This window comes from Calonectris borealis, chromosome 15, assembly GCF_964195595.1.
Source record: "Calonectris borealis chromosome 15, bCalBor7.hap1.2, whole genome shotgun sequence".
Lineage (NCBI taxonomy): Eukaryota > Metazoa > Chordata > Aves > Procellariiformes > Procellariidae > Calonectris > Calonectris borealis.
The window spans coordinates 16,898,899-16,962,931 of NC_134326.1; the positions used below are offsets into that span (position 1 = coordinate 16,898,899).

At 51.6% G+C, this 64,033-nt stretch overlaps 1 protein-coding gene across 2 annotated transcripts; it reads left to right on the forward strand.

The window, feature by feature from the left end:
* Nucleotides 1-18,146: 18,146 nt before the first annotated feature.
* Nucleotides 18,147-60,204, forward strand: DPYSL3 (dihydropyrimidinase like 3). 2 transcript variants are annotated; one of them, XM_075164432.1, is made up of 14 exons: nt 18,147-18,470; nt 42,623-42,711; nt 45,030-45,214; nt 46,266-46,430; nt 46,704-46,765; nt 47,205-47,285; nt 49,618-49,686; nt 52,233-52,353; nt 53,861-54,017; nt 56,832-56,973; nt 57,323-57,493; nt 58,101-58,280; nt 58,871-59,033; nt 59,503-60,204. In XM_075164432.1, exons 1-14 carry the CDS (start codon nt 18,147-18,149, stop codon nt 59,589-59,591), a joined length of 1,998 nt encoding a protein of 665 aa, XP_075020533.1. In that variant the 3' UTR covers nt 59,592-60,204. The 2 variants fall into 2 exon arrangements, with proteins under 2 accessions (XP_075020533.1, XP_075020534.1); XM_075164433.1 differs by lacking the exon at nt 18,147-18,470 and adding an exon at nt 33,782-35,050.
* Nucleotides 60,205-64,033: the final 3,829 nt, after the last annotated feature.

Here is a 64,033-nt window from a genome sequence, read left to right on the forward strand (position 1 = left end):
CATACTCTCCCCTCATGACAGGTGACAGAATGATTTAAAATGTCAGTTCAACTGACAAATGCCACTGTGTTTCCTATGGATGGGTTTTCCACAGGTGGCTGCCTGTCTTTCTTATTCAATAGCTCCATGAGCGTCTTCACCAAATAATCCTGACTTGGAGCTTACTCATGAAATATTTACGGAAAATTGAAATTGGACCTGCGTAGTAATTATAAATGCTATTACTTAAATCATAGATTTTTTTTATCTAGATGGGAACATGTATAGCAAGCCAAAAGAAAGTTCAAGTTTCAAACTGTGTATATGACTGTTATGTTATATTTTACAGTTCACAGATTAAAATTCACATAGCTATCAACTCTAAAAATACTTTAGGTGAAAGTCTTAGGCCATTCAGGCTTATAATTCACTGTATATTAATACACATTCTCCTCAATATTTGAGAAACGCAAACAAAAAAGAACATGGTATATTAAAAGCAAGTCATCATGACTAGGATAAGTATTTAAATATTAAAATAAATATATTACAGCATTTGGCTGGCTGTATGAAATGGGTTTTTGAGGTCCGGTAACTAATCTGCTGAAGTGAAAGCCAGCAATCATGAGATCGGTATGTCTAAGAGTATGTGTTCAAGGCCACTGAATAAACGGGTGAAAATTATTGCATGCTGTAGCTACCGGGAAGAATCTTGGCAAGCTGGGTTAAAAGCTGAGTCTTAATAAGTGAATCTCACTCGGCTCATAAGATGGTGTTTGTTCTGCGAATATAGAGCATCCAGAGCTCTCATGCCAAGCCTAAACTAAAAATCACGCAAATATGCACATTTATTAGATTCTGATCCTCAGAGGACTCAGGGAGAATGAATACTTATAAAACAAGGTGATTTGCAGAAAGAATCTGGATATTGTAAAAAAATTGCATAGCTTCATGTGGTTTCCTTTAGACTCCTAAAGCAGAGTTGCTGAGTTATTGCATTCTTGTTTGATGTCCTACATGAAATCATACTATTAAGTGCAGAGAGGCAGCTGACTGTTCCCTGCTCAGCATCGCACCATTGCTACAGCAATGGCCACAAACAGCCTTGCAAACCCCCGAGAACGGGCTTGTTCCTATCAGGTACTGCTCCCTCCCCAGGCCTCCCCGCAAAGCACGGGGGCTTCTTCCAGTTATGGCTGGGACAAGTTAAGCCGCCCTCGGGCGCTGACTCTTCAGGTGCCGGAAAGTATGAGATTGAGGAGGGGAGGAGAAGACAAGAACGGTGAGAGAGCAAGACAGACAGTGAGCAGAGTAAGAAAAATCTTCAGCGTAAACTCGAGTAGGGCATAACTGGACCAGCACAAACCCTTACCAACAGCTTATGCTGGAATATTTCCCAGAACAAGAATATTAGCTGGTGATTAACCTCTCCCTAGGCTTGTTTGAAGCTGAACATCTAATGCCAGCTGAGTACTTCGCTGTTGTGGGGTTTCAGCAAGCATGCAGAACAGGTCACTAACAAGACTGTGTTTCGATCGTGCTTAAACCAGCAGGAACAGCTTAGCTGAGTGTTGTTGCTCCCGATTTACAGAGGCGTAACAGAGATAACAGCCTAGCCTAAGAGTCCAGAGAAGGTGAGTAGGAAGCTGACAGTGAAGTATTCCTGCTTGACCCCTGTGGTGGCCTGTTGCAGACCCCTGAAGCCAGGGGTGAAGGCCTGGATGGGCAGTGTCCGTGTCTATCATTTTAGTATTTGAGTGTGAAAAATGTGACAGGAAAACTGTGATTTTACAAATTTAGACCGATAATGGAACAGGAAAAATATACTCGCCTCCTATACCCATTTTAAAATATGACCACGAGACTCAAAGAAATCTTGAGCTACTCTGATAAAAATCAGACCAAAAACTTCTTGATTAAAATTATAGCAGAAATACAAAGCCTGACTGCCAAAACTGTGGAAGGCAAAACTCACCCATGTTTGGCTTTAGCAATTGTAAAATGTCTGAAATGCTAGAAATCTGACGTTGGTTTGGAAACTGAAAGTAAGTCACTAGAAATTGTTCTGGAATTGGTTTCCTAACAATTGTCAAAATACATAGCTTGATTCATATCATAAAGAAATGCGACATCGTGAGTAGTAAAAGCAGTTAAAGAAAAGCCTTCTCCATTCAGAAGAAATGAAAACATCAGTTAAATTTAGCAGTCTCGCCAACAAATGGGACAGACCATGTCTTATGCCAGGGATACATGGAGCTCTGCCTGCTCTCTGCTTTTTGCACTGTAAGTGCATGAGCTGTGGTCTGCTGTATGGATGACATTTGGATCAGCCCGCAACAGAGGGAGTGAGTTCATGACCACGGTAGACACCAGTTTCCTTCCTGCAGTCAGCCACACAGTGATGATCTAACTGCTCTAGAATGCCTTTAAACTGCAAATGCGCCTGGTACCCACCCACAAAAGACATCTGTTGCAGAGAAAGTTGCCTTGCTCAGAGGACGTGCAATCCTTTGCATGAACTAACGTTGTTCTGAAATGCTTCAACTCAGTGTCCAGCAACTACGCCCAAAACTGGCTAAGGCCACCTATCAGTACTTCTTGGAGGGGAAGATGCTTCTCTCCATTGTTAAAGACACAGCAGAAACTCTTGCTGTGCTTTCTTGCTGTGGTCTCTTTTCAGGCTCTACTGAAACTACACTCACAGGTCAGTCTCTCCTTGGCTGAGCTACACATCTGCTTATTAGCGGCTGCTGACTCCCAGATGCTGTAAAGGCTCAGGTCTTGAGCAGGCTATTTCCTTTATGAACAAACTGCAATATAAATGCAGTGAGGATCATATAATAGTGGCTCATTAATTTTTATTTCTTTCTAATAGTCCTAATTAGGTTATGTGCATTCAGAGATTCGAATGGAGAAGCTTCTGGAACTGGAAGTCTTTTGTTTGTACATTCTTTGTATGTTTTCAACCATCCCAGAAGTTCAGTAATGTTAACCTGACACAAAACATACTTTACAAAACAAGATTATTATTCTGCTTTGCATGGTCCAGGGGAAACATAATGAGCTTCACTTCCTGGAGACAGATAAAGGAGGTCTGAAAGCACTGCCTTTCCCTCTCAGTGGGGAATTCACTGCACTTCCAGAAACTTCGCTGGCAAAAGACAACATTTTTCAACAGCAGTTTCCAAGTTAGGGACTGAACTCCTGTCCAGGCATGAAGAAAATACAACTGGATGTTTTTTAGGATTAATGGAGAGCATACACTGAAAAAGGAGGAGGGCAAATGGCAGATTTGGAAGTACTCAGCACACAGGAAAATCAGTCCGTTTCCATTGGGTACCTAAAAAAGATTTTTATGAATGAAACTCGAGCAAATTCTACATGATCATTCTGACAAGTAGCACTGGCTGCAATTCTGTCTTAGGTCCTGAGTTTGCAAGCTGTGATACTATCTTTAACTTAAAAACATGGAAACATTCTAAACTACATAAACAGCATTAATCATCAATGTAGAATGTGTGAAACATTTTTTCAGTATGAGAACAATAGTATCTTGTAATTCTCTCAGCCAGCATGTTTTAGGGCTTTCCTTGCCATGTTCCCATGTTTCCTCAGTTGCAGGATACCTTGCTGATGCCTACACTGTTCCCAGCACTCCACATCTCCTGGTTCTGCCATAGCTGCCCTTGTTGTTAAAGCTCTGCAGAGAAAATCTAGACCTCTCTGGTCCTTTCCTCATTGTTGTGGAAAGTGCTTTGCAATCCTTAAAGGAAAAATGCTAATGAGTGAGCAACTATTACTGTGCAAGTCTAAGTTAATAAATTGCAGTTTCAAACAAAGGAAAGTACAGAAAAAGTACACACTTCTTAACAGGGTTAAGGCACACATATTAGGTGTTTATAGGACAAGCCAGAGAAAAGCAGTGGGCAGCTATGCGAGCTGGAGTTCAAGTACCCCTGAGCTATTATGAGTTCCAGAAGCGATGCTCAGAAAGCACTCTGTGTAAATCTCTTCAGCCAGAACCAACACACGCTCTCAAACAAGACTGTTGTTTTTAGACATAGCTAGAAAGCATTGGTGTTACGCTTTCCCTGTAACTTCAGAGAATGAAGGAGATAAGAATGGCAATATCCACCAAGTATTATAATAAAAAGACAACAACCTACAGCAGTTGGGATTCCTTTGTATATGAAACAGGGAACTTTTAAAGTGACCCGTTCCCCAAAGTGCCTTCTTTAAGCCCCAGGTAAACCAGCCAGTACAGTTGCAGTTGCTTAACTGATAGGGGCTGTGAAAAGACTTTGAGCATTCCAGCTTGGCAGGAAAGACAAGCCTCTGTTTTTACATTCTCAGCACAGAAACTTCCGGAGGTCACCGTGGTATCCGTTACTTGGATTTTTATCAGCTAGCCTAGGCACTGAATGAAGGATTTGAATACTCTAATGATGGACGGTCACTTAGTCTAAACCTGTAAGAACATACCATGGATATTGTACCTAAAACTGTTTGACCACCTGCGCATATTGGTGTGTGGCACCCACAGGTCCTCACTTCCATATCACAATGTATACGAAATAGTGGAAAGGTAAAAGGCAAACAGAGGGAAGCAGAAGGGCCACACTGCAAAAGTAACCTGCCATGTTCTTATCCATTTTTGACCAAAAGAAATCTGTAGTAACGGGGCAAATGTAGGGAAAAGGAAAAGGATTTTAGCTTCACAGATTGAGAGTGGTTCATTTGGCAGTTGTGGGTCTGAAATCCTTAAAATACTGTATGTTTTATGGCATGCATGAAAGCTATATTGCAGTTAAGGCATTAGCACATCTGGGGTGCAGATTGATTTCAAACTCAGACATTCGAAGTTTATCATGAACAGATAAAACATTCATATGCTTTCCTAGGGAAATGACTAATATGCTGCCTTTCACGATTTTCCAGTCCAAACCACCTCACTGTGTTTTGAAAGTTCACAGCCATTGACATTCTTAACTCGCCTGTGCTCTATAAAGGGCCCTCATCAAAATGCTGCAATTTGGACCCTGGGTTTCAGCCTCTCCAGCAAGAAAGCATCTGGCTCTTTATCTGTTCACTGGTGTCTCTCTCTTTGGTCTGTATTTTTTCATACTTAGTAAAATTCACAGAGTGGTGACACTCAGCACAATGGTATTTTGTGGTGCACAATTCCCTATTAAACAGGAACGAGCCTGCGGTGTGATGAGTCAGTTTAATTCCTTTCACTGCAGTCTGCCCATGGTATCGCACTCACAAGCCATTGGTTTAGAAGTAAAAGCAGCTGAGATGAAAGAACCAAGCCAGAAGTTAGGAAAAGCCCCTTCAGCCTGAGCAAAGGTGGGTATGAACATGTATTATAAAGACAATGATGTTAATTTAGTGTCTGTGCAACACGGTAATCCCATAAGGCTGGAAAATCCCTACCCCCTCTAAACTAGTCTTCCAAAACTGTTAGAGATTAGGTGGTGAGATTTTTATTGTCTCACCCAGAGCGTCCTTCTCCTCTGCTAACACTTTACACTCTCTTTTGCAGAGGAAAACAATGCAGAACCAGGCCCACAGACATAACAACATCCTGAAATGAGTAGGAAATACCTGTGGCTTCCACTTCCAGCCTCACAAATTTAACCTTGGATGTGCAATCACTCAGAGGCAGTTTGATATCAAAGTGCCTATTGCCATCACAGAGAAAGAAAAGAATAATACATCAAATAGAAAATAGCAAAAATTAAAGCATTTCGGGGAACGGTATATTGCCTCCTTTTTTGGCCCCCTAAAGCAAAAGTTACTAAGAACTTTAACGTTTGACCCTAGGAGCACAACCCTGCATGCACATCCCACTGGTTTTGAGGTTCCCTGTAGAGATCTTCATTTATAGCCCAGTGGACCGGACCTTTAGCAGCTACACACACCACAGTGCAGCCAGAAAGCTTACCTGTTCGGTAAGATGAGGATTTCCCTGGGGAACAGCAATCCTCCGGGTGGTCTGAAACTGGCACAACCTGCTCTTCTCCCCCACCCTCTGGGTATGCCATGGGCCTGACACTGACCTTGATGTGGCAGGATTTACTCTGGACTAAGTCCCCCTTTTTAAGGTGACTTCTTCCAGGTGTAGTCAATGCAGCTGAGCTTGGGTTCTGGCCTTCTGACAGAGTCTTGGGTTTCACGTGAGCGGCTGAAAATAAGTTCAGGGAACAACCCATTCCAAGACCGCTTGCGAAGGAGTGAAGGGCAGGATGTGTTTGGGTGGTGGATTTCGGTGCCACAGAAGCCTTTTTTCTACTATTCCCTGAAAAGGGGAGCCCATAAGCTGTGCTTGCTTTTCTCTAGGACATACTTAGCAAGCAACACAGATGGATATTATCTATTTTTATCTATTTTAACATCTGTGTTGAAGGGATAGCCCACCAGTCCTTAATGGTGGGATAATTTGACAGTGATTTCAAAGGGAAGTTTGGGGGACAGTGAATATAGACCGAACACAATTACTAATATAACTAGATAAGCTGGAGGTGTGGCTTGCTGGCGCTGGATCTGCTGAAAGACTCTTGTCTTTACTGCCCTGCTTTCTTTGCTCTTTATACCCAATGAAACTTGCCCTTTTTCTGCCCAGCAATGCATGGTATAAACATCAAGGAGTTTCCTGAAGTGCCTTGAGCTCATTCATTTCTCGCCTGTCTGTTCCCACTGCATCTCAGAGCCTTAGTTGCTATGCTTGGCTGATGAAGTCAGATATCTTTCGTTTGCCAACACCATGTAGCTTTGCTATAAAACAGCAAGCGTGATTCTGCTTCCTCCTGTGCCAGTTTTGCACCAATGTATCTCCACTGAGCTACATTCCAGTTAATCCAGATTTACACCAGGAGTGTTAAAATAAGAATGTGATAAAACCAACTCTCCTAGGCAGGTGGAACACAGCAAGGTGAAACCATTATTATTTTGGATACTTTTGACAGCAAGCAGTAGTAAGTAGAAATGGAAGTAAAATTTGGATGGGTAAATTTTAGTCCAAATGACCTTTGCAAGTCAGTCCCTATGAGAAATGTCAGTATTCCCTTTCATCTTGGCTCCGCCACAAGGAAAACAGACAACTGGCTGATGTGGGTCTCATCAGCAACCCATTTTGCAATGGTGGTGGGAGAGGAATGGCGCCACAGTCTGATCAGATTAGACCTGGCATTTCTCCTTCGCTGCATGTGTCAGACCGCAGGCACAGCTACGCCTGCAAGGCAGACAGCACGTCTATTAGACGATCCGGATCACTGGCCAAGTGCCTGTGAAGGCAGACAGCTCTCCCGGACACATCGTCATGCTGCTCTGACATCAGTGTGCCTACCAGCTACAGAATGAAGGCTGCAGTGCCCGGCTGCAAGCCACCACCCCTCCGCAGCGGGAGGCCCCAGTACCACAATCCCGTCGCATCTTTGCCTTTGTGCTGTCTGCGCAGCACAAGCATGTAATATAGGCTGGTGTGGGAAACCAAACCAAAGCAAACCACAAAACAGTAAGTGATTCTCTAATCCAAGAATCGACTACGGCATTGACGGTTCACGTGTTCCACCGCAGCGTCCCCGGGAGCCCTATCCCGAGGCTGGAGAGCAGCAGGTGAGCAGGAGCTGAGCACACAGGGGAAGAAGACTCCAGCAAGGTTTTTCTGCGTTGCTGTCAATGACTCCTGTCTGTACCAGTGGCATTTATTGGTCTCCTGAAACTTTGCAACTGTCAGATGAACTACGCTAATTAAATGAATGCAAATTATTTTCATAATGATTTTTGGCCATTACTGACCTGTTTAGAATTACATGAGTATATTCAAGCTGAAAGCAAATGTAGCTTATTATTAATCCTGAGAGCTGTCTGCTTACCTGAAAAAACATGCTTTGGAAAACTTCTAAAGGATCTTCAGCTGATCAGAAGGTGACATGTCTGATGTTTGAGGATCTAACAAGGATCTTTGCATTTGGGCCTTTTTTCTGTTCTCTTTGATGCATAAAACTTCGAAAGACACTGTTTTAGTTTAAATAAAATCTACAAAACTTATCTTTTCATTGAGATACGTCTCTTCTGCAGTGTCTTCCTTCAACACATAGAGATTTCAGCCAGGACTTAGGTTCATCCTCTGGCCAACAAGGATAAATCTCTCTCTCTCGTGATTCCTCCCCCCGCCCCTGCTTTCAAACAGATGGAAGACAAAACCGTAGCAGTTAGCGCAGGCTCCCTGGTGTGGCTTGGAAAGAAACAGAAATACTTGCAGACTTTCTTCTGGACTAGCAGCATTCTGACCTTTGTAGCTCTGTCCTCGCTCAGTATCCATCACCTCAGTACATTAAGTTCTCTTCAGCTAATCTACTGTGACAGGACAGAGCTTTCAGCTCTCAATCTGCCTTGCCACGTCCCATGCACAGCAAGTGACGCTCCCCAGTCTGCTGCCTGGGGCACTCCCCCGCACACAGCCACGCTGCCCCAGAGATCCCCGTCCTCGCCCTTACAGGGACTTCCCTGATGACACGAGTTCTTTCTGCAGCACGGGAGGGAGAAGTCGTGTCAGCACCCAGGAGCCTGTCACTCCGCTCGTCGGTGGCTGGTTCTCAGCTGCTGACCACGCCGGAATGAGCTGCCTGGTAAGGCTGCCTCCTGCACGTGCTCTGTGCATCGCTGGCCAGACATTTATGTCTCCAAATACAGTTTATCCTAGTAAATTCATGACTCACCAGGGAAAAGCAGAGTCCTAAAGCAGTGCTAGAGCCAACTCTTTTCTCTTAGATAGTAAGAGCTTTGCTCAGCTATTGCTAGTGACTCACCCATGGCTAACGCTGAGCCGGGACAGCTGCTAGACAGCAAGCAGTGGACTCATCTCTCTCAGCACAGTAAGGACCGTGATACCAAGTTAGCACAGTCTAGCTTTACACATTGTTAGATAACAACCTTTCCCAGCCTATTTATTTTTCATCTGAATTAATAAAAATTAAGAAGTAGTCCTGGCCACGGCAAGCACAGGTTCTAGTTCCTGCAAGACATTAGTCACTCTGGTTTAGAGAATATGGTTTTCCTCCAAAGTGATAGCAAATGGACTGTCGGGCAAGCAGACTGGGATCTTTCAGTCACAGCCTGGTTCCTGTGGTATTTACACAGCTAAGATGCTTATGTCATGGGTTATACCAGAGGTTAGGGGGCCACGACAGAAAATGTGCACAAATGGCAGCCCTGCCTACTTCACTAGCCTGTCCAAAATACATTTCACCGCTTGCCTCCTCACAGTCACAAGAAACCATATAAACAAACAAACAAACAAACAAACATAGTACCTTTAAATCCACTATAATTCTACTCTGTTGACATCTAATTACTGATTATAGGCATGTAATCACTGGCATGTAATCACTAATTATCTCTAGATACACCACCTGTTTTTGCTATAGAGCATCAGTGCGCTTTCCTGAAGCTATGGGCAGGGAGGTTGAAGGCAATGGTTGATTAGGTGAAGTGCAACACCATGGAAACAAGGAAATCTCAGCTTAGTTCTCAAAGTCCTGTCTGGGAATAAAAGCAGGCACAGAGAGGAGTAGCTGGTGATCCCTGGGACAGGCTGGAAAGAGAGGGAGTCACAACAGCAGACTGACATTTGAAAGCAAGTCAGCATTTGCCGTCACAGTAAAGGCCAAAGGCAGAGTTCTTGAGTGAGAACGGCCAAGCTGGACTTCACAGCTTGGGAGAAGATGCTGGATGATGTTATCCAGGAAGCAGGGATCAAACAGAACAGGTAGAAAGAGACTGATGTTGAGAGGAAGAGAGGTGGGCAGGGAGGCAGAACATGAACTCAGAGGAACTGGGCTGACTGCTCTTGAAGTAAATCTGGCAAAAGTCTGGCAGAATATTTTGGGCTTCGAACTGATCCAGAATGGGTGTTTTCTTATATAAATCCATCTCATCCAGGCCCTAACGGTCCACTCCACACTAAGCCAGACAGCTCTTCCAGTGGCTACAGCCTCACCCTTCCTCAAATTGTGATGCTGAAAATGCCCACTGATCTGCAACCTACAGGAGATGTCTACAGGTTTACTTTGTAGTTCCTGGAAGTCTGTGGTTGCATCTCTGTGCGGGTCTTGAACAATCTCCATCTTCAGGCAAGGTAGCCGGAGCTTACCTGATGCGCAGAACCTCCTGGGTCACCAGGTATTCCTCCTCGTTAGTTCAAGTGGGTCCAGCTAGCTATGTAGACTCTACCCGAGTTGGAATATTTGGGGTTTTGTACTGATGCCAAATCCGTACTTCTGAACCTCTTAAAAACATGACTTCTGTTGCCTTTGAGAGCGTTATCTCTGGCACCTTTTGTCTCCAACAACTTCATGACTGAGTGACTCAGCTTGCATCTGATTGTGATGCCTGCAGCACCACCAGAGTCTTTGGGCATCGAGGAAGAGGTAGTAGTCCTTCCTTAGAGGACAAGGAGAGGAAGAAGGAAGGAGAGGCCAGATTCCCCACAGGGAAATTTTCAGAACTCCTATTCCACGATTATTATTTGTTAACATTTTGACTATCAGCTCATTTCAGGAGGAAAAAAACACATGTTGAAATTTCCCATAGATTTTGCTCAGCACTAAAGAAATCTGGAAACAAAGAGCATTACTCCATTTCAGAAATATTCTTGGAATAACCCAGCACAGAAGATTATAACCTCCAACTGCTCATCAGAGTAGTGATCTCTGTTAGCATGACAGACTCTGACAGCACACTGAAGTCAGTCTGTATGTGTTGTCAGAAGTTATATCCTCCAACAATACGACAGCATTTTGCAATAGAAATTAACACGCTATGAACCCACTTTCCTTATGGCTTTGACATGAAATACTGAACAGGCTTTTGACAGAGTCAAATATTTTTTCTTTCTAACTCTGCAGTGGTTTGACTTTGGTAAAGGATTTCCGTCAGATGACGTCTGTGCCTGTGGTGAAACCTTTCCCCAGTACCTGATACAAAGGGTTGATTCCCCCCAACATTGTCTCCATGTTAGACAACCGTCCCGTTCCCATCTTTTCTAGTTTATGACAACACAAGGTATGTCCTTCCAGTCTCATCCATTAACTTCTCTCATCCAGTATAGCACATCCAGGTGGGTAGGGCAGCACGTCAGCCATACCATGGAAACGTGGGCCCAGTCACACAAAATGGCACATTCGTCTGGGAACAAAGACATACCTATCAGCACTGGAAACTCTGTTCTGGAAAACAGTGATTTTAAATTAGCTGAACATCAGCTCCCAGCATGACTTTGTGGCAAAGACAACTAATGCTAGTCCTTGGGTGTGTAAGCAGACATATCAAATGGGAGTATATACGGATGTATTTAACATCATTGCTGTACTATTGCCATGCTGCCTTCAGTCCTAGCTGCCTATGTTTCCAGTGGATGACAAAACTGCCACCCCTCCAGCCACAATCATAGCAAAAAGACTCGAAAACATGCCTTGTAGTTTATTCTCAAGGACAACAATACAATCGTCATGTCAAAGAAAAGGTTAAATGGAACTCGATCACAGTCTGTAAGTGCCAATATGGGGGTGCAGATACTTGATACAGGAGGCCCCTGAAGCTCAAGGATGGATGTGTATGAGAGGTCTCTTGGTCTGTTGCTGGAACCTGAAGTTGAGCACATTTAGAGGAGATATGGGATGCCCATTTTTGACGGCAAGGGCAGGATTCTGTTTTAGGACCTTACTGTGCCTGTCACATACTCCCCAGCACTGAAAGTGCAAATCAAGATCAGATGGTTTTCTGAAAGACATGCAGAGTTGAGATGGAGAACCCCTTGACGTGCAGAGCAGCCTGGAGGATCATGAAGGTCTATTCTGACCTTCTAACCTACTATGTCCGAAAGTTTAGAAACTGGAGCATGGTGATGGAAGCATCAGCCACTGGCCTTCGCTTGTTGATGGAGATAGCAGGCTCATCAGTCGCCTGCCCTTCATGAACGTGCCATTTCTTGGGGAATGAAAGAACCACCCATTAGACCTGTGCCTCTAAATGTAAGTAGGACAAGCAGATTTTCTTGTCAAGTTTGGCTCTTTCACTGTTTCTTCTGTGTTTGTCCTTAGCCTGACTTTCCCTAAGGCACATGAAATGCAGTGCTGGAGGCTGTCCTGACATTGCTGCAAGAATGAATCAGCAAAACAATCCTGTTTATCTGGCAGTCTCCTACAACAGGACACCCTAGTAAATCAAGCCTGCAGAATAAGAGAAGGCAGCTCTAACTTTGCATGAAACAAGATAAGTCTGACTAATTTCATCATTGCTACTTATCGTGCATGTAATAAAGGGATATAGTTTTATCAAACCCTGTAGGAAGCAGATGGGGATGAAGAAATCAGTGTTAACCTGCCACTACCACTGCCTTGCTGCTTCTCAGTGCTTCTCCAGCTGCAGAGGTCTCTACAGACCTTAGAAGCAAATGAGCTATGAAACCAGACGTGCATTTATCATGCTAACAAAGTTATGCTATCATTATGTCCCTTTCATGCACAATTAAAGATCTGCTGCCTCCAGGCCCACAGGAAAACCAGTGTAAAACCATTTTGTATTGATTTGACATCAAGGAAGGAAATGTCCTCACTCAGGACACAGCTCTCCTTTGCTTGAACTTGTAGCATTGGTGAAGGAGGGGGTCAAATCTCACCTAACGTGAGCCTATCTATCTCCTTCAAATAACTGACGTTCTCTGAGCATTGTGGTCACAGCTATGGACCCCGATACGCTTCCCCCTAAGCCCTCAACTTTCTTTAAAGAGGCTGAGTAACCCCAGAAAAAGAAGCAAGAATAAAAAGCTAAACACTAAATAATGAGAATTTCTGGCAGGACTTTCTTCCTGCAAAGCCTTTGTATTTCTCTGGGGTGAAAGGGGAAGATCAGTTAACACGCAATGCTAGAAAGCACTCGAAGACATCCAATTCCTGCAAAGTCTGCTTGGCTGCTGTGAGCACATCTGCACCTTGGCTGGTGCTCAGCTGCCCGAAGAACAGACCAACAGCACTGGTGGTGCAGGGGGTGCAGTGACAGCTGTGGAGAGCTGCACCCAGGGCCGCAGACGTGATCCCTGCGCAGGTGAGAACCCCTTCTCAGCGGGGCAGAGACGTCTGTGCAAGTGCTGCGGCGCTTGTGAGGGCTTCGCGTAAAAACCTTGGAGGTGGAGTTTGGTTGAGAAGAGGTGCTGACCCAGCCGTGCGGGCCCCACTGGGGAGCTGTGTCCTCCGTGGGGCTGCCCGGGTGCTGGGGGGCATCACGACCATGGGAAAACACCCCCACATCGTCAGTGATGTCGTGTCTCATGTCCTCACCAGTCACCTGGGAGAGAACATCGGGTCATTTCTAAGACAGATGGCAGACGACAAAAACGTCAATGTTAATAATGAAGGTCATTTAGTTTACCAAAATGGAGGTAAAAATGAAGATGTGACTGCTGCCCGTGAGACCACCGAGAGGAAAGAACTACGGCGGTGAGAGCACGTGAGCGCTGTGCGCCAGCCCACGCTGCTCCTTAACGCATCTGCCACCGCGTGTCCTTCTGCCGCGCAACGGAGGCCTCCAGCGTCTCAGGAACACACACGCGCCTCCACCGTGTAAGTCACCATCGTATCGTACACAGAGGGAGGTGCTTCCTTTTGGTAGTTTACTAGCTCACGCTTTGAAACATGGTATTTGATTTCTGTTAACCAATAGGTGCCCATGAAAATCACCTGACTAAAAAACTCCAGATACTTACCACTGATCCTGAAATTATCCATTGCTTGATAAAATCCAGTCGTAGTATTTAGCACTGTGATTCTGCTTCACTAGCAGTCTAAAACAAAAATGAGGGCCAGTGGATTTCACCTTGTTAGTGAGACAAGGGAAACTCAACAGGATCTTAACCTCCTGGTGTAGTGGCACAGGCAACATTATGTGAACAAGAAGCCACAATTTGGAACATGCTTCACTTTTTTTTAATCCTTTTCTGTTTTTATTATAGACAGAATGACGTTGCCTAGAGCATCTGAGAACTGGGAACCAGCACACAAGTTTGCCAACAGAGGATGCAGAGTTTTTTCCAATTAGGAAACTGCCTGCCGGCCTGACAAACGGAAAATGAATTAGCAAAATCATCAGAAAATACCAGCAGAGAACAACGGTGCCTTGGCAGCAGTAGGCAAGATGACCTAATATGAATTCTCTGTCAATACCTTTGCTGTTTGAATGATTCGGTTGGCAATTTAAATTCCCCTTCCAACGTTTAAAAGGTAACACTTAGGAAGTGGGCAGCCTCACCGAGAAAATGCTTGTGAAAGTTATACCGCATGTTGTGCCTCTCACTGGTTACTCAGCAGATTGGGCGGTCGTCATTAGGAGCCCACGATTCCCCTGCACAGGGACTAACGGGAAACCCAGCTGGTGCTCTGGCAGCAGATGATGAGAACAAAGGAAACCAACACAGGGGCTGAGTGCACAGAATAAGAAAACGCTCACCCCAGACAGGGTGATTATGTCCCATCTTATTAACTAATCCTTTTGCAGAAAGGGATTTGCCTAAAGACTATTTCCAAGAAGGCTGCACCACTCCCCCCATTCATAACTAGTGCGGTTCACCTTGTAACGTGACTGATTTCCATTCCTGAGTGCTGCTTAATAAAAACAGTTCTTACTCAACTAGAAAGACACAGTCTAGTCGGACGTAAATTAGAAGCTTGCCACTACAAAACGTAATTTCCCATAAAATAAATGCTGTTCCCTAAATCAGAATACTAGCCTATTTCTTTTCTTTCAAGACATGACCAGCAGTGCCCATCTGGCAGGCTCAGCTCAGACTCCTGAACCATGAGGGACAGGCACTCTTGTTCTGGGGTCAAGACGCGAACACAGTCCTTGAGTAGAGGAAACGCTTTGCAGGGCTGATGTGTTGGTTCTGGTAGGTCCTGTGGCAGCACCCAAGTACATGAGTTCAAATGCCTGCCATCTCCATCCTCCTTGGGCTCAGGCAAGACAATCTTTCCGTGGGATCCCCTCCCTGATCTGTATCACTCTTCTACTTTGCACAGGCAAGCGAGAGGAGATCTGGTTTGCCAGCAGGATTTGAAGACGCACCACTCATGACTGTTTGTCTGAAAAGCATTTTTGTCAACTAGCGTGTAAACATGTGATTTAAAGAAAAGAAAATGTGCTTAATTACAGGGGACAGACATTCTGTCATTGTATAATTAAAAACTTCAAATCTGATCTGAGACATACATATACAAAGTATAAATAATGTATTCTGCTGGGCTCAAAAGCAAGGCTATTGCAGTGAACACACACTGAACCCAAACTTTTCATGGTATTCTTGAACTAGAGGCCTTATCACACCTAACAAAAAGAGTCTTAAAAGCAAATGGCAATTTGAGAAATAAAATCAAGAATTGTGTTTTATACAGTGAATAATTTCCATTAAAGGTCAGATTTTAAAGCCTTTACCTCTTAGAAGAGCCCCTGTACTCCTTTACTGGTGCAGATAATTTCAGTGCAACCATTTAGGCAGCAAGCCACTAGGAAAGATAAACATTAAAATCAGGATTTGAGTAAATATTGCTATTAAAGTACAATGCTGAAACTTTAGCGCATTTGCAGAACCAGACAAAGGCCAGGCCCCGTTCCAAGGAATTTTAATTCCCCATAAAGCTACACAACCATATGGAGAGGTCCCAACCAAAACAAGGGGTTCACTCTAACTTTACCGTGGTCAGTGCACAAAGCCATGGGGCAGTCTGTGGCTCAGGAGCACGCTTTTCATCCCAAGAAAGACTCACTTCCTCAAGTGCTATTACTTGGCAACTAGAAGGCGGGGGTTCTGCTCATTGTCTAAAGTATTCCGGCTGCTGGGTCTAAAATCAGCAGATATGTAAATTTTCCCCCTTGCTAGGGGCAGAAGCTGGCTAGGATGGTTTTCAGCTTCTGCTTAATGGATCCAACTTATAGCGGGAGGAAGATAAATTCATTCATGCTGTGGCAGTCCCTTGAGAAGGTAAAGACCTGGTGGGCAGCCACTTTGTGTGCATCTATTTGGACAGTACTGGCGGACTTGCTGCTAAGCATCCAGTTACAGAGGGAAAGCATTTGCCAGGAGAGCAGTAGTAGAAGAAACTACAAACCAAACTAATTCTGGCTATTTGAAGCGATAATTCCTTCCTTAGCTGCCAGGCATTGCTGCCCCTGCACCTGAAATGTGACAGTGAGCATCACACAGGCAGCAGCGCAGGGCTCTTCTCCCGGCGTGTCCCTGGTCGGGCGAGCAGCGGGGCTCTGGCGCAGCCACGAAGCCCGTGGTGGTAAGTTCTGTGAAGCCACAAAGACGGGCAGACGCATATTAAAGTTCACGTAAGATCGCAAGAACAACCAAATTTAACCCTCTCTGGTGTTGATTTAGAGAAAGTAAGGGTAGACACTGACCAGTGTTTTACTCTGCTGTGTAACACAATACTGTTGAGATAACTCATCCAAGTTTGCTGACACACTCTGTTTATATTTAGTGCACCCTCTCTTCTCCTAACCCTTCAGACCTGAATAATTAGTCAAAAATTCAAGGTCCTATAGATTGTTCCACTTAGGTGGAGAAAAAAGGGACAGAGTTAATGAAACTGGTACAAATCCAGTTACAAAAGCAGACTGCTTCTCAGAGTGCAAAAGGAAGGAAACAATCCCAAACCGTTTCCTCCCTCATAACTTCAAGCCTCTGTCAGCCAGTGCCCACAGACTCCCTCTCCAGGCATAATCACAGGGTCATTGTTCTCCATGATGGGTCAGGCTCCATGTGAATTTTTCAGTAAGTGAGAACCCCAGTCCTCAGAGGACTGGCAGAGACAATGGGATTGCTTTGTTTTCACAAAAAAGGTTGCAAAAAGCATAACTGACAACATCTCTTAACACAAATACGTGGTGTGAGAAATTACTTGACAGGATGTTGAGCCCAGGTACTGTGTACACTGGTTCTACATAAAGAAATGAGCACTTGGAAAAAGAATTTAAAGTCAAAACTCCAGTTTTGGTGCTGCATGATAGATGTCACAGGCTGCTACTCAGTTGCATAGCCGTTAGCATATTTAAGACTCAGCCTTGGCCGAGTCCCTCTGTCCTTCAGGCCTCCTATACTTTTGAAATGAAGTTGCAACGGAGTTCTCAAAGCAACACCTTAAATTAGCCAATACATGGAGCTTGCGTGTGCAGTGGTGTCCGGTTGTGTTTGCGTGACAGGAACATGCGTGTACATGTCTGTGAACAGTTAAGTCTTTGTGCAGCTGACATTGCCTGTGTGTAGCTGTCACTTAGGCCTGACCAAAGTGCCTACCCAGGGACTGTGGCCCAAATGGAATGACATACAGCCTTGTGCCTGTGAGTGAACGCCTGTCTGCGGGCAGCACCCAGTTACCTGCAAGGGCAAAAACTCACGAGTGTGCCGACCCTGCTGCCCCTGCATTTAGGCACAAGCCCACGTGCAGAGCGCAAGCAGCAGTGCGCAATGCCAGCAGCGAGGCGCAATCCGCGTTCCCCTCTCGAGTCCCCGCTCTCTGTCCCCGAAAGGCTGGAGACGCGTCCTGGGAATGCGGCTGGCGGCATCTCACCGCTGCAGCCTCCCGGGAGCCGGCGGCGGCACCGGGGCAGCGCACCAGCAGCCCGCCCTGCCCCGGGGGACGCGGCAGCAGCCGGCCTCGGGGCCGGGCGGGGAGGCGGCGGCTCGTGTCCCGCCCGCCGCCGGGGGCCCGCCTGGGCCTCCCATGCACGTGGCTGTCCCAGCCGGCGCTCGGCGCCGCCGCGCAACGCGCCCTCTCCCGCCACCACCGGCGGGCGCGCCGGGCCAGATCGGTGGCGGGAGCGGGACCAAGAGCGGGCGCGCTCCCCCCGCGCCGGCAGCTGAACACGACCGGCCGCGCTGCTGCGGAGCGCCCGCCGCCGCCCGGCACCCCGGCTCCGCGCCGCTCCCCCAGGCGACGCCGGTGAGCGGGCCCGCCCTGCCCGGCTGCCGGCACCGCCGAGCCCGCCCCGCCGCCCGCCCCGCGCCCCGCCCCGCCCCGCCGAGGAGCCGCCGCCAGCCCCGCCCCGCGCGGAGCCGGCCGCGCCCGCGGCCCCGTCCCGTCCCGTCCCGTCCCGGCGGCGCGGCGGGCATGGCGGCGGGCGGGCGGCGCGGCGGCGAGGAGCTGCCGGTGTACCTGGCGCGGCCGGGCGCGGCGGCAGTGCCCCGGCAGAAGCGCGGCGGGCTCTTCTGCAGCGTCGAGGGCGCCTTCGAGAGCAAGACCCTGGACTTCGGCGCGCTGCGCGTCGGGCAGCGCCGCGCCCCGCCGCCCGCCCGCCCCGGCCCCGAGCCCGGCCCCGGCCCCGGCCCCGGCCCCGAGCCCGGCTCGGCCCTCGGCCCCGACTCGGACGCCGGCGAGCCCCGCGCCGCCTCCGACCAGGAGCGGCTCCAGGACCTGGCCCCCGCGGACGACAGGGTAGGGGCCGGGCCGGCGCGGCGGGGGCGCGGGGCGGGGGCGGCAGGGCTGGTCCCGGGACCCCGGCGCTGGGAGTCGGGGCGCGGGGGGGCGCGGCGCGCTGCTCGCGGGTGGGGAGGGGGTCGGCCGCCGCTCGCCCCCGCGGCTGGTCCTGCAGGCGGTGCGGGCAGCCGCTGTGGTGCCGGCGGTGGGCTTCTCTGCTCCGGCTGTCCGCAGTGTCCTCCTGCGTCTCCTCACGGGAGGGGAGGCTTGGCTGTCATCCCCCGGTGTGCAGAGATCCTGCGTGCGGAGCGGGGTGTCGGAGGTTCTCGGCGATAGAATCAAAGGGCCCTCGCCGCGTTACCGGGAGTGGTAAAGCTGAGCGTTAGAGTGGCTGACTCGGCTTACTACAGTTGCTCTTCTTATACTTGTATGAAAGAATATCTGCCCCCCCCCCCAAAAAAAAAAAAGGGGGGGGGGGGATTTTGGCGTTGTTACTCCAAACCAGGCTGATCCTTACCTCACGTTGACACAAACCAGAGGTAGTGATGGACATCACATTGATCTGGAAGCGGCATGACTTAAAGTATCATCAGGCACAAAGTTTCTCAACTTATGCCAAACTCAAGGTAATAATCAGATTCATCCAGCTCCACAGTGTAGATCCTTCTGCCAGAGGTTGAGACTGCTTGCTTTTTTGGTTCTGGTCCCGTTTACACCAGCGTGAGTTTGGTAGGAAGATGATTACGTTAATAGTGTTGAGTAAATTCCTCAGTTGGGATTTCAGTGAGCCTGTTGCTCATTTACATATGAGGCGAGTAAGGCCACTAGCTGGCCTGTTGGTCAACGAGTTCGTTTGGGGCTGGACTTTTTAATAAAAGTCGTCTTAAGGGCACTGGTTTTCAAGGGTGAACAGGGCAAATTAATAAAAGCCATTTTTAAAAATGGAAGCAAAAATCCCTGAAGTAAATAGCGAGCCTCCAGCTTATCCTGAAGAAGTGGTGTGGTTGACTCAGGGTCTGCAGAAACCTCAGCTTGTGTCCAGAGTGCGAACCTTAATAAACTGCAAACGTCTGTGATCTGAAGGACTAACCTCACCAGCTAGAGCCTGATGGGAGCAGAAGTGCTGAAGTGCAGTGACTTTGCCTGTTTTCATTTTGGGGAAAAGAATCAGGCTGTCCTTAATGTCTGTGATCTTCTGTAGCAACTTCTAGCTAGGCAGCGGGTTGCTTTGAGGTTTCTTCATTGCACTTTAATTTCTTCAGCCTCTGCTTTTTGGTTTCTTATTGGCACACTATTTGGTTCCTGTTACTGAGTTTTGCTCCTTTACAGCCCATTTTACAGAGTCAGGAACAAAATTAACGTTATTCCTATCAGTACCAACCTTGTCCATATGGTTTGAATAGCAGCTGCAGAACTGACCACTGCATTAACAATTTTATGCTGCTGCTTGTTGGAAAAGAAACAGAAACTCACGACGGCCTGTCTGCAGGCTTTGCTGTGAGCTTTTCTTTATTAGCTGTATGAAAAATTCGAAACAGTCTCATTCCCTTTTAAGGTCTTATGTAGACCCTTATCTCCGGAGGTTCGTAGCCGAGATTTTCCTTCAACAGCTCCTCTCTTTGATGATTTCTACTCCTAGTTTTCTTCCTCTGAGACCTTCCACCTGATAAGCATCAGGAACCAAACCCTTTTTATCTGCACGTCTTGTCTAAGACAGTGGGAAGCTTCATATATAAGTGTTCTTGTGCCTACACGGCTAGAAGGAATCATATGACTTGGTACAACAGCTTTCAAGTTCAGAAGTGTCCCAGAGTACCACAGTCCCGCTGGGAAATGCCCATCGTGCATACTGAGCCATGCCGTGTGCCTGCACAGCCACAGAGAGTTTGCTTGTGCTGAACTCTGCGGATTCAGAGCACACAAAGGCTCTTTTGTCAAGGCAAATCGAACTTCTTTGAATAATTTCACAGATTAAGAAACAGAGAGAGAGGTTAAGTCATCTACCCTTGACCAAACAACTTAGGAAAGCTGAGAATAAGAGACTTGCCTGTGCACAGGGCAGCAGACAGGGTTGCATCTCCTAATTTTTGCAGTGAGCGGTTTGTTGGAAGTACGACAGACCAACGTGGCTTTTTTTTTTTTTTTTTTTTTTGTAATGGCATTAATTACAATTAAAGCACCAGCATTTCTGCAGGAAGACAACTGCGATGTGTAACTGCCTGGTGATAACATGTGATGTCATACAGCCTGTCAGTGTAATACAGGCCCAGGTAGATGTTTCAGCCTCACTTTGCTTTATCACAAAGTCTACTGGAAGGATGAAACCTGGGCTGTGGATTCGGGGACAGGGAAGCCATAGTTACACTACAGTGAGGGATATGGCTAAGAGCAGTTAGGTGCCGTGCCTTTGCTTCATCAGTGGGAATCTGAGCTTTGCCACTTGATTCAGGGACAGGGAGAGTGACCGGTCGTTGGAGCAGGGGCCAGGGGTGACTGCTGGAGGAGGCCCTGGCTACAGATGCTGCTGCCTGTGCAGGCAGGTGGGCTTTCTGGACTCGGCCACATCCCAGTGCCCAATCCTGGTGCAGGACTCGCCGAACAAGAGACGTGCCTTTCAGGTACTCTTTGCTAAAAGCAGGAGGCCGCTTTCCCCGGTACGAGGATCTGCTACAGCAAGGGTTGTTGTTACAGAACACTTAAGATTTGGAGGAGCGATGTTGGGGGGGCAGGTTCTGCTCTGATTTAGACTATATGCAGAGACCTTGTTTAACAAGAGCGATTTAACTCGGTGCAGGTTTCTGTCAGTAATAGACTATGTGGACTCTATCCTTGTGAAGCTTCCTGCAGTTTTCCTTGAGAGCTGCCATGCCTTTTGTCTAACCAGAGTGGATTACAACGTTTATTTTACTGTAAGGAAGTCAAAGAGATTTTCTCTGTAGGTCGCGGACAACACCCTCTGAATTCCTGTGGTAAGGATGTTGACTGAGGGCTAGTAATGTATGAATAGATACTGGAGAGCTGCACCGCTTGCTTTGAGGAGCGGGGAAGGAGCTTTACATGGCAAAGGGATGCCTCTGTGCTCCGTGCCTGGGAAGAAGGTAAACCAGACGTCTGTGGTAGCTTCCTCCCTGTCCCTCCTTGCAGCTCAGCCATGCAGAGACCCTGCTTTTTCATCCTCCTGTTCAGTAACACAGGAAGGAGCACTCAGCTTCTCCAGCTCAGCACTCAGCTTACGCTCACCCCCAGACGTTTCGTCCCATCCTGCTGCATGGTTCTGCAGTGAAGTCGTCATTTCCAAGGCAACTGGCTGTGATCCCACAAACACGGGATTGCAGCTTCACCGCAGGCTGGGGCACCTCCATCGGCCTGGCGACCAGGGAGGAGGAGGAGGCGGCTCCCGCCCTTTGCAGGAGCCAGGAGTGTGAGGGAAACTACCGGGCAGCGAAAGCAGGCGAGGGGTCCGTCCCCTCCAGAAGACCCACTGGAGCCAGTCCTTGGCTTTCTCCTGGAGGTGGCCGGTGTCACACATGCCTCGTCGTGTCCAGTTGTGTGACACCACTCAGATTCAGTTAGTGATAAATCCTGGAAAGACACGCAGGGCTGCCACAAATGGAGAAGGAAGCTTGAACTAACTCGATTCTCTCTTAGTTTTTTCTTTTTTCTGACACTTGTAAAATGTGCTATGACTTCAGCATTCAGCTTTTTTGTTTCCATTGCCAGTAATTTATAGCAGAAACACCAAGCCAACAGCAGTCTTTTCCTTACCAGTGAATTTAGGATGATCTAAAAGTTGCAGCTGTGCATTGCCTTTTAGCACAGTTTAAAATCTTGCATTTATGGAAGGGATCATAAAGCACTTTGATAACATTAATTTATAACCTCAGTATCACCCCATTCAGCAGAGAGCTGAGAACAGGTTTTTGTTTTGGTTTTACTTTTTTTTTTTTAAGACAAGGGTTTGGAGTTACATTATTTCTGGTATTTCTACAAACAATAGGAATAAACCCAGGCCACTGAACTAGTTCCCACAATGCAAATACAACAGTAAAACCTGTATTATAATTCATGGAGTTTGATGCTAAATACTCTCATCTTGAAAAAAATTCTGCACATTTTTGTTTGTGTTTTTTAAGAAATCTGATGCCTGAAGCACAGCAATAAGAGGTCAGTTCTTTGGCTGTTCATGCTGGGATACAGATTATTGCCAGCAATTACGCAAAACTGCAAAGTTCGATAAACCACCCGCGCTGTGTAAGAAGACACAGATATTAGATTTCATGGGAGTTATGCGGTAGGGCTAGTTTTCTAAAGAAATGAGGGATTCAGTTGAAGAGTTCCTGCTTGCTGCAAAGAGCTTTTGTTTTACCAAAAAACTCACCTTAACATGGAAATAGCTTGATTTATCGCGCTACCTTGTGGCAACAGTCCTTGGTTTCCTCCTGTCCTCATTCTCAGCTCCGGGTGGTCAAGGCTTTGCAAGCCGGCTGGCCCTGGTGTTGTGGGTGGTGCAGCCGGAGCAGGGAGCTGGCTGGCAGATGTGGGCACCGGGGGTACCTGGCCACCACACCCGTAAGGCACCGTGACGGTGCGCCAAGCTCACACAGCCGGGGCTTTGGAAGGACACTGCAGTTGTTATTCTGGGTGGTATGTTCTTGAAAACCTCTTGCTTTTCCTGGGAAAATGTAGGTCTTTATGGAACTTTCACGAAGAAAAGAAACTGGGTTTTGCAGCCAGGTGTGAAAAAGATGGGTTGACTGATCACTCAGTCTCGCATTGATCCAGCCTGTTCTCAGCCATCTCGAAGCAGATCTCTCTCTTCTGAAAAGGCAGGAGCACTGGGTGGGCTGGCTGACATGACCTGCAAGATGAGTATTTCTGCTAGTGCCTGTCTTTTGTGTCATGACCCCGGGACGTGCAGCGTTTAGAGGGATTCTGGCCTGATGGTTTAGAAGGGGCTCGTGTGAAGGCAAGGAGTTTGTTTCTATGTCCATGATAGGGTTTATAATGCTCTTTACCTTTGCAAAATGATACCCCAAAAGACTCTTTATTTAAAATAAGAAGCTAATGATATTTTTTTCTCCACATTTAACAACTAATAATAGATTGTAGCTCTGGCACATTTTATGGGAGCAATGGGGCATCACCAAGCATGCCACGAAGTATACCGTATACAAGATGCTCTAGCAATAGCCCATTGCAGCAGGTAGATGCTTCTTTTAATACTGCTTATTTTTTCTGAGGATGTCAGAAAACACAGCAAGACCTGCACGTGTAGTATTTCCGGGTGCTGCATCAGGAAAAGTCTGTTTTTATGAGTAGCTTCCAGAGTAGCTGAGATTGCTTCTCCCTTGACCACAGACCAGCAGTGGGCTCGCTCAGTACTCTGGTGGGGGACACCACAAGAAAAACACCTGCAGCAGGATGTGGCATCAGTGATGCAGCAACTTTTCTCCCCTGAAGTGGTTTTGGCTGATGAAGCCCAGGAGGGTACAAGGGGCCTCTGTCCCTGCCAAGCTGCTGGCTTTAGGGTGAGGCGTGGAAATGAAGAGCTGATTCCCAGGCATCTCTGGTCCTGACAGATGCCGAGACCCTTCCCAGGTAGTGATGATGGAGGTCCTGCTCAGCGGCCTGGACAGACGAGCAGGACAGAGGAGGAGCCCGCGGTGCCTGGCTCCAGCCCCGAGTGAGTCTGTGCCTGTAGGACAGCCCTGAGGCTGCCGCTGCCCTGAGCTGGTCCCGTGCCGCAAGTGTGGCCCGCTGGCACTCGGCCCTGTGTTTCCCAGCTGAGCCAGGACTTGGAGCTGGTCCCTGGAGGTGTCCGCTGGCACCCGGCCCGGGTGCGACAGCCCCACTGGCCGAGCGCACGGAGCGGGGCCTCCTCCACCAACTCCCTGGGGCTGGTTAAACCGTGCAAGGTGGGATCGGTGCAGCCCACCAAAGGCAGCCTGGGGTGGTGGGACAGGGGCGGCGGGCGGCCTCGCCGCACCCTGCGCTGGCCCCTTCGCACGGAGCCAGCAGCAGCCTGGGTGCTTAAAGCAGGGTGTTTGCTACTGAAGCACAAGTTACAGTTTCCCAGAGAAAGCATCATCAGTGGTGTGAGCCGGGAGGGCCGCCATCAGGAGGAGCAGGCCGGGGCGGAAACGGAAAACCTCCATCGGCCCCAAACACACTTGTCCCCTGTGCCCATGGCTGTCACAGTCCTCTCGCAGCGTGGCTTCCCGCCATCTCCCACAGGACTCCTGCTGCGGGCCTTTGAGGAGAAGCCAGAGGAAGCGCATGGCCTCCCGGTCGGCAGTGCGGGCGTTTGTCTGAGGGGGCCGGGAAGGAGATGAGGAGGGCAGGGGAGAGCGGGCAGCAGGAGGGCTGGGCAGGGCCTGACGGGACAGGCCGCTGTCCCCTCTGTCGCTTGGCGCTTGCGGCGGACGGCAGCCTGTGCAGGAGGCTGCACGCCCCGTCCCCCCGTCTCGGTGCCCTGCCGTCCCCAGGGAGGCTGCCGCAGCCTGCCTCGCTGCGGGGCGGCTGGGCTGGGGCTCGAGCAGGGATGGGGGTGTTGGAGCTGTGCGTGGTCAGCTGCAGCACGGAGGTGTCGCTGGAGCCTCCTGGCAGGTAGCATTCAACCGACAAACATACTGTGGGAGCCAAACAAACTACATGAGCCCCGTGGACGTTTCTTGTTGTTCTTGCAAATTTGTGTGACTTTTGAGATGCCCATTTTAGGAAAAAAAGGAAAACAAGAATTCTGAGAAGTAGCTAAACATTTTGAGATTTGCAAGGCAAGACTCACTGCTTTCTCGCTTGGAAGAGTCTTTGTTGTGTTGGAAACTCCTCTAAGCGTTTTTTATGAACATAGTTGAAAGTGTCAAACACAAACTTCAGTAGGTTTAAATTGAAATGAAACATTGTGGTTTGGCCGCAGCAAAATAGTTGGCTCCATCCAAAATAGTCTTTTCCTTTTCTTTTTATCTAAGATACCAGTACCTCCAACAGGCCAGGACAACCCCAGCTCTGCCTGTCCACCAGGTGGGAGGAGTGTTTGTCTCTGATATGTGCCAGGCGTGCCACCGGCAAGGTGGACTAGGCTTTTGGGGGCTTTCGTTTCCTAACGACGGTGTCTTGCTGGCAGACAGGCAGCTGCCAAGACTCGGGTCTTCCAGGAGGATTCAGCGGGGTCCCGGGGTTGTAGCTCAGCAGCTTTTCTGTGTCGCTACGCTGCTCTGCTCTCCTTGTGCCGCGCGCCTGGCGGCGGCCTCCTCCCGGGCAGGGCGAGCAGGGCGCTCGGTGGGCTCTCATGCTGCTTCGCTTTTGCAGAAAGGTTTTGCTCGCAGTCCCGTCTGGGCAGCCAAAGTCCCACAGCGGTTGGGCTGGAGCAGTTGGCGCCTTCCGCACCGGACACGTGGATCACGGCAGCGCGGAAGAAGCTGAGCTCTCGTGTGCAAAGGAAAGGGGGACTTGGAAATGGCCTGACCCTGTGCAGACCCTGTGCATACCGGGCTGCCAGCGCTGGAGTGTGAGCATGCAAATCGACTAGGCGGATGCAGCTCCATAGGAAAATTGTGTGGGGCTTAAAGGGAGGGTGTGTGAACTGTTCGGTGGGAAGCTGTATGCATCTGTGTTAGACGTGACTCTTCTCCAGTATTGCTAGTGACCTGGAAGGAGAGGTGCAGCATGTGGGCAGGTGATAATGATGTTGCGAATGCCAGCTGGGGAGGAACAATCCTGATGTGGTCTTGAGGACTCGGAGATGCGAGCCGGGAATGATAAAAAGAGATTCAGCTCTGAAAAGTGCAAGCAAACAGACCTAGAGAAAGACTGTAAAATGTAGATGCCATTGCAAATGGCATCAAAACAAGGAGATTTTTGTGATGAGACCCAGAAAAGTTATTTCATGTGCGTGGCCTACTCCCCAGAGATGGTCTCGGTGAGTGCAAAGCTGGTCACTGACCATCAGCCCTAATCCTGAGGAAAACCGTGGTGGAGACCAGCTAGAGCTGCGTTTGCTTTGTTTCTTTATTTCAGGCAAAAGCTTCCCCTACACGGACCCCTTCCACTGTCACCTCTGCGAAGAGGTGGAAGGCGGAGAAGGTTGATGTTTTCTGCCGGGGAGCAGTTGCTATGGATGGCTGGAGGAAACGGGAGGAAGAAACAAAAAACAAACATGCCGGCAGCCTTCCTGGAGACAGGGCTGAGAAGCTGGAAAATATAGCTGGACCTTGGCTTGTTCAGCTGGGCTGGCTCTTGGCTGTGGGTCGGATCCAGCAGCATCTTTCCCATCGCTCTGCTGGGAACAGCCAAGCTCCATTTTACAACACACGGATTTGGATCCAGTAAAGGGTGTTTCCGTTTGGCTGAGGGGGGAAAAAAGTGATGCTGAGCAGAAAGCTCACACCTTTCTAGTCCTTGCTCTGCACGTTAAAGGGGACAAGACGAGACAGACTCGGGCTGGCCCATCTGCGCTCTGAGGGAATTGAGCCATTTCAGTGGAAATCCAGATGCTCTTGTGTAGCCAAAGCTCACCCCACGGATGGAGCTAAGTATGAAGTGGAAGCCATCTCCCTCCAGGCTTGGCATTAGTGTTTTGCCAGGGTTGACCTTTCGGGGTGAGCGGTCTCCTCTGGGCCAGGCGCAGCAGGAAGGAGGGAGGGACGCAGCTGCTTGCAGCGGGAGCAGGCGTCCCCAGCGGATGGGTGCTGTGTGCCATTGTCCCCATTGCAACAGGCAGCGCGACATCCAGATAGCTCGCTGCCCCGTCCCGGGTGCTGGTGTGGCTGCAGGTGTTGTTGTGGAGGCTGCAGGATGTGTCCTAAAGAACAGGATTCTCTCCGCTGGGAGAAGAGCTGTGCCACCATCGCAGCTGCACTTACCCTGCTCGTGGCACGAGTCTGGATCTGTTCATGGGTGGGGTTTGAGTCTGTCTGTGGTTTACAGCATCTGGTTTTCTCTGGGATGTAAAATAGATGATGCTTCCAGCGAGCTGAGCCAGCCTGCTGGCAGGAACCAAGCCCAGCCGGGTACCTTCAGTTTTAGAGATGCCTGAGGAGAGCGAAGCTCTCGTTAGCCTGGCTTTCACCAATTAGAGAAGGGGTACCCATGTGCTCCCCGTGTCTGCTGGCCAGCGGTATCACACCTCCCGCAGAGGATGCAGTGAGGTCTTGATGTCCCTGGACTTTCTTTTTTCGCGGGGCTCTTTGCTCTGCTAGCACAGCAGCCTGCAGCAGAGCCTCTGCTTGTGGCTGAGGACTGAAGAGTTATTTTTAAGCGTTTCTTTGGTGCCCTGGATCACCACCCGCTTGACCAAGAGCCTCCTTGTCTTAGCATTGCTGGGAGGATCCTGTCCAGGTTGGGTGTCTCGTGTCCGTGGGGCAGGCCATGGGGCTGGGGCTGTCGGAGGCGCCGGTGGGTGGGAGAAGGGCTGCAGGGAGGGACAGGAAAGGTGGCAGCAGCACCCTCCAGCAGCTGCACCAGCCGTGGGTCCCAGAAGGTCCTGCCCTGCACTCTGGTGACATCCTGTGGCAGGAGCACCCGTCACCGGCCCTGCACTGCTGGCACCGGGCATTGATGCTGGGCTAAGGGCTGGATGGAGGATGAACAATTCTGGCAATGAAATGTCTCTCGGGGCATTTTTTCCTGCAAGTCTGGCTCTATGCTCCGCTACTTCTGCTTCTTTACCGTACTGCTGCCTTAATTTAGACCCTACTTCTGCACTCAGTTTTTAAGCCCTTGAGCTCCCGAGGCCATTTAGATTCAATTTTTGCCGCCACATACCCTTGAGTTCTGCAAGGTGCTGCCACCTTCTTGCTCTTGTGTTTCTTTCCCCTGCCTTTTTTCCTGGTGTAATTTCTGCTGTGAGCCTGGGAGCTTTCTGCTACCCTCTGGGACGACCACATCCTTTCCGCAGCTTGTCCTGCAGGGCCTGCAGTGGGGCTGGGGGCTGCAGGGGGGAGCAGCTTTAGCCCCCCTGGGAGGCAGCGGTTGGTGAGTATTTCCAGTTACCAGCCTGCCCGGGGGAGACTGGCTCCCTTCGTGCTAACCCTGCAGCCTGGGCAGCGAGGAGCTCTTGCAGAGCCCAGCCCTGCACTGTCCCAGCTGCAGGTTCGGGGAGCCCCCACCCCAACGGAGGCCACCCACTCCTCCTGCCTGAGGAGCTGCCGCCTGTTCCGGGAGAGGAGGGCGATTCGACGTCCCCCCGGACGCCTGCACTCGCTCCCAGCAAACCTCGCCCCGGGAGCGCTGCTGCATGTCCTCAGCTCGGTTTGGTTTTTCAGCCTAGGTTGGTTCTTCCAAGGCTTGCGGGGCAAGCAGTGCAGAGAAGGAAGACATCAGCTGGGAAGGGAGCCGCAGGGCAGAAACCCTGGAGCTTGGATCGGGGGCAGTGTGAGAGAAAGGCACAGAATCGTTAATGTACATAATCAGTAACAAAACTGTGGCATACACACCGCTCTGCTGGGCTCTCCGCATTTCCATCGTGCCTTTGAAGGGAGGAGCTGGAGAGAGGCGATTGTCCTCCGGAGCTGGCAGGGGTGAAACGTCTCACCCGGTTGCTGCTGATGCTGGCAGTGGTGCTGAGCAGAGGGACAGAGTCCCCAGCAGTGCCCGGTCCCGCAGCTGAGCGGACCCAGCCCCAGGAAAGGAAAAGCACTTGTTGAGCCACCCAACTCAAGGGTGTTTCATTGCTCTGCAGGATCAGGCTGTAATTGAATTAATTGGCCTTGAAGCAGCAGTCACTCGTGTACACATATTAGAATATTCCATTTGACATGTTTGGTTTCAACCTCCTTTATTTCTGGCAAAGAGAAGAAACAGCTTCTCCCTCGCCTGGACACCTTCTCTGTGTGCATGTGGGGTGCAGGAGCTGTTCTGTGGGGGTGAGACTCCCCTGCTTTGGTGCAGGGAAGGGTCGGTCTTCGCAGCCTGAGGTTGGTCAGCTCTCGGAGCCCTGCAGTCCTGTTCAGACTGTGGGAATCCCGGGGGGTGTTTGCAAAAGCACCAACGTCCCGTTGTCTGAAGGAGAGGCAGCCGGGAGCCGAAGGCAGGCTGGCTCCAGCACGGCTGGGGTCCCGAGGGATGTAGACATGAGGCTACCAACTGATTTCCCACAGGCACTTGGCCACATAAGTATGTCCATGCCCAGGAGTTTAAGTCACTGTTGAAGGTAGCAGTTAGGTCCTGCCGTCGTTAGATATTTTTGAAGTGTAATTTTTTGTCACCATCCAATAGGAATTCAAGGTGCTCTTTTTTTCTTCTTTCTTATTTTTCTTTTTATTCCCCCTCTTTTCTTTTAAGGACAAGTAACTAAAGCCTGGCTGGCTTTTCCAGCTGAAATGTAGTTATGTGGTGGGTGTCCATTTAATTGATCTATGAGGGAGTTGCTCACAGTCTGTGGGAGTGAGCCCTGCCTGCAGGCAGATGTCCCTGGGAGAAGCAGTATTAGGGTGGTGGTCTTGAATCCCCTGCCTGCAGCAGGCTCGAAGCAGGCAGGGGCAGAGTGTGCTTTCTGGAGCCGAGTCTCCATTGTGCCTCCGAACGCTGGCTATCCAGAGGTGGGCTTGCTCCGGAGAAATGAGGGATCTGGTCATTCATGAAGCCTGTTGAGTGCTGGGCCTCTCAGCTACAACTGGTAGCAAAAGCCTGTGATGAATGCCATGTCAGCACCACCAACTGCCCCATCCCACCTTTCCCTCCCTCTCTGGCCGCTGTCACTCTTCCGCATCGGTGGCGGTTAGGAGTCCTGTACAGTAGACTAAAGCACCCTGGTGTTAGGCCTGTTCTTAATTGCCTTGTGTGGACAGCGTAGGGTAGTCCACAAACCTCAAGGTGGCCCCAAGCCAGAGGGTGCAAACTGATGTTTTGTTAGGGACGTTGTCTTGGCGTTTGCTGTGGGCACGCTGGAGTCGCTGTGGGCTCCTGACAGTCAAGGGCAATCCCTTCCAGGGCCTCTGCTTCTCCAGAGCCTTTGTTACGTTCTGTGAAGCATCATCTCAGACGAGGATTTTGTGGATGGCATCGTCTGTCGCCTCAGTCCAAGGGAGAAAGAAAGGAATGGCCCTGAAATTGCTCTGACTTCTAGTCCTTAATAGGGCTGCAAATAAATTCTGGCTTGAACAGTTACCCACCCTAATGTCAGTTTGGACAGGTGATTGAAATCGCAGTAATCCAGCTGGAGTGGCAGTAACACCTACTGCTTTTAACGTCATGGTTCCTTGAAAACACTAAGTGCTGACTTAGAAGTTTAGTTTCTTCCAGGCCATACATCTGCTGATTTCCCTCCTTGTTTCCACTGCCAATGTATATTCTAGCCAGGAGAAAACTAAGTAGAATTGCTCTGCTGCGGAAAAACTTGCGTCACTGCCCGCCACCTGCCTTGCACAACGTGGAGACTGTCTCCTGCTGCCTCCTGGCAGACCTCATGTGCATCCAGCACAAGCAGCTGAGTTTCAGATTCCTTCCCATTCATGTCTGCTCCAGAGTGGGAGTCTGAAGGGCTGCAGAGCTCCATGTTGCCTCTGGGAGATGGTGTGGATGGTGGGAATGGTGCAAAAGCCAGTGTAGTTGTGAGTGTTTCTCAGTAACAGAGCCAGCGGGCTCTCTTCCCAGTTCCCTCCAGCTCTGGCTGTCAAGTTGAACATCAGAGGTTGGGAGAGCTGGAGCCAACAGCACTGAATAGCGTGATCGTCAAATGCTTGTGAGCACTCATCACTTGGAGCTGGGCTCCCCCCCCCAGAAGTAAGGGTGACTCCATGGATCTCAATGGGAAGGGGACAAAGAGTGTGGAGCGAGAGCCACAGCTCTGGGTCAGCAACCCCCTTCCTCCAGGGATGGCACGCACAAGCACAAGAAGAGCTTCTCTGAAGCGTGGTTGAAGTTCCTGGTGTGCTGGGATGGGAGTGTGTGACCAACCTCTTGAGATACCACATCCTGCCAGAGGTTCCATCTGGAGAGGGTGCACCAGCTGCAGTGTTTCCATTCACTGTGCCCGAGGTAGCTCAGCCCCTGAAAACTCATCTGCTAGGAGAGAAGAGGGGATGGTTTTATGCAAAGAATACATATGGGGAGGAGGAGATCGCATGCGTAGGGACGGGCTATCCTGGCAAGTCTGCTGAACATTATGACATTTGAGCCCGGATTATTCCATGATGGATTATATTCACTGTACCTCAGTGGTGCCTGTCTCTAAGAGCTGTTCATCAAAGATGTGTAGGGCTGGTGGGATCTGCTGTCATCCTTTGCACTAGCGCTGGGTCATTAGCATCCTGGTCTTTACAGACAGGTGATGAGCCTGGCTGCTGAGCATTGACAGACCACAGTCAGAACTGGCGACAAAGTCCTTGCAGCAGCAGCACATGCCTTCCACTCTGTGTTCACACCGCTAGTGTTCCTCATCATGCTCCTGTCACCCATCGTGGCTGTCCACAAACATCTAGTGCCATGTTACCCCTGTAGGTGTTTCTGAGGAGGTTATGAGCTGTAAGAGTATTGCAATTTTTAAATAACTCTCAGATTGACCATGCTTCATGTTGAGGATGTTTTGAAGCATGCGAGTAACACCTTGCCGACTGCACCTGGAAGAGGTCCTATGGAAAAAAATCTTTCCATTTTGAATGTTTTGGGCCCAGGGCAGCATGTTTTACTGTGTATTTGTGCAGGTGTCACATAGCAACCAGGAGGAAAGCACATCTCTTCAAAAGAAGGGTCTGAAGTCACCATGGTTGGCCAGCATCCAGGGGGGCCGATGCGAGCTTGGCTCTTGAAACTGTCCAAGTGCTCAAGTGAGCAGCATCTGTCTGCATAGTCATTTTTCTATTATTAACTAATTAACTGCTACTCCAGACAAAGTACCATGGTACCAGCCAGCACAGGGATACTCTTAAACTTTCTGGAAAATGGGTGCGTGAAGTTTCAGGAGGTTTGGCGATAGGAGTCAAGGGTCTTTCTCATGTCCCAGCCCCAGCCAGTCTAATTTCAGTAGAGACCAGGACTTGTTCTTGAAACATCGCATCATCGTGGCAAGAACAGTACGGTCTGGTATCTTATCTCGTCCCCACACCCTCTTCAGTCGCAGAGACTCCAGCACAGCCCTGCTCCCCCATTCCCTTCCTGGCACTTGCAGACATCTCCCTGCCCGTGGATCCACCGGGGAGGGGGAAGGCTTTCAGCCCGTCTCCTGCCGACTGCTGGGGTGCGCCAGCTCGCAGGCAGCAGCATGGGAGCTGGGGGAAGGGAGGCAGCAGGCAGTGGTCCAGCTGGGCCAAGCAGTGCATGCAATTTTGCAGATACCCTCGTAGTCATGGCAGTGATAAATAGGTTATTGAGAAGCTGCTGACTTTCACTTTAAGCCGGTGAAAGCTTTTTGGGTTTAGAATAAATATGTATTAAGTAAAACTTTCTACGACCTTTAGTGGAAGCACACGCAGAATAACAGACTCGGTGAGTAATAAAAGCTTTGGGCTGGATTACTGAGCCAGTGGAGACATCAAAGCTTGTGGTAGGGGAGGGCTGCCATACCAATCTATGTACTTCTTAAACCCTTCAGCGAGGAGAACATGTAATTAACACTATGGAGTGTGACCCTCCACTGAACCCCGGCAGAAGAGCACGCGCTCCAGGCAGTCCACGCTGCGATCACCCGCTTCCCCAGAGCTTTGTAGCAGTCAAAGTTGGCTGCAGCGTCAGGGGTTGTGCTACGAAGATTGCTTTGCTTGTGCATGCAGTGGTGAGCAGAGTGCTCTTTGGGCCCCTGCAGCCATTGCAAACCATGGTTAGGGTCTAGTTTGGAAAGCAAACTAGAGGGTTGAGTATTGATCATCCAGGTCAGACGGCTTGTTTTTCTAGCAGGAGCCAGAAATCAGATTTACAGCAATGCCTGTGCCAGGCGTGGCTGTAAGATTTGGGTAGCGGAGGACATACCATTAGCTGCTGCCTGGCAGGACCTGTAGGAAGATCTCGCTGATGGCGTTCAGAGCTCTGCACATGAGAAGAGTCACAGCTGGGAGAGAGAGTGAGATTCAGGCCCGGCCATGGCTCTGTAGGGCGGCGGACCTGCCGGCAGCATCGTGGATGGTGTCAGACAGGAGAGGGCAGACAAGTTCTTCCCGTCCATCATAGCACAATTCCAGCTGGCCCAGTCCTGGCGTCCCAGGCCCAGCATCGTCCGTCTCTGCACATGCTGAGTACTTGTTACCAATTCCACAGTTTAAACCTTCCTACCAAGATCACAGCTGAGGAAATACAGAAGTCCTTGGTGCTGCCAAGACTGGGGGTGTTTACATAGGACACAAGATTCCCGGAGTCAGATGTGTAGTGCGTATTTTTTTTTTTTTAAAATGTTTCCAATTCTTGTGCTTGTGAAAGTAAGTTTAAGGTGATCCAAATGCACTCCAGCAGTACCAAAAAATGCATTCTTTTAGAAATCTCTTTCATTTTTACTTACTATTATTACATGGAAAAGTTTCAGCTTGCGAAGAGCCCTGTTTGTGGCCTGCTCCCCCGGTTGCCCTCTCTGCGGGCTGGGCCCGGGGTTCAGACCTGGCCCCGCATGGGCTGGCTGCGTAGCCCCTCCACAGCCACCCCAAGCCCAGCGCTTCCCCGGCAGAGGGGCCTGGGCCTGGAGGCTGGGTTCTGCCCCGGGCAAGCTGCATGGTGGGCCATGTCGTGTGTGCGGCAGCTGGTGCTGGTGCCCAGCACCTGGCGTGCGGAGGCTGGCGAGCCCTGCTCGGTGCACAGGGAGTTGTGTGCGGTGAACGGCGCGCGGTGCGCGGTGCACTGAGAGCGGTGCCTGGAATACAGTACCAGGATACCCGGTGCACTGGGAGCAGTGCCTGGAGCCCAGTACCTGATATCGGGTGCACTGGGAGCGCTGCCCGGGGCCCGGTACCCGATACCCGGTGCACTGGGAGCAGTGCCCGGAGCCCAGTACCTGATACCCGGTGTGCAGGGACTCGTGCCCGGAGCCCAGTACCCGATACCCGGTGCACTGGAAGCGGTGCCCGGGGCCCAGTACCTGGTATTCGGTGCACTGGGAGCGGTGCCTGGAATCCAGTACGCGATACCCGGTGCACTGGGAGCAGTGCCCGGGGCCCAGTACCCGATACCTGGTGCACTGGAAGTGGTGCCCGGGGCCCAGTACCCGGTATTCGGTGCACTGGGAGCGGTGCCCAGGGCCCAGTACCCGGTGTTCGGTGCACTGGGAGCGGTGCCTGGAATCCAGTACGCGATACCCGGTGCACTGGGAGCAGGGCCCGGGGCCCAGTACCCGATGCCTGGAGCGCAGTACCCGATACCCGGTGTGCGGGGACTGTTGCCCGGAGCCCAGCACCTGATACCCGGTGCACTGGGAGCGGTGCCCGGGGCCCAGTACCCGCTGCGCGGGGAGCGGTGCCCGGTGGCGGGGCGCCCCCTGGCGGTCGCGGGCGGCGTTGTGGGCGGGGCGGGGCGGGGCGGCCGTCCGTCCCCGGTGGCGGGTGGCACGGCGGGCGGCGGCGGGCGCGGGCTCGGGCTCGCCTTTGTGCCGAGCCGGTGCGGAGGGCAGCGCAGACGGCGGCGGGTCGGGCCGGGCGGGCGGCGCCATGTCGTACCAGGGCAAGAAGAACATCCCGCGCATCACGGTGGGTGCCGCGGGCGGGGCGGGGCAGGGCGGGCTGTGCCGGGGGCGCTGCCGGTGCCGAGCGCCCCGCGGGGCTGCCGGGGAGCGCGGGGCGGGCGGCGGTGCGCGGGGCGGGCGGCAGGCACGGTGCTGGTGTCCGGCGCTGCGGGCCGGACCGGGGCGGCGGCGGCGCGCAGACAAAGAGCCGCGGCGCGGCCCGGCCCGCCGCCCGCGCAGGTGTCCCGGCTCCGCCGGTCGCCCCAGGCTGGGCAGAGCCGCGCCCCGGCGGGCTCAGCCCTGGCTGGAGCTTCTGCGGCGGCCGGTGCCCGGCGGCACCCGCTCCCCGGGCATTGTCAGCGTCCCCGCCTGGAGCAGCCGCCCGGGGCAGCCTCCCGCAGGGCCGCTTAGCAGGGCGGTGACCCGCCCGGGCGCAGACCGGCCCGGCAAGCCCATCGCACGGGCGGGCTTCCCTCCGAGCGGGGCCGGGGGCGCCGGCGGGGAGCGGGCTCCCGCTGCCGTCCGGCCTGCCCGTGCCGTGGGCGGCCGTTCCCGGTGCGCGGCGGGGCCAGGAGCGCGGCTCCGGCGCGGGTCCCCGCTGTCCCGGAGCGCGGCCGGGGCGGGGAGCGGTCGGGCGGGCAGGAGCCGCCGCGGGCGGGGGGTGCGGTCCAGCGAATGCCTCGGCTGGCCCGCAGGGCGTTCTCCGCGCTCGGTGCCAGCCGCTGCATCCCGAGCCGTTCTTCTGTCTTGCCGCATCAGGTGCAGCGGTCCCCGTCGCTGGCGCAGTAGCGCAGGGACCACACCTACCGCCAGCACGACACAGCCACCTCTCAGCGAGAAGAAAGACTGGCTGACATGTTTTCTTTGAAGGTGCAGGGAGCCCCACTCCCCGGGGTCCCACCGGCGCCTCTCTGTGCTGACCTCTCTTCGGGGCTTTCGTGCCCTGATCCAGCTTGTGCCTTCCTCTGCCGGGTGCAGCTGCTTTCCCCGGGCCCTCCCTAGGGGAGGCTGCGTGGGGCTTTCTTCTGGGAAAGCGATCAGGTCTTTCATCTTGTTGATGGCTTTCCGCTGGCTTTGTATAGCTCTTGTTTTTCCCCCTGAGGACAGCTTTGGCCCCTTGAAGAAAAAGGAGAAGCAAAGCACTTGAGCTTCATTATTCCTTTTAATGTACAGATGTGAACAAAATGCTCCCAAAGAAGCACAAAGATCATTAACCACTGTAAAAAGAAATTCCTTTGTCAGCCCAGATTCAATTGTTTTGATAAGCAATATTACCACTTTACACATCTTGCCTTTTCTGTATCCTTAGACCACCATGGTGACAACAACATTACTGCAGGTGGGATTTCTCCCATTCTCTGGGGCTTTTTCTGCAAGGACTTTTATGATATGCTTTACCGATATGCAGGGCTTGTTCCCGCTCCTGTGGGATCCAGCAGGAACTTTCTCACCTCAGTGGTAACACAGTCTCACAAGTTGCTTCATTTCTCCCTGTTAAATCCTTTCGTCAGCCTGCTGAAGCTGAAAATGCTGCAGGTGAGTGGTGTCTGTGTAGCTGGTGTTACAGGTAGCTCTCTCCTCTGACTTCTGCAGCTTGGTGATGACCCTCTGGGACTCAGTTGCCCTGTTCTGCAGCATTATCATGTCCTGGCTGGGGTGGAGGAGATTGCTCTGAAATTCTGGTCAAATGACCCATGAACCCACGCTTTGAGGCCCGAGGGAAGCAATGAAGTGAAGTCAGGTGTTGGGTGCTCTTCTCTGTTGGAATGGAATGGCAGAAAGAAAATCTCAGCTACAGTGTCTCCCCTAGAACAAGATCTCTTCTGTCCCTTTCTGCAGATTGTGGCCCCCTGGGCATTGTTTTGATTGTTTATTCCTCCTTTCTAAATTTCTGCCCCAGAATCTGTTCTTACATGTCAGAACACATAGCGACTTCTGGGGATGGCAGATTATTAGCTAAGTTGCGCTTGTTAGTAGAGAGATTTTGGGAGTGTGTTGTGCCATTAGGATATAAGATATCTCAGAGACCTTTAAAGCATCTAAAGCATCACAGCTGGGGGGGAAGTCTGGAGTATGAGAGTATACAGAGAATTATAGGAGCTACCTTGTGCTGGTGGGTAACTCACCTATAGATCTCAAAGCTAATAGCACTGAAGCAATGACTGAGCCCACAAATGAAGGGAGCAGTGCTTTCCTCGCTTCTGTCACCCAAGCAATAGGCAGGTTTGGCTTTTGTGAAGGATGTACTGGAAATCTGAGTATTTTTACTTCCTGACAGCCATTGTTTGAACTGTCTAGTGTGATTCTGGAGATGAACAAACACTCCCTCCTCGTTCCTCTTGTACTCAACAGTGCTGCAGTCAGAATTCATAGTTAGTTTCTGACAATAACATCTGAAAAATGATGGTTTGCCAGTTGTATCTGTTTGCAGCAATTTCTGGTCTTCTCTAGGACAGCCATTTTAGCGGAGAAGCCAGGAGCATGAGGGGTGCATGTGTTTGTGCGAGGTAAATTGCTGTGGGAATTATTCCCAACCTGAATTGGAAAAGCCTGGTTAAAAGCTACATGTGACACTGTGACAGGCAAGACTGTAGCCATTGAAGGAAGACTGGGAAGTATGGGCATATCTGTTGGTTGTGATGTGGAGAAAACATGGGGAGGGGAGATTAACTGAGTCTTTTGGCTTTCTCAGTGATTGCTTCATCAGCTTGGTATGGCAGTGTTGCTCTTCACTGTGCCTTAGATTTTGCACAGTGCATGAGAGAGCAGTAAACATAGTATTACTTTCCAGATGTGTGCTGATGCTGGGTTGCCCAGCTCAGGAGAATAGTAATTTCAAACCTTGTGTGTCTATTGTGAGACTTTTTATTAGTTCCTTTTCTTTGGTTGTTTGGAGATATAATCAAAATACTTCTAACCTGCTGTCCACAGTATGTTTTCCTATCCCTGCAGAAAGAGAGGTGGAAGACTAAAGTGGTAAAATGCCTTGCCCTGATTTCATAAAATAACTATCAACAGAACTGTTGGTTGAATCAAAATTGCTCAGTCTTTGTGCTTTGGTCGCAAAAACCTTTCCTATCCCAGGTGGACTGGACTCCGATATTTTTTATTGGTGTGAGGCATGCACATCTCGTTCAACCACCCTGTGACAGCCCACGAGCACCATCTCTGTGATGTCTCTGGCACCTCTAGAAACAATGAGCTCTGCATGGGAATGGCTAGTATGTTGTAGCAGGTGCAAGTGGGGAGAAAAGCCTCAGTTACTGACTAGACAGATTTTGGTAAACTGGCAGCTATCAGTATGGCATTTCTTACCATTCCCACAGACCGTGGGGAATCACTGAGTGCAGCTGGCCGTCTATCCCTATGATTCCAGCTAGGGGTTTTTCCATGCTGTTGTGTGGTACATTAGTAAGGAGGAGACATCCAGCTACTGATGAAACACCATTGCAATTAGTGTATCTTCTTTTACAAGGGAAAGAGCAGTAAAGCCATACACCTGCTTCCATGCTACCCTAATTATGCCCTTGTGCTTTGTAAACAAGGTGAGCACTGTTCTTGGCTGGATTCAGCAGCCTTCTGGAAGCTGCTGCCTCCCTTTCCTTCTGCAGCGTCACACTGAGAACTGATAAGAGACCCCCTGATATTTTGGGATCTCAAATGACCAGATGATGCTTAAGAACATCAGGAGCAGAGTGTGGGCATGAGGGAATGGGTAATGGTTTTGAAAGCTTGATTCCAAATGCCAACAGGCAGAGAGACAGGGAGTGCTCAGCAAAAAGGCTTCCCAGCAGGGCAGGGGTGTTGGGGGCTGGTGGTGATCCCGCCAGGTTTTGGCAGAGCTGTGCTGGAAGGATGCTTCCAGGCTTGGCCTGGTGGGGCAGCACCTGTGCCTGCAGAAATGGATGCTTGTGCCACACCGGTGACAAATGGGCTGTCGCTGGCTGCGTGGAGACTTGTTGAGACACAGTCAGCGGTGGAGATCAGGCCGGCAAGCCCGACAGGTCTGTGCCAGCGGTCAGGTAGAGCTGCGTGCAGCCATGGTCTGCGTGGTACCTTTCACTCACGCTGCCGCTTCAGCGAGCCGGGCCCTTTGCACAGAGGCCAGCCCCCGCTTGCCGTACGCAGCCAGGGGCTGAGCTGGGCAGCAGAGGCGGCTGGGGTTTGGGCCCTGGGCACTCTCACCCAGTCCTGCAGTGCTTTTGCTGGGCTGGGAGGAAAGGTGCTCCCTGCGGTGCCTCCGCAGCTCCTGGTTGCAGGAGGGTTTTTCCATCTGCTAACAATGGCTGATGACACAGCCTGACACTGGCTGGCGGGGAGACGTGGTGGGTGTGGAGATGCACAAATGAGCCCTGGCAGGGGAAACAGTGCATTTATTGTAATCTGAGGCTCCTCTGGCAGCGTGTGCTGCAGAAGCCTGTCTATTAAGTCAGACTTGTTTCCTCATAACTGCTTCATTCTCTTCCTTTCTTGTTCCCCTACCTTTTAACGTCTGGGTGCAGTCCTGAACAATGCCAGAGCCTGTAGGTGTGATGTCATTTGGATTTTACGTATTTTACTTTATTATATTTTTTCCTCGTAGTTGGTGGGTAGGCACTGATGCAGCCCTTCTCTCTCCTGCGGGCACAGGGGGTGTCTGGTAGCCGGGCTCAGGGCGGGCCCTGAGACAGCGCCCGATCCCCTGAATGAACGCCTTGTTTGTGCTCCAGCCGTTATGGACCTCACAATTTTGTGTACTAACAGAGTTAGCACTGAGCAGCCCTTCACATCTGCTACAGAATGACCATTTGTGTTTGTGGGCAGGCATATTTTCTGAATTCATATTAACAGTTTATTCAGTAATTGTCAAGTGCTGCAGTCTCCTACCCCCCCATGCCGCCTGTGCCTGTCTCCCTTTGCTTTCTCTTGTCCGAGGCGCAGGGAGAGGCAGGCCAGCATCAATATTTGCTGGCACTCCTGCACTCTATTGAGAATGAACTCCAGGGCCTTTGGGAAAGCAAGTTGGGGAGGTTTAAAGGGTATGGGCAAGACAAAGAAAACTGAAGGCCCGGTCGTGTTATTTGATCTGGGGAGGTAGACTCTTTTTTTTCCTCATCGTGCAGGCTAGGTAAAGCCAAGGAGGATCTGCCAAGGGCATAGGGGCTGGTTATGTGGGAGAAACTGTATAAACAGTTGACTGAAATATAAAATGAGAATCTTCTTCCCTGTGTTTCTAACTGTGGCCTTGATTCTTCCATAGCTGACACCTGATACTGTTGCTTGGTAGTTCCTATCTACGTTTCTTGTTGTGTTACTTAAATACTCATCATTTGCATCCACAGGAGCCATGGCTCAGCTGCTTCACCCCTGTGACTGACAGGCTATAAGCAACTGGCTGTGGTTCGCTCTCTTAGGGGTTTCTGAACTTAAAATTACAGTATTGTTAGTGAGACGGCAATTGGATAGACACAAAAGGAAGGACAAGTGCCCTATGTGGGGGGAGGAGGAGAATCAATGACTCGTCAACAGCATCTGTTTGTGCTCGGGGTCCTCAGCCCCAAAGCCGAGCATCGCCTGGCGTGTGCCCACTGGGCAGAGATGCAGCACAGGCTGAGAGCTGGCATGAGGACCTGGGACTCCCTGGCCAGCGCGCACCCGGCTCTCCTCCTGCCTCGGCTGTACCTGAGGAAAAGAGCTGCAAGTGAGAGGTGGTAATGGTCCCCTGGGTCGCTAGTCAAGGCTGGTATCTTTGTGTCCTGGTTGTGATCTGTTAAAGCTAGCTGTTTAGAGGAGCTGTGCGGGGAGGTCTGTGACCAGCAACGTGCCCTTGCTTCCAGACCCCCCCTTAGATAGCAAAGTTCTGCTAGACTGGCTGCGCTGATGTGTTAGCTTAGGTCAGGGGAGAAGAGGGGCTGACCCCGGCTCTGCTTGTCGGGGAGGATGGTGGGTAGGGCAGGAACAGGGGAACAACTCGGCCATGCGCTTTTCCTGGTGGGAGGCGAGGCTCCTGATCAGCATTAAGCTGCACTGAGCGGAGAAGGTAAATCCTTGTTGCTGGGACTCGGTTGCTGGTCATCGGTGCAGCTGTGGTGCAGCCCTTGCCTGGGAAGCGAGGAGAGGCCGTGGCTCTTCCCCCTGCACCAGCGCTGAGCTGCAGCCGGGGTTGAGAGTGCCGTGCATTCTGATCCTTTCCCCACCCAGTTTCTTTGTCTCGACTGTGTGTGGATGAGATTGCTGTAAAAACGCACACTGGTGTCGGGGCTTTGGCTGCTTCAAGCTGCAGGGACACGGGGGGATTCTCTCACATCCTTCTGTTGCTAGGGAGGAAGCTGCAAATTACCACCACTGTGATGATGCTTCCAGAAATCACCCCGGCGTGGCAGATGAAGAACAAACCCAGTTCCCTGTAGAGGAATTAATTGTGCAAGAGCTTCAAAGGGTGAGGCTGGCGTGTGAGCCCCGCGGAAGGCTCTAGTCAGCCATGGTCCAGGCTTGGACTGTGGAAGGGGGGTGTACTCATACTCACATGCCAAAACCTGGGTTGTGGGCACTGGGGAGAGCAGAGAGGAAACTAAGGGGAGCTTGAGAGCTGGAGGGTTGTTGGAGGCATTTTAAGCAGTCAGGAAGACTGCATATTCTCTGCAACAGCACAGTCAGCTTAAGTCACCCGAATACATGGTAGCTCTGTGTGAGATCAGGCTGTTTGCCCCTGTACTGCTTACAGCTGGTGTTCGGACTTGTGCAGGTGAACGTAGAAGAGCCTTACCAATTCCTCAGGCCAGGGTCTGCTCCCCACAGGGCAGTGTCCATTCTCTCCCATCAGTGTATGCTGGGTTGCCCAGGTCCAAAAGCGTGAATAGAGGAAGAGGATAAGAGCAGTTCTGGTCTGGGTGCTCCACCACTGTCAGGCTGTGCTCCTTCAGAGAAGGCTGCTGGCCACATAGGTCAGTAGAAAGGAGAGCAGAGGAGGTGGTAAATGATGAGTTGGAAATGCAGTTCAGTGCCTCCTGGGTCTTGTGTAGACCTGTGATGTCGTGAAACGCCTCAGAAGGTGTTCACCCTGAGCATCATAGGGGAGGGACAGATTCCAACAGGAGATGCATCACCTTCAGGGCTGCCTGTCCTGCTGGTGGTCTTTGCAAGGTGGTAACAGATGAGAGAGATATAAATTGTCTTTTCTAATGCAACTTATTTTGCATGGTATTTGGATAAGATTTAAGGACATGCTCTTAGTAACAAACTTGCTTTACATACTGGTATGAGGCTTCGGCTGCTTGCAGATTTATGTGTGTAGTGACCTGGTATAGGAAGCTTTTGACTTCTCTCTGTATATTTTATGGAAGCCTATTTGCTGTGTCCTCAGTGACTCTTCTTTGTACTCATTCTGCCTCAGAGGTGTTTCTGGCAGCACCTGCTCCATTCAGAAACAGTCCTGCGAGTATGATTTTTTCAATCCTTGCTCTTGTCCTGTTGTTTCAAGTGTCGGTACAGACGTGAACTTTCTGCAGTATCGGCTGTTGGGGTGAGCTGTCTGATGCAGTAGGAGGGCACTGTACTGGCCACTGAGAAACGCGTGTATTGCCTCCTACTAACAACTGCTGTGCTCTTCCCTTCGCAGAGTGATCGTCTCCTTATTAAAGGAGGGAGAATAGTCAACGATGACCAGTCATTCTATGCTGACATTTACATGGAGGATGGCCTCATAAAGTAAGTATGGGACTTCTATAGCGTATTATCTCCATCTCCCCTTAAATCAGCTTCAGGTTGGATGGTTATTGGCTTTTTGGGGATGTACTCAACTTGCCAGCCAGTAGAACTTGATAGCCCACTCTGGTTAGAGGCTCAGCTCTGCAGTGTGTGTGAGCACATATGTGATTGCCTGACGTGTTTACATAGTAACTCCAGTGACTGAATTGCAGTCGGGCTGGTGACTTCGTGACACAGTGTCCATTGTACAACAAAGCTGTATCTAATTGCACCAGGAACAGTATTTATCTTTGACTCCTGTTTTGCCCTGTGTTAACAGTATCAGCATGAATGACCCCACACAAGATCCCATTTGTTAGCACTAACAAGGGCAGTTCTGTGGTGCAGGTCATCTGCATCCTTGAGATTTTCAGGAATTGCAGTCAAATCTCTGGGTCCCCCCAGCTTCTTCGAGTGTGTTTCAGAGGTACAGTAATAACTCCATTGTTTAAAGGCTGCAGTTCAAACGTGGCAAATGTATCACGTTGGGACCAGCTCCAGGCTGGGTGAATTGAAAGAACCGTGATAGTTCATAGCAGAGGAACTTGAAAAGGCGTTGCTTGCTTTATGGTAAGAGGAAAATGTCCAGCCTTCCCAGGATGGTGTATTCTAAAAATCCAGCAGCAGAGAAGTACTTCAAGAAGTGGGACTGTATTTTTATGAGGCTGGTTTTAGTTGGTGGACAAGAGCAGCCGTGATTGACTAGTACTTGTACCCAGGCAGGGATCAGAGCCAGCTTCAGGTCTTGCTATGGCACAGACTTCCTGGCTATCCTTGGGCAAATCACTTAGCCTCGTCTGCAGCCTGGAGGTCACAGAATTTCATAGCCTTGGAAGTGAAATGCTCTCGCAAGTGAATTCTGGTAAGAGCAGTTTAAATCCTTTGGTGATGGATTCATCTCAATAAAAGCACTGGAAAGAGCTGTTGGGTTATTGCTGTGAGGACACTGGAGTGAGCAGTTCTGTCCACAGAACTTTTGTTATTCTAAGGAAAAAAACCTGCAAAGTGACTAAGGAATTTGCTCCTCATTTACCTCCCCAGTGTGTCAAGGAAATCAGAAGTTTTCCACTAAAACCAACTTGTCTTTTATCTTAATTTATCAGGGAAGACTGAGGAAGGCTTGATGAAAATAGGATTTCTGAAAGAAGAGATTTGAAGGCTGAGTGCTACATATGGACAGATAAAGGGATTGAGGGGGCGGGGGGCTGAGCGAAGGGAGTCCTAAGGTTCAGGTGTCCTGGCCTGCAGGAGGGCTGGGTATGTCTAGGGAGGAGAATGTCGTGTGCTAGAACAGCACAAACTTCAGAGGACTATAACGGTATTTTAGGTTTCGAGTAGATGTATACTGGAACTTTTTAGGTTTCCTGTTTTCAGAAGATATTTTTAGGTACTTGGGATTTTAGCTGCCTTCACTACAGTGTGGTCCTGCTGATAGCAAAAATGTCCTTCAGGGGCATGAAGGAGGCAAGTGAGAAGGGAGGTCCTGGGGAGGGGAGGACTCTCTCTGTGCTCCTTGGGAAGAGAGTGAGCCCAGTGCTTCCAGGCTGCAGCCAGCCATGCTGTGCACTTTGTGAGCTCCTCCCCAGCTCCCCGGAGGGAGGCTTCCCTTTACCCTCAGGACTTTGTGCTGTGAGCAGCATTACAAGTCCCTGACGAGTCCTGAGCTGGCCCAGCAGCTGTGGCATTACGCTGGGAAATCATCTTTCTCTGTAAGTAGGCCTCAGACTTGAGCCTTACTTAAGGTGGGCAGAAGGACGGGGGAGAAGAGAGATTAGGGGTGCGGCTTACTGGAAGCAGGGCTGGTGTCGGGTTTTGTGAGCATGCACGCTGGGTCATCAGGTTGGACTGCTACGCTGGAAACGCTTGCAGGATCCTGACTCATGAGTCTGTAGGGTATGAAGTGTCCTAGGCAGTTTCTCACCATAAACTGCAGAGAACCGCATGCCCATCAGACCATACTCCCCAGTTATCCCAACCCAGTGCCTGCCCTAGACAGCAGGTGCCATCATAGACACCACTAGAGCAATTGGACAGATGGCAGCCACCCCTGGACTATGCAAATCGTAGGTTTAAGCAAGCCGGACAATCCTGCATTTTGCTGCAGAGTGAGGTGGTTTCACTCTGCTGGCTCCCGCAAGCCCAGGTGTGGGAGTGGGAAGGAGCGGGGCATTTCTGCCGGCGGGAGGAGTTGACCTGGCTGCTCCCTAGGTGAACTGTTCATTGATTATGTTGTGGTTTTCTTTTGCGTGTGGCTCACCATCTTGGTATGATCTCATCAGGCAGATTGGAGACAACCTGATTGTCCCTGGAGGGGTCAAAACCATAGAAGCCAATGGGAAGATGGTGATCCCTGGAGGAATTGATGTCCACACTCGCCTGCAGATGCCATACAAGGGGATGACAGCTGTGGATGATTTCTTCCAAGGGACAAAAGCGGCCCTGGCTGGTGGAACCACCATGATCAGTGAGTGCAGCAGGCAGGTCCTGTATGTGACAGCACCCAGCACTCTTGGAACATTGCCCAGTTATTTCTTTTTCTCTTTGCTTTTCTCAGCCGTCTTTGTTTTAAAGGTCCATGACAGTGTGCTCATCTTTTCTGTGATCTCTGTCAATGCAGTCTAGAGAGTGAGGAGTGGGGTGAATCTTTGGGATCCTTAGTAATACTGAAGTGGTGGTACAGGAGATTTGCGTAGGACCCCTTGCCCTTGCAGATCCAGTGTTCTGCACTGCTTCATTGTCTGCAGCCACTGGTGACCCTGGGACCCTCAAAAAGGACCAATGGCATAACTTTTTTTCCCTGTTAAATAAAAATAGGGCAGCATGATGCTCAGATGACTCTGAGCAGAGGAACAGAGCAATGTCCTGGCATCCCGCACTGCTCGGAAATAAACAGTCCTAACGAAAAAGGAAAGGGAATTCTGAGGTCCTTCCCTGGAGAAGGCCACAGCTGTGCACTGGTTTGAGGTCCAGGTTTTACTGCTGTGCAGTGGTCACAGCTGTGTGCACTGCAGGGTTTCTTGGGATGCAGGAGCAACTGTTGATCCTTCCAGTAAAGGACTGGGTTTCTTGCCCTCCCCCCACCGGTTCTCCTTCCCCCTGGCCAAAAAAATAAGTTGTGTGAAATGGACTATGGCAGGGCATGGGGATTACATGGTGGGCAATAAAAGGTGCATTAGAACTGCAGCATGGGAGGAGGCTATGTGTTAATGGGGTGGAAGTGGGGATGAGGAAGGACAATCAGCTTTCAGCTGATTTCTCAGCAGAAGCCTGTAAAAGCCCCTGGTCCTATGCCAAAGGCTGTTAAGGAAAGGCTCTGTGTGCTTCCCTGCCAATAAATGCACTTAGAGGAACCCAGGCACGTCGTGGAGGTGATGGGGACCTCTTCAGAGCTGCCCTGAAGCTGCTGAGGAGATGAGCCTGGGATCGCGGAGATGCCTGGCAGCGTGCAGGGCCGCAGTGGGGTGGCCCAGGTGGGGAGCCCTTGCCCACCCCTTGCCCCTGCTGTGCCTCTGCAGTGGACCACGTGGTGCCGGACCCCGAGTCCAGCCTGGCAGAGGCGTTGGAGCGGTGGCGGGAGTGGGCCGACGGGAAGGCCTGCTGCGACTACGCGCTGCACGTGGACATCCCCCGCTGGAGCGACCGCGTCCGGCAGGAGCTGCACACCATGGTCCAAGAGAAAGGTTTGCTGCCCACCGCTCCCTGCGCGCGGGCCTTGGCGACTGGCGTCCCATCGCCACGGGGTGGTACCGGTGGAAGGAGGGCAAGGGGTGACCGTGCTGTCGTCCGTCCTCTCGCTGTCGAGTGCCTGCCGGGATCCTGCGCCGCCGCGAGCGGGAGTTGTGCCCTGCGGATGAGCTGGCGGGGAAGGCAGCCCAGAGCAGGCAGCCTGACCGGGACTGTCTGCGGGGGAGAGCCCCCATCTCACCCCTCTCTCCTCTCTGCTCTGCCCCTAGGAGTTAACTCCTTCATGGTGTACATGGCCTACAAGGATTCGTACCAGATGTCGAACACCGAGGTGAGACTCCCTTCGCCGCCTTGGTTGTGTCGGTGCGCGGGGCGGCGGGGGGGACGGCAGCCACGCTGGGCGCAGGGAGGCCGGGGCGGCAGGCGGCCCACTGCACCTGGCCGGGCTTCGTGGCTCCTCTCCTCTGCCCTGGCTGCCTTCGGAGGGCTGCCCCTGGGCTGCGGGCATGGTGCGCCAGCCACGGGCCGGCCGGGCTCCCGCGCTGCAGGTGGAGGCAGAGGTCTGGCGTGGAGATCACTGAGAGCAGCCGCCGGTGGCCACGGCCTTCGGAGAGCACCGCCCGGCACGGCCAGAGCTGGTCCCGGCGCACCCACACCAGGCCCTGCCGCTGCCAGCGCCTTCGGCTGAAGGGCCGTGCGGGGTGCCGAGGCCGTGCGTAGGCCGGGGAGTGAGTCTGCTCGGTAATCATTTTTTCTTGTCTCTGTTTTAGCTGTATGAAATATTCAGCTGCCTGGCAGAGCTGGGTGCCATAGCTCAAGTTCATGCTGAAAATGGGGATATAATTGCACAGGTAACTAACTACTCTTCTGGTATGTGGGGACTGAAAATCCACCCCAGGCAGATTCGGTGTGGGGCATTAGCAAAATGACTCTAAATTGTCATTCGAAAGGTGATCTCTTTGCTGCTCAGCAGCAATATCAAATTTACCAAGATTTTTTGCTGTGAGTGTGTGGTGCATTAGTAAATCTGAAATAGTGAATTAGCAATTATCTAAATGGAAGAGAATAGGTCATCAAGTACGGTATGTTCATTCCAACCGCAGCTCATTTTCGGTGTGGAGAGGCAGAGACCTTTGCCTTGCACATAATCAGCTAAGAGAGTTAAAGTGTATTGGAACGTGCCGCAGCAAGAGAGGAATTTTCTCCCTGCTGTAAGCAAGCAGCAGGCTAATGGAGCTGGATTTGAAAGGGAATTGTGATGAGGGATGTGGTTTGGTGTTCAAGTGGGTAGGCTGTCTTGGCCTGCTGTGTTGTAATTGGTGCTGGATGAGAGACAGTCCAAATGTTTTGGTTTTCATTAAGACAGAAAAGACATTGCTCAGTTATGCTCTGCAACTGCTTGTTTTTTCCTGTCTCTCTTATTCTTGGGAGCTGAAGGAGTGTGAATTAAGAGGTCATTCTTCGAACATCCTCTCAGACTACAAGAATCAGTTTTTCTTTGGACTTTTTGGAGCTGCAGTGCACAATTGGATGGGTCTTCCGCATGAAAACAGAGAGCGGTCAGAGGAATTGTCTTGGCTAGAGTTTATCTCTACTTCAGCACCAGCCTAACCACAAAATGCCCCAAAACTATTAGTTGGTAGCACTTCACAGCCCTGGGAATTGCTTCCTTCTGTCAGGACTGATTGAAACATCACAGGCTGGTGTGAGGCTCAGCGTGGTGTTAGCACAGAGACGTGATGCTTATGGTCATCTGCTGGTGGTGGTTCCCAGGAAGAAGGCAGGGGATTTGTCCTCTCCATTCCCCATTTCAGTCCATTTTACTTTCAGTGGTCCTGGCAACTGTGTGTTTCTCCAGAGTTTGGTCAACATAGGAGAGGATAGGAGAGGAGGTTGCAGGGGAAGAGATGTGATGCATGGCCTGAACAGAAATAGGACGTGAGCAGAGCTCCACACTTCAGACTCTGACGTGCTGTAGGTGGTGGGAGAGTGCTTGGTGGTGGGTGAAGAGCAAGCCGTGAGAAGAGTATTGTCAAGTCTTTGCTTGGCACTTTCACTGTGGCAGAGAAGGTGTCAGAGGAGGTAACACGCAGCACTTACCTGCTGTGCAGCCTCATCCTTTGATACACTCCTCCAACAGCTGTGAACACATCTGTTATCGTTGCTGGAGTTACACAGTCCTGACGCAGATTGGTGGCATTATTTAATGCCCATAATATGTTCAGTACTTTACAAGACACAAGAAAAAGCGCATAAAACTGCTTACTTACTTGCTTACGGGCTTACTATTACTGCTGCTGTGTATCCACTTCACGCTCCCCGACACCTCTTGGAGAAATGTTGCCTGTTGTGCAACTGCACGTGGTTTCTGCGAGTCAGGGGCAGGTGTTGGGTAGGAGCAAACATGTGCCTTGCCACAGGCAGTGACAGCACGTGGATAAAGGTGTGAGGGTCAGAAAGATCCCCGAGTGCCTTGGTCAGGGCAGACCATGAAGTCCCCCTGCATGTTTCCTTTGACCTCTGTCAAAGGGAGATGTTTGAAACGAGGGAATACGAGAGAAATCTCCGGGGCAGGCCAGCGCATGCGGCGCACACACACACACAATTATCCGTGGTCCTCATTTATAATGGCAAAATACTTGGGATACTGTTAATACAGGAACCAACACTTCACACCACCAGCTACTATAGAAGTTGATATAGGACAGGATTTAGCAGTTGCCGGTATTGAAATGATTGAACAGCACTGGGGACCCAGGGGTAACCTCAGGAGGAGAATTTTTTTATTGGATTTAATGATTGTTTTCTCAATAGTTTCTACTCGGACTACTTGCTTTTCAGAAGGGGAGCCAGGAAGGGCCTTGGAAAGGCACTGTAAACATCAAGTGCTGTTCATGCAGCTGGGAGTTTTGTACCCTTTTTTCCTCCACACTGTGCTTGTTTCATCAAAGAGGTTTCAGTTGGTGTCCATGCTCCCTCCAAGCACTCCTGTTTCCCCATCCTCCCTCTTTCTCTCTGAAACCCCTTGAGGGTGCAGCAGCCTCTCACTGTGCACAGTGGTCCCACAGGACATAGGGTGATAGCAGTCCTGAGGGAAGGGCTCAACACAGGAGGGATCTGCTTTTCTGTGTGGTTAATAGTTTCACAGTCTTGTAATGTCCCTCTGTCCTTTTGATGTCCTAGGAACAAACCAGGATGTTGGAGATGGGAATAACTGGTCCCGAGGGCCATGTGCTGAGCAGACCTGAGGAGGTAAGATGTAAAGGATGGTACCAGCCTTGCTGCACTGAAGAGCTTTCCCCACAAGTCACAATAGGGCTTAGCGTATTTAGTGGGGCCAAGCAAGCATCGGGGAGTGGGTGTGTATATGCATCTATAGGTATCCATTTATAGATGCAATACTGTCTTGTTCATCATCAGCTAAGGAAAGAGTGAGGTGCGCGTTTGTGACAGTCTTGCTCAAGTCTCCTAGCAGAGACAAGGGCTTCTGAGTCTCCCAGAGATTAATCAATCAACAAAAAGATCTGTATGGCTGTAGCAACATTTGGGGCCGGTTTGGGGGCATTTGTCTTGTATAGGTGACTCCATGGGTGTAAGAGGCCTGAGAAGAATCAAATGGTGAGTTTTAGTTCCTCTGAAAATTCACTGTTCATGTCTGTCCGAGTGCAGACAGATTCCAGCCTCTTCCTGCTTAATCTCTGCTTAGGGTCTAAAGTGCATTTTAAAATCAGACGGACAAAGCCATTGGTGGAAGGAGTGGGAGGGAAGGAGAGGGGGAATTTCCTGGTTACAAATCATTGTCAAGACACTAATTAGATTACTTCTAATTTTAGCTCACAGGGTATTTTTCTGTTTGGTCCACTAATCTGAGTTGAGTCTAATTTTAGATAGGTTTTCTTGAGATAGCTCCCTGCTGAGAGGTGCTTTTAACTTTCCACAGCACGTGAAAGAAGAAAACAGTAGGAATTTGGTACAATAGCAAAGCAGAGCAGGGGAGCACAGGGACAGATTTGTACTTCAGGGTCTGCTGGAAGTAAAATCAGTTGGCTTAAATTGAAAGTGTAAGTAGTTGACTGTATTATGGCTGGTAACAACATATATAGCCTAGTGTAATACAGTGCTTTTTCCCTTTGAAGTATGAGACTGTAAAACATTTTCCTATACAGGGAAGAGACTCAATGTCAAATACAGAGGATCAGAATCCCTCTGTGTGTAAACTGCCATTTATTTTTATGGCTCTAGACCCGTTGCCACTAGTTGGCAAGCAAACCAACGATTACGGGATGCTGTGGTTGTGCCAGGATTTGAGAACTGTCCTATTATCATAAGACAGCACTGTGGTTCTTCTCATCCAAAGCCGGTAAAACATTGTTGAGTGTTTCATCTTGAAATGCCAGTAAAGCATAAGGCAACTGAGAGCAGTGCAAGAAGGCTCTAGATACCGTCTGTTCAGCCAAATCCAGATCTCATTGCCTTTGAAAATAAACAGTGTCCTTCTTCCAGAATATCCTCTACCTGGGAAAACGTTAGGTAGAGCACAAATGACCCTGCTGTCTCCCATAAAGCCTACAGGTTGATGGCAAAGCATTGGGAGGGTGGTCCATAGCCCCATGGGTCCGCTCTGTCCTGGAGGGACCTCAGTGGGTGTTAAAGACATGCTCTTCTATTATAGTGGTGATTTGGTAGGGCAGGATGGTGCTGCTCCAGATTGTAACCTGTTGTGAAGGGTATTCAGTGATGGCTCTGTTTGCTCCTGACCATGTGTTAAACCCCATCAATTACTCAAGTCCGTAAGAGTGCTGATAAAAATATTTCCTTGTTTAAATTTCTGTTTGAAGAGTCTTTAAGCGGAAGAGATAAACCTCCTTTCACTGTGCAGCAGTTAGGCCTGCAGAAGTACGAGAGGTGTGCGGGTGCACGTGTGTCTGGGTGCTGGTCTGCTTCTCCTGCTACTGGGAGAGTTCAGCTTGCACGGCCAGCTGCCTGGCCCGCAGGCCGTTACTGCATTCCCTGCAGCTGGCAGTCCCGGCCTCCCCCGGGAGCTAGCTGATTGGTACATTGTCTTTTTAAGGCTTCTGTTTTGAACTTTCTCATGCCGAAGCTTGAAGCCAAACTGTAGAGCAAACACTTGGAGAAACTCTGGGGTTGAGCTCAGGCTGAGCACGGGCTGATGTAATAGTCCAAAGATAGCCCTCATGATGGAAATCCACTCTCCGCTAGCAGCAGGACAGTGAAACACGGGGCGGGTGTCAGCAGGCTGGGATGAGCAGCAGCTGCATCGCAGGACAGCCAGACCCTGATGTGAACAGCCTGCCGGCGCATAACTTGTTGCACCCCAGCCACAGGCAGGGTGACACTTGGTTAAACCAAACGCAGCTGCAGGAGAGCCTGGAGCAGTGAGTGGCCTGAAGGGGCAGACCCTTTCGCTCTCTGGCTTCAGCCTGTGAGCTGTGCTGTCAGGCGCGGGCAGCAGGCCCTGGGCTTCTCCGGCTGTCGGGAAAGCTGGAACCAGGCAGTGGAAAAAACAGCAGATGCAGCTCTGCGCTGGCCCCCGAGCCCGGCCCAGGCAGCGCTCCCCTGCTGAGCATTGTGTGGCTGTAGCCTGCGAGTGGGGCCAGGCCCTAGGGAGACTGAACCTTCCCCGTCAGGTCTCCCTGATTAACCTGCCCTCGGGGAGTCAAGGGTAAGAGCCGAGGGCACCCGGTGTCAGCAGCAATCCATGGTGTGCTGAGAGGAGCAGGGGCTCTTCCCTGCCCACTCGGTGCTCCTCTGCAGCCGTGCGCGGTTCTCTCTTCCAGCTGGAAGCAGAAGCTGTCTTCCGGGCCATCACTATTGCCAGCCAGACCAACTGTCCTCTCTATGTGACTAAAGTGATGAGCAAAAGCGCTGCTGACCTCATCTCGCAAGCCAGAAAAAAAGGTGAGTGGCAGCTGCTGCAGCACACAGCCTTGCTGTTGCCGCTGGGATCCTGGACAGCTGGATTCAGTGGTCCCCGTGTCCTCATGGTTGTTTTGCCAAGACCACCACTGTGCCTTGAGTGCAGTCCAGTGCTTCCCCTTCTGCTGGAAAGCAGTTCAGGGATTTCCCTGATTTGTGAAGGGCACAGGGACACTGTACCAGGCCACATGGAGCCACCTCCTGTTGTCACATCAGGTAACATCAACATGTGGGTCACAGGTAGGAGCAGTGCTTTAAACACCAAAGTTTGTCTGTGGCTGTGAAGGGCTCTCTGATTGTCCGATCCACGTGCAAGTGGTTTGAGCTGCTGCATATAGCCCTGGCCTCCCTTTCAACTGGTGGCCCCTCGGGGGTGCCTGGGTGCCTTTTCAGGTGGCTGGGAGGCTCCCTTTGTCACTGGTGGTGGAGCCCAGGGACTCCCCACACGCACGTGTGCACGTCCACAGCCGTGTTGAGCGAGCCTCTATAAAACGGCGTGTGGGGGGGAATGTAGAAGATGCATTTGTAGAGAGGCTCTTGGTGGAGTTGGTAACTGTGGGACATAACGATGAGTGTCTCCCAGAAGCACTCGCCCAGGCTGTAGAGCGAGTTTGGAAAGAAAAGCACAATTTCTCAGTCCCCATCCTAGTTTATCAGCATGACAAGCCCTGTTCCGCAAAAAGCCCTTGGTCACCAGCTGCTGCCCTCTCCCCTGGCCTGTCCCTGGAGTCAGGCACCAGAAGGCGAGTGAGGAACAGGAGAGGGGGACGAGCCTGCCAGCTCTTTGGTGGCATGTGGTAAATATTTACGAGGGATAAAGGAGGAAGAATGCACAGGAGATGACGATGAAGGACATTATGGGAGGCTTGGTTGTCAGCCTGGCGTGGGTTCAGTGTCAGGCTGCGTTGTGGTCTGCCTACCCTGTTGCGGGCTGTCATTTCTTATCAAATTGCCTGACCCCTGCCAGGTGTGCCTGCGCTGCTCGTCAGCTCTGAGACGTGGCTGTCACTCTTGGGCTGAAAGTCAGCGGGATGAAATGCCCCCCACTACAGCGGGGGGACACCAGTGCTTGCAGGAGGGGACCGGGGGCCTCGCTTCCCAGGAGGGCAGGCCGGGAAGCAGCTATCTGCCGGGGCAGGAGGCCAGGTTGCCAGCATCGTTCATCCCTCTGTGGTGTCTTCTGGGGAACACAGCTCTGCAGCCGTGCCTTCCCGCGCCACGCTCCCACCAGGCTTGCTGCACCAGCAGGATCCGTGCCCTGGCATGGGAGGGCCCTGTGGTGATGGCAGGCAGGGCTCGCCCCTGACACTGATGTGGGCCTTGCTGTCCCTCCTGCCTGCCCCAGCACCTGAGGTCCAAGCAGGCAGCGTGGGACAGCCCAACGTGGGTCTGGGTGTCCTCTGGGCACGGCAGGCTGTTGGTAGTGCTGTGGAACAAAGAATGCCTCCAGGCTCCACCAAAATAGTGTCCTTTCTGTCCCCCTTTCCAGGCAATGTGGTGTTTGGTGAGCCAATCACGGCCAGTCTTGGGACCGACGGGACGCACTACTGGAGCAAGAACTGGGCCAAGGCTGCGGCGTTTGTGGTCTCTCCACCTCTGAGCCCAGACCCAACAACCCCTGACTACATCAACTCCCTCCTGGCCAGGTGAGTGACAGCTCTGCTAGGTGATGCTGCTAGCGGGAAGAAGCGGACTCTGGCCTCAAATAGGGAAGGAAGAGATCAGGGAGTGCCTGGGCAGCATAGACATTAGTCCAACCTGAACCACTTCACTGTAGGTATTTAATGAGCTGACTGACGAAATGGCTGACTCAGAGCCATGGTGGCGTGTCCCTGAGAGTGGAGGGAGGAGAGGGGAGGCACCATAAGCTTAACATCAGTAATGCCTCTACCAGGGCAAGTAGTCATTTTAAATGCTCTGAAGAAGGCAAAGAAATGAGGACCAGCTAACACAGACTTGTCAATGAAAGCATTCACCAAGCTGCAGAAGCCCTTCTGCACGTGCAGGGTGGGGAATGGCTGCCTGGGTGGCGATGGTGCAGGAGAAGGTGGAGGGGTTACAGGTGTCACGGCAGGGAGCCACCGGTTGAATACAAAGCACAGGTTTTCTCATGCCTGTACAGGTTAGCAGTAGTACAGCCTGCAGAGTGCACGAGGCCTTTAAGGGCAGCATCTGACAGGGATGGTAGGTCCTTTTTTCACCCTGAAGGCAAGGGGGCGGGGAAGGGATTTGTTGAAAATAGAGAGCAAACAATAAAAGCACTTCAGCAATTTGCTTTGACCTTTCCCAGCTATACTCCATCCTCTCACTGGCAAGGCATGCGCAGCAGCTAGGGATGCAGAGCTCATTGCTGGCCCTGTCCGCGCGCCACGTGTGATTCGCACGCCCCTCTTACCCTGTGTTTGCACGCTGAACTGTGCGTGTGTGGCTGATCTGTGCTAGCCAGGAATGACTGACACTGATGGGGTTGTAAATGGAAATGACCTTTGAGGTAATGCTGGAAACATCTCTGACTGGATGAGCAAGGGATGACTGGTAACTAAGAGGTGTCTCGGCAGAGGGTCACGTTGGGATAAACCTGGGTTGTGCCAGGGTGGAGATGCCATGGCTGGCCTAAGAGAGATGCTGGTGCCTTTGGGGTCTGAATATGCAGCTCACTCTGGATTTTGCTGTAGTCAACGAGCAAAGTGTGCCTCTGCTCAGTCTGGATGTATGAAATAGGTGCAGGTCTTAGGGACTGCAGGGAAAGCGAGCCCAGCTCCTGAACTGGCTTTCTGATCCTTCCCTTCCAATTCAATTTTACCCCAGACCTCAAAGGAGAGGCAAGAGCACTTCTGAGTCCCTGCAGCCCACAGGCATCTGTCCTGACACGTTTCTCGCACCGTTTTCTGTGAGGCTTCAGCAGGAGGAGAGGCTGCGAGGCTCCAGCTGGGCTGGACGGCTTGTTTTCTTCCACTGGGACAAATCTGGAGATTAGGAAGCATGTTGTGTCATCGGCCTGGGTCTCTGGCTGTGCAGTCAGTCAGACATATGGCAGAAATTATCAGAGGAAGATGGAGATTACCAGTGGATTAGGGCTGATTCACAGCCCCAAGCAGAGCCGTTGTGTCCGCGCCATCCTGGGTTCAGACGCAGCCGGTCTGGGAGCCAGGTGCTCAAGGCCACTTGCCTCAGTGCTGGGAGCTGGCCTGTGTTGGTCTGCTTCCTTTTGCCTGGCAGCAATGACTTTCCAACTGCTGCCTGTCCCCTGTTCCCCGAGGACCCAGCAGCAGCTGGGTGACTTCCAGGGAGCCGTGGGCAGCTCCTCGCCCTGCCCTGCTTGTCGGCAGCTCGCTGGCTCTGCCCATTCCTGCCCTCTGCCATCGTTGTCAGGAGCGGGATGGGTCAGGACATCTCATCCGATCAGCGACCCTTTCTGGGCAGAGGGGTCTGGATAACAGCATTGGGCAGCAGCCACTGTAGAGCACCACAGTGAAGCTTTTCTGAGCCTCCTGGAGAGAGCTGCTTCTGGGGAGTCCTGACTGTCTTCATCCCACTGTCAGGTTTACATGTGGCCGTGGGGGGCATTTGCTTTCGTGGCCATGATGTGGCAGAGATGCTGTAGCTTGGGCCAGAGGCTGTAGCGTGGGCCAGCCCGCACTTGCAAGCCCACCTTGGTCTGCGCTGCCGGCTGCTTCTCCTGCTGCAGGTCATGCTGCGGGTGTCCACGTGGGGCTGAGAGGAGCCTTTGGTGAGCTCCTGCTGGACAAAATGTCTCAGGCCGGAGCCCTGGAGCCAGGCTGAGGTGCTCTCCTCGCTGGGGAAGGTTGGCAGTGCAAGCAGTGGGCAGCCCACAGGCTCAGCCCCACGTAAGCCCGCTCCTGCAGCCGCATCCTCTCTCCCACAGACAGGGGTGACGCCTGCCCGCAGCAGGCTTCCCGTGGGGCAGCGGAGGGCTGCGCTTGCCCCTTGGGGTGCAGGAGCTGGCAGTACACAACGAAAGGGCTGGCTGTGGGGGACAGTCTTCGGGTGGAGAGGCCTCTTTCTCCCCACGTGCAGAAAGGCTTCTCTCCCAAGCAGACCTGAGATGTCTTTTCCCTTTGTGTTAGTGCAAATGTTGGAGTCTCGTATGGAAGGACATCTTTTGGCTTGACACAAAGGCCACCCTGTTCCCCAGGGTGTTTTCGTCTGGAGCTGAGCTGTTGACTCCTCTTGGGTGCAGGATGCTGTCTGTGCAGGACAGGCGAGCAGCGCGGTGTGGCAGAGCTCTCTTGCCGCTGTGCCCCCAAGTGACGTGGCTGCCGCAGGGGCCAGGTTGGGTGGAAGTCTTCAGACTGAGAGGCTGTAGAAACGGGGGTGCAGAGTAAAACAGAGCTGAGCCAGGGGCTGCCCGTGCCCAGAAGCGATACATGTCCCTCACATCCCTGCTGTTGTCTGACCACGAAATGGCTGATGATGCTTTTGTTACCACCACCCCTCAGTGGTGACCTGCAGGTTTCGGGAAGCGCCCACTGTACATTCAGCACCGCACAGAAAGCAATTGGAAAAGACAACTTCACGGCGATCCCAGAAGGGACCAACGGCATAGAGGAACGAATGTCTGTCATCTGGGACAAGGCAGTGGTAAGAGTCACGCCAGGGAGAGGGCAGAGCGGGCAGGGTTGATGGGCACCTCAGACACCCCTGTTCTCGCCCCCGCAGAGCTGGGCACCCAGCTGTCTGTCTCCTCGCTGGCTTTGAGAGTCAAAACAAGCCAGAGCAGGAGAGGCAGCTGTTGCGGGTTCAGGGTGAACAGCCAGGAGCTGTGACTGTGCCCCCAGTTTTCGGTCTGTCTGGCGCCAATAGTAAGATCAGCCGCAGCGGTCTGGGCCTGGCCAGACAGTGGCTTGTGTGGGAATGAGTCTGGTGCTTCCTGGGGCTCTTACTCTCCCTTTCCCCAAAAGAGCACTTAGTTCTCTTTGTGTCTGAGCAGGCCACAGGAAAGATGGATGAAAACCAGTTTGTGGCTGTGACGAGCACTAATGCTGCAAAAATCTTCAACCTGTACCCACGGAAAGGGAGAATAGCAGTGGGCTCGGACAGCGATCTGGTTATATGGGATCCTGATGCAGTGAAGATCGTCACGGCAAAAACCCATCAATCCGTAAGCCCTCTGTTCGTCTGTGGGGATGCTGGAGGGTGGGGTGTGAGTAGCACTGTATAAAGACTACCTGGCTGCTGGTAGCTTGGCGCTGCCCTGCCGTGCTGGGCTCTGAGGAGGAGGGACTGAGTCCAGGCTCTGGGCGATGCCAGCTGTGACTGTGGGGTAGGATGTCTGTGAGCCCTGGGCTCTGCACGCGGGGCTTTTCTCACCCTGCTGTGTTGCTCTTCTTCTGAGCCTGGCCCACGCAGGTGTAAGGACACGCATTTCTCCTTATCTGGGTTCCTCTTCCAGGTACAATTTTTCTCCTGGCTTTGCCAGCGTGCTTTGTTCATGCCTTACCTCAAGCCTAGGTCCTGCCTTCCTCTGTTGTTGGAGTCCTTGCTCACACTGAGCTCCGAAGCAGCAGGTCCTGGTTCGTGTTGGGAGCTCTGGTGTGTTCTTAGTGTGATGGACTAGTGAGCTAAAGGAGGCCTCCGGGGCAGGCAAGGCTGTTACAGGTGTCCTTTCCCTGCACCGGTGACTTAAGCCGTGAGGTGTGGGGACTAAAGAGCCCTGAGCGTAGGCAGTGCTCATGTCCCTCCTGACCATCATCCCCTCGTTGCTGCAGGCAGCTGAATACAACATCTTTGAAGGGATGGAGCTACGTGGGGCCCCGCTGGTTGTCATATGCCAGGGGAAGATCATGCTGGAGGATGGCAACCTGCATGTGACCCAGGGGACTGGACGCTTCCTGCCCAGCAGTCCTTTCCCTGACTATGTCTACAAGCGCATCAAAGCCAGGAGGAAGGTGAGGAGACAGGGATGCCAGGAGAAAGACTTGGGACACCGTTAGCCCAAATTGCCCTTTTCCCTAATAACTGATTAGTTTTCCTCTGCTGTTCTCACTGGACCCTGGAAACAGTGCTGCAAACGGGTGTATTTTGAACCTACAGTTGGGATAGTTAAGGCTTGGGTAGAGAGCTTCGACGTTGGTGTGGATGGTGTGCCACCACTGGAGGCAGATGCTCGGCTGGGTCACAGTGGGTGATGCCTGCCCTTGTTGCTGTCCTGCTGCAGCAGGAGTCTGGAGGGAAGCGCTGAGTTAAAAACAGACTGGGCAAAATGGCCTTCTCCTTCCCCATCCATGCAGCGTAAACCCGTGCTGAGGGATTGCCTGCACTGGGCTCTGCGCTCTTTGCAGGGTGGGAGTGAAGGGTGGGCGGCGGGGCTGTGCCAGACCTCAGCACTGCAGGGAGGACGGAGGGGCACAGGGCTGGCAGCGTGAAGTGCCTCTGCAGTGGGACTGGGGAGCCAAGGATCGCTGGAGCAGGATGCTGCCATGGCAGGATGCTCCCTGGGAGCAGAGAAGTGTCACTGTCCTCTTCTCTCCGGTGACAGATGGCAGAGATGCATGCTGTGCCCCGGGGCATGTATGACGGACCTGTGTTTGACCTGACCACCACCCCCAAGGGGGGCACCCCTGCGGGGTCAACCAGGGGGTCCCCCACACGGCAGACACCCCCCGTCAGGAACCTCCATCAGTCTGGATTCAGCCTGTCAGGTGAACACATGCGGCGGCTGGGCTGGGAGAGCGTAGAGCCACCGGCCACACTGTCCCAGCCCCTGTCCTGGGCCGGGGGGCAGATGGGAGGTGGTGTGGGGCAGGCTGAGCACAAGAGTGGAGCATGGCAGGGGGAAACCCTGTGTGTCCCTTAAAGGACATGGCCGGAGCTGGCCCTCCACCCCGCTGCACCTTGCAGTGGAAACAAGGCAGACTGTGGCCACGGAGATGCCAGCACAGCATCAGACCCTGCTCTTGCTGCGTGGGTCTGTTCACGGAGGAGTGTTTACAGAGATGTTCAAACCACTGCCGCTCTCAGGGTCATTGCTGGAGCTGGAGAGGAAGCAGGTTGCTGTAGACAGCCTCGGGAGAGGCGAGACCCCAGGCTGCCTGACTGCTCAGTCCTGTGAAGAAAATGCTCTTAACTTCGCTTTCCCCCTTCTCTTTGTGCTTTCTTGTCCTCTCCCAGGTACCCAGATTGATGAAGGCGTTCGCTCAGCGAGCAAGCGCATCGTCGCGCCCCCGGGAGGCCGCTCCAACATAACCTCTCTGAGTTAAATGTCCCTGCCGAGAAGGAAACAAAATCCCTGTTCAAGCGAAGGAAGAAAAATGGTACATTGGTGTTAAAGAAGGAAAAGCAAATAAACCTGTTCTGAAGAATCAATAAGCCTCAAGCCTTATGTTTCACAAACGCTACTTGCTACCTAGCTTTAAAGATATTGCTTCATTTTGTTTTATGCATAGCCTTAAAATTCTGTTGTTGTTGTCGTGGGTTCGGTCGGGTTGTGTTTTTACTCTTCCTTTCTGTATGCATGCCGCTCAGACAGGTCGCTCGGTTCAGTGTGTTATTCGTGTTGAACGTGTGTGGGATGCCGTGGTGTGGGACAGCAGGAGCAACCCGGTGTGGGCGAACTGGCCAGGCAGGCGAAGTGGCGGGGGCCGGCTGGAGGTGCGGTGTGGGACGGGGAGGGCACGTTCACAGGAGCTGGTAGGGGCAGGTGGGTCTGTGTCGTGTTCATGTCCTTCACCTCCACCCAGCGCTCATCAGCGTTTCACCACGAGGCCCATGGGGGAGCCCAAATCATCTCTGTAACAGCTGTCACAGCACCTCGTGTAAGGAGTTTTACTACTTTGTACACTTTATTAAAAAAAAAGTTGTTCCTTCAAACAACTCGTGTTGCTGGTTGGCTTTTTTTTTCCTCAGGCTGCTGCTGCTGGGCAGGGGTGGTGTGAGGCTGTGCCGCACGGGCGAGCTGGGCAGCAGGGCTCCAGGAGGGCTCTGGGCTGTGTTTGAGCTGGAGGGGCTACAGTGCAGGGACAGGCTGTCAGATGGCAACGGTGCGGTGCTCGCCGCTGTAGGCGTCAGGGTGTTGGTGTTGCTTCTCGGGCAAAAGCAAAGGTATCAGCAAAACAGCGTGTTGCAAGTGTTTGTAAAAGCCTGTTCAGTTTGTCCGTCCGGTCTCTGGCTGCAACCTGACCTGGCCATCGCAGGCTGTTAATGCCTGGCAAGAGCTGCGCCTGTCATCTGTGTGGTGACAGAGACCAGCTCCGCACGGCACGGCCTGGGCATGGCATTCGGGTCTTCCCAGCAGGGGCTGGCTTGGAGGCTGTTTTCTGTGGGCACCTGTGAGTTAATGCTCCCCTTCTATCAAGCGGTGTTTATCCAACCGAGGGTCACAGCCTTCTAAAGCTTGCAAAGCATGCAAAAAAAAACCTTGATTGTTTTTTAAATGTTACAAAAAATAAGTGTCAATTTAGGCTGTGCTAAATAAATACACTCTTTTTTTTTCCTTCCTTAAGTATTTGACCTTGAAATATTTATTTTTACATTGAGACAGGACAAGTTGTCCATGCAGCAGTCCTTAAGGGGCCATGCCAGAATAGTTGTGCCAGGGGTGGGGAAGGCTGTTCATACTTGGAAGTTTTGTGCAGTTCTGCTATCAAGTAATTAAAGATTTTTCCCTGTTGCCTGGTAGTGATTAAGCTGAGACTGTGCCTCTGTTTACAGAGGAAGAGGGGAAAGAAGGCATGATTTTAGAAGTCTTTGGGGAATTTTTAAAGATGCGATGTTCTTACCATTTAAGTTCTCGAGTGGGTTTTTTTTTGGTCAGCCAGTACAACGGTATTTATGCAGCAACAGATTTTTTCCCCAGCGAGGAGCAGGGCTAGTTTCCTTGTCTGGGGCCCCAGACAAACACATTTATGGTGTATGAACCTCTCCACTACCCGCACCAGAGTGAGGCGATTGTAGCTGTGCGCTGAGTGGGGGACAGGTATGACTGTTGGCACACTCCCTCTCGACCGCGCTTGGCCCCAGATCCCCCGAGAGCCGCTGTAGGACTGGGCAAAGAACAGAGGATCAATGGAAAACTGGTGGAGAGCTGCAGGTGCTCTGGCTAACCTCCCTGGGAATGACAAGTCTGAAGGCAGAGAGACACGGAGACCCCCTATCTTATTGCTAGAAAGCAGGGATGGCTGGGGAAGGGGAGAGCAAGAACACAGCGATACTAATTTGGGTGTGCTGTGACATAGCAGGAAAAGGTGGCTTTCCCAGTGCAATGAGGACTCCGATAACCACTTACTGCTGAACTAATTCCACTCCAGCTTTGCAGCTCCCTGGACAGAAAAGGGTCATGCCTTCCCGGTTGGTTGTTTCCACGCTAGCAGCATGCAGCGATGCTGCTGCCCCCAGCCCTGCGCGCACACACTGTGCTGCAACTGTGCCAAGAGCCTGACCTGAGCAAATAAAACCAGGCTACCAGGCACAGCGTGTGGGAGAAGGTGGTGCATCAGTCCACGCGCCTGCGGGGCACTTGCCAGCTGCGCAGAGGAAACCAGGGCATGCTGCGCAGCGAGTGCTGCAGCCCTCAGTCCCTGCAGCCTTCACCCAGAACCGGCTTCCCCTTACCCTGGCACCTTCATGTGATGGCAGCAAAGAAACTGCTATCTAAACTATCATCTAAAAACGGGGAGCTGCTTATCTTTATTGTACAGAGGTGAAGGTACCTACTGCCATGGCACCCTGTCAGGAAAAGGATGCGCAGTGCAAGTCAGAACAGCCCCCTTTGCATCCAGGGCGGTGCTTGCATTGCTCTGCCAGCATCCTCCCTGCACCCTACCTGTTAACAAAGATACCAGGACCTACAACCACATTTGGTGCCACTCATCTCTCTCAGAAATCAGTGCAAAGAAAAAGCCAGACGCAGTGAAAGCAGTGCAGAAGCTGTCCCGTGGGGGTTGGAACCAGCAGGGTGGAGGCACAGAAGCAAACACCAGAGCTCTGTTAGCACAGAAGGAGCGGAGCGGCGGCTTCCCCAGCATCGCCCACCGCAAACCAGAGGTGGTGGGAGAGGGCCTAGATGGGACCCTGTACAGACCCATCCTGACCATGCTGGACTGCCCTGCTTGGCCTTTCTGCAGCACAGATGTTCTCTGCTGCATCCACCAAGAGAACGGCCAGCACAGTGGGGAGACCCGGCCATCTAACACATCTACAGAGCAGACGCTGGTGGGACACCCCACCACCACCATTGTAGGAGGGACCAGAAAGTGGAAGACACCTAACTGAAGCTTATTTTTAGGTGTGAACTATGACTGAGCTGCTCAGTGCTGGGATGACCGCTACATGCTACTGCAGGGGCGGAACAGGCAGACAGGTCGGTTGCTCGGACGGCGATCCCCTGCCTTGGATTCAGGCATGCTTGGGGGGAACGAGATGCTCCTCTCCCAGCAGTCACAGGGATGGCCGCTTGCCTGTGCACGTCTGTAAACCACACGTTTCCCAAAGCAAACCAGTCAGCCATCACCAGACCAATGAGAGAGGGATTATTCATGTGTCGGTCCATCAGAAGCAGCTGTGAAGACCACTGGGAAGTCTCCTGCACATAATCTGTGTCAGAAATGGACCGAATCCACAGCTCCATAGGCAGAAGGTGTCTGAAAGTCTTCAGCCAGTGGAAAAGCAGATTTAAGCGGAGAGCCCAGTAAACTCCTAGTGGGCTCTAGGCAGGAGCCCATTCTGCCTTGCTACACAAGTGATCTCAGAAGTAACATTGACTTTTGATCATCTGGGAAGGAGCCTTTCATTTGCTGTTGGTTTTATTCAGATTTTTTTTGAGTTGATCAGATTTAGCCGGAGAGAAAGACAGGAAGGCACAGGGGATACAAAGAACACCTTTGGGTAAATGGGAGGCAAGTGGTTCATCATGCATTCATTATATTGCTGAGAATAGGAAAAATGTCAAATAAGGAGGTGAAACCTCAGGTCTGCCAAAGCATTTAAATAATAGCATCATTCCCAGCATTACTGTAATAGAAATGCTTTGGCCAATCTGTCTAGGCAAAGACCGCACCAGGAGTAGAGCTGTTCTTGCAAACGGTAGCTGCTTAAATCAAGTGTGATTTCAATGGTAGAGAGATTAAAAATACACATTCAAATTTACCTCTGGTGTTGGAAGCCAAACCCCCATCAGATTCAGTGAGTTGCAGCAGTTTAATATGATGGTGAGTGGGTTTTTCAGGGTGGCCTGGAAAAGCATCTGGATGCCGGTTATTCGCCAGTGCCTGGTTGTTACCTCTTCATTTCCACATCTGTCTGCATGCTCTGACCACCCACCAGCCAGCCCCGCTCTGCGAGAAACGAGTACAGGAACCAGCACGGAGAAAGGAGGAAACCTTCGCTGCCTCCTCCCAGCTAAGGAAGGAGACCATCGCCACTTCCAACCCCCCGCGCCCACACTCATGGGATGTTCGCAGGAGACATCTGTAAGCAAAGGCCACCTTTGTCTCTACGCGCCGGTGGAGACCCCGCAGCTGAGAGCCGCCTCTTCCAGCTGGAGCCATCAGCTGTGAGCCCACGTGGGAGTCCCGACCTCCACGGAGCCTGGACCCACAGTGCTGCCGCGGACCCACCACCAAGGCTGATGCTAGCGATGACACCTCTACAAACGATGCCCGCTCACGGTTACGCTGCTGGCAGTCGCCTGGCAGGCAGCACCAAG

Coding starts and splice junctions, on each gene's coding strand:
- DPYSL3 (XM_075164432.1), top strand. CDS start 18,147: ATGGCGGCGGGCGGGCGGCGCGGCGGCGAGGAGCTGCCGGTGTACCTG. Junction 56,974..57,322: donor TCATCTGGGACAAGGCAGTG/GTAAGAGTCACG, acceptor GTGTCTGAGCAG/GCCACAGGAAAGATGGATGA. Junction 58,281..58,870: donor GCATCAAAGCCAGGAGGAAG/GTGAGGAGACAG, acceptor CTCCGGTGACAG/ATGGCAGAGATGCATGCTGT.